A 72,089-nucleotide genomic window follows, 5' to 3' on the forward strand; every position below is an offset into this window, starting at 1 on the left:
CTGACTTGGAAGGGGCCTTGGAGGTCTTCTAGTCCAACCCTCTGCTCAAGCAGGAGACCCAATACCGTTATTACGCTAAAGAGTGTAACCAGAACAGAAGGAAGATAACAGAACAAGATAAACATTATCATTGTTCTATAATCTTCCCTCTGTTCTAGTTACACTCCTTTCATTTGTCCCAAAGGTGCTTTTTCAAAAGGCAACTGGATTTCATTCTTCCTTGAAGACGTTTCGCTTCTCATCCAAGAAGCTTCTTCAGTTCTGACTTCAGTTATTCTTCAGTCGGAAAATTCAGACACTAGCAGGAAGGATAGAGATGATCTCCAAAATATCCTCCAATTTTGTGATACTTTGAGATACACTTCAGAAGGCAAAAGATGGCCCTTGGGCTGACACTGAAAGAACCATTTATCAGTCACAATGACCTCAATGTCATTGCTCAATCTGTGAGACTAGTGGTATTTGATCTCCCATCAGTTACGTTCTATAATATTAAATAAACCAAAAGAAAAGGTTGTGACTTTAAAACTAGTGGAATTACCTTCTGTGCCAATTCCACTTTGAAAATTTCACTCTGAAACTGACAAATGACAAAGAACAGGTGACTCTACTAATTAGGGATTGTCAGGTCCAAAGATGAGGACTGTCACAAAAAGCAAACATGATGAAGGGAAATTGCTCAGAAGTGAATAAGCTTTATGGTCCCTGAAATACAAGCATAGCAAGAAAAGTCACAGCCGGTTAATCATTTGAATACCTTCCCTTCATCTCAAAGCCTTATGGAGGAAACAGAATCCCCAGATATACAGATGGAGTTTTGAGGAATCTGTACTAGAACTTCCAGAAAAAGGCTGGAAGTTCTAGTGCAGATTCTTGAAACAGGGTTTTGGTGTGGGATCTCTCCTGACACCTTGCAGCCTTTCCAAGATGTTAGTGAGTTCCTTCAGAACCGGGGTCTCCAACCTTGATCCCTGGCTGAGGAATTCTGGGAGTTGAAGTCCACAAGTCTTAAAAAGACCAAAATTGGAGACCGCTGCTTTAGAGGACAAAATATGGTCACATTCAACAGGAATATCAGAAGCAGGAGTTTTCAAGTTACCAGAGAACTGAACCACAACCAAAAAGGCCTGAAGGCAGAGGGTGGAGAGTTTCAGTAGTATTAAGGCCAAGACTTGATTGATTGATTGACTGACTGAATCTGGACTTAGTGTAGGTTTTTTTAAAATTATAACAGCAATGAATAAGAGAAGTTAAAATGCCTAACAGGTTTTTGTTTCCTCTTTTTATTTAAAACAGAGATGTTTTTTTAAACGATAACATCTATAAATGGATTATTACAATTAATTGTACAATTGATGCTTAAATACAATATTAATAAAAGATATCAAGCAAAGTACACTGAATTGTTTTCATAATATTAGAAAGATAAGAAATATACATTTTTGAGTTTAGTAAAAAGTCTCTACTATACTAGTATTGTTTATAAATAATAAATTGTTAACAGTTTTGACAAGTATTTAATTAGTATTGATAAGTGTATCAACCATTTGGTTAGTATAAGAACCAGGCCAAAACCACATATCATTATCAAAAGATTAGTGTGATCAAATCCTATAGCCTAGCATTTCTCTGGGATTGCAATTGCAGTATTGCTTGCCATGAAATAAATAGGAAAAAGGCAAGATAAAAGGAAAAGAGATGGGTGAGAAGACAATGGAAGCTATTAAGGAAATTTGCTGATAGGGCATTCTTCAACTCCCTCCTACAGCATATTATGCTGCTTTTTATACAATTCTTGTCTACAATTAAACTTTAAATCAGCAGAATAATGCAAACAAAGGAGATGAAATCATAGAAACAATGATAGAGGGAACATCCTGATAAGATTCAGTGGTCAAGTTATTCACCATGATTAAGAAGAATGGTAGGCACAACAATGGACAGCAGGTATTGAGATACGTTTTGTATACAGTATATATTTGTGGTTAAGTGACCATCAATCATAGTTGAGCTCATTCAAGAGACTTAATCTCTTCAGTGTTGAAGAAAAGATCCTGTAATACTGAGGAAAAATTGGAATAACAGGGAGAAAGAGGGAGGGAAATCCAAAGATAAAGTGATATCCCTAACGAGCTGTGTTGCCATTGAAATGCAGGGCATTTTTTCCTAAGGCACACACAAAACAATGTTATCCTGACTTCCAATGGAAGTGCACCTTACTTTATTTGTATATTGATGTCAGCTCCTATGTAGTATTCTTCATCTCTCCCCTTGCAGATGACTGATGTTGCTAAGATAAGTATTTGTTTCTTGTGCCATCTGTGTGTAAAACAAAGAGCAGGGCTATACAGCTGAGGCACAAATCACATTGTCCTGAGTTTATATAGCAGGCCATTGAGTGCTTTCACTCTGCTGAAGCCCGGCTAGTACAAACTGCAGTTTTATGGGTTAGATTTAATTCCCTCAACACTGTCAAACTATTTACGAAATCTGCACTACTATTAATCTTCTCATCGTTCCCATCACCCATCTCCTTCCACTTATGACTGTATGACTGTAACTTTGTTGCTGATAATCCTTATGATTTATATTGATATTGATTGTTCCTGACTGCTTATTTGTACCCTATGATTATCATTAAGTGTTGTATCATTAAGTGTTAAATTTGTACCCTATGACCAGCATTAGTGTTGTAAATGTTGTACCTTGATGAAGGTATCTTTTCTTTTATGTACACTGAGAGCATATGCACCAAGACAAATTCACACTTGGCCAATAAAAACTCTATTCTATTCTATTCTATTCTATTCTATTCTATTCTATTCTATTTATAAAGACTGGCTGAAAGCCACTTGGTGAACAGAAGGCCACATCAATCAAACTAATCAAATCAACACATAATGAAAATAAAAAATCATTATTTATTTATAAGGAAAGTGCCTTTTTCATTAAAGCATACATTATTCAGGCTTCTTATTTATCCGATCAACTAAACAGCCCAGATTTCTGCTTCTCAGAGCCCTCAAAGCAGCTCAGAGCAAGGAAAGGAGCAACACTGAACTTCAGGAAGGAGAGAGGAAGGCAAAGCCTTTAGTTTAAAGTCTTCTTCAGTTCCACAGTGCTGCAAAGGGAGTATGGAAGGGTTTGTTGGAAGAAATATCCATCTGGGTTCAGTTCCAAGTGGGGACAAAGACACTGGAAACATGGAGGCTGCTTGGAAAATGGTTTAATGGTGGCCAGGATCACATGGCTTGAGTTCCTGAACAGAAAAATGGCTGAGATCCTGTGTGCTCCCTGGCTTTATGCTTTTTCTGAGCTTTGAACTTTCTGGAGCACAGGAAGAGTATCCTGATTGGTTGTCAGACTCCCAGGTGGTATAGGGGTCTTAGTTAACATTGTAGGTTGTCCCTCAAGCTTTCCTGAGCCTTGCCATGTGGTGAGTTTCTGTTGCTAGATGGGTCCTATTATTTTGCAGATGATGATGGCCCATTGACAAAGGTGTGGAGAATGAGTTTCTACCTCTGACCCATTGACAAAGGTGGGGGGAAATGAGTGAGCTTGGTTGAGGCTTTAATGGCCCATTGACAAAGGTGGGGGGTGGCAGGAAGTTGCAGGGAGCTGCTTTGTCTTTAAAACATGTTTCTCCATTTCTCATACAGGGAAATATATTCTGCCTTTTTAAATATTTTCTAAAATATTTCATTCTTCTAGGGGGGGGGGGTGCTAAATTCCTACAGGTTACCAGAAGGGGTGCAAGAAATATTTTTGTTTTCTGAGGTTTTTACGGGTGTTTGTATGTAGGTCTTTGGTTGTTCGGGTTTTCTCCCGTGTAAAATTGGAAATGTCTTGGCAACGTTTCGACGAAGTCTCATTCGTCATCTTCAGGCTTCAGCTTCGTGCTTCTGGGAGCAATGTGTGATCGCAGCTGTTTCTTCCTTTTAACTGCTAGTGGGGGTTTGAACTGATTGGGTGGGAGCTTGGCTGTGCTCTGATTGGATGGATGTTTTTTTGTGCTCTGATTGGCTGGGGATGTGTCCTGTTTGGGTGGGGGCTTGGTTGTGCTCAATTTAGTCTGTGCTGCAGGGGGATTTGAGCTGGTGAGCTGCATAGCTGTTGTTTGGCTTTGTGGTGGTGCTACATCTTCATAGTGGGTGTCAGTCTGCTGCATGTATGGATTGGAGGGGTTTGAAATGGCTAATGTTGCAGCTGCAGTCTGGCTTCTGGTCCTTGGTCGTGCTTCATGATCAGTGTGGGTTTGGGTCTGCTTTCTGGGTGGATGTGCCTTGATCAATACTCCTTGATTTTCTAACTCAATTTTGTCTTTGGGGTTTCTTAGGATGGTGGATATTTTTCGGTTTGTGCAGAATGCTGTCTTGATGTTGTGTTTGTGGAGGATCTTGCTGATTCTGTCTGTGGTGCCTTTTATATATGGGAGGAGGGCTGTGCCGTTTTCTTGTTCTCTGTCTTGGATTTTAGTGGGGGGTTCTTTTTGGATTAGCTTGGTAATCTTATTTCTTTGGAATCCATTGGATGTTAGTACGTTAGTGAGAGTGTCTAGTTCGGTTTTTAGGTGTTGTTCGTCAGCTAAGCATTTTGTTCTGGAGATGAGTGTCTTGGCTACGGAGTTGATCTGTGCTGGGTGGTGGTGTGAGAGTGCGTGCAGATAGCAGTAGTTAGAAAATCAAGGAGTATATGAAATCCCATGCACCGCCTGCCCCACCACATACATCGGACAAACCAACAGAAGAATAAGTGCACGCATTGAAGAACACAAGAATTCAGTCAAAAAAGAGGAACCAACTTCTTCCCTGGTCCAACACTTTAAAGTCACAGGACATGATATTGACTTTAAAAAGACCAGAACTATCGCCAAAACTGAACACTTTAACAACAGAATAATCAGAGAAGCCATTGAGATAGAAAAACGCCCACACAGCATGAACAAACGAGATGATACCTCCCGCCTACCAGCCATTTGGAAACCCGCCCTTATTGACAAACGAGTCCCTAACACGAGGAATGACACCAGACCCACACTCACGAGGTCCACACAGGATGTCACCACCGCACATCCACCCAGAAAGCAGACCCAAACCCACACTGATCATGAAGCACGACCAAGGACCAGAAGCCAGACTGCAGCTGCAACATTAGCCATTTCAAACCCCTCCAATCCATACATGCAGCAGACTGACACCCACTATGAAGATGTAGCACCACCACAAAGCCAAACAACAGCTATGCAGCTCACCAGCTCAAATCCCCCTGCAGCACAGACTAAATTGAGCACAACCAAGCCCCCACCCAAACAGGACACACCCCCAGCCAATCAGAGCACAAAAAAACCTCAATCTAATCAGAGCACAGCCAAGCTCCCACCCAATCAGTTCAAACCCCCACTAGCAGTTAAAAGGAAGAAACAGCTGCGATCACACATTGCTCCCAGAAGCACGAAGCTGAAGCCTGAAGATGACGAATGAGACTTCGTCGAAACGTTGCCAAGACATTTCCAATTTTACACGGGAGAAAACCCGAACAACCAAAGACCTATATATATGTGTGTGTGTGTGTGTGTGTGTGTGTGTGTGTGTGTGTGTGTGTGTGTGTGTTTTCTGAGGTTTTTGCGGGTGTTTGTATGTAGATCTTTGGTTATTCGGGTTTTATCCCGCGTAAAATTGGAAGTGTCTTGGCGACGTTTCGACGAAGTCTCATTCGTCATCTTCAGGCTTCAGCTTCGTGCTTCTGGGAGCAATTTTGCTCTCAGAAGCACGAAGCTGAAGCCTGAAGATGACGAATGAGACTTCATCGAAACGTCGCCAAGGCACTTCCAATTTTACGTGGGATAAAACTCGAATAACCAAAGATCTACATATATATATGTATATATATATAAACAAACAAACATTTAATATATCAATCATTCCTTCCGGGTGACATATCGGTGTTTTCTTCATGGCTCCACCTTTTTGTTGTTTCTTCTTTCTTCATTTCAATTTAATTTATTACAATTTTTTCACAAGTACAATATTCTAATTATACCATTTCCTTACATAACTATCAATTGTTTATCTATATCTTTTTTCTAACCAATGGTAAAATTGATCCCATATCTTTAATTATTCTGAATCCTCTCTTTCTTTGATCATCAGAGTTAATCTATTTATTTCTGCACAATCTAATTTTTTTTTAAATAACTTCTCCTTCCAGGGGTATTTTCTCTGTTTTCCAGTTTTGTGCAAAAACAATTTGTGCTGCTGTTATTACATGTATAATCAGATAAATATTTTCTTTACTGGTTTTCTCCGGGAGGATACCCAATAAGAACAGCTCCGGTTTTAAATCAATGTGTTGTTGGGTCATTTCTTCTAACCAAACCTTTATTTTACAGGCGACAACAAATTTCTGACAGGGTCTAACACCAAGGCTACTCAGAGAAGCAGCTGATGGTGACACAGGTCTAGAAGCCAAGTAACCTAGGCTTGATGGATGCCTGGCTCCATCATTTGTGTGGGTGTGTATGATAGAGTCTATATATGCATACTGTATGCAGCACACATGCACTGTATTCTATAGGACAATGATGGCGAACCTATGGCACTCATGCCAGAGGTGGCACGCAGAGCCCTCTCTGTGGGCACACGCACTGTCGCCAGCTGGTCTTCTGGTTTCTGGAGGATGCATGCACACCGGCCAGATGGTCTTTGCACATGCCAGAGTGCCGGAAACCCGACAACCAGCTCGTCGGTGTTATCATGCATGCACTGGCCACCTGGTCTTTGGGTTTCTGGCGCTCCGGTGTGCATGCGCGCAAGTTCCGGTTTGGGTACTCAGTGCCGAAAAGGTTTGCCATCACTGCTACAGGAGATGACCAGGCTGAGCCCAAGGGAGGGGTAAAACATGTCATTAGTCACGTGTCCCTGTGCGGTGTGCACCCATAAAAAATCTAACTCCAGCCCACCTTGAATTCCTTTCTTAACTCCCATTCATTTCCTTTGACCACTAGTAGTTCAGATTCTTGTAGAGAATTTAAGCTTGCAATAAAACTGTATACTCATTGGAACTGCCTTAATCTCCTAATTTCCCTGGCACTTGACAATTTCCCTTGACAATCCTACCCTTGCCCCAAAATTCATCCTGAAAATAAGCACCGTCTCAAATTTGCAGAGACCCGAGGTTTATTTTTTTCCCCACGTTCACTTTTTCTTGACTCTAGGGCTCTCTGCATGCCACAAATGCATCCCCATATGCACATACACAACATCTCTATCATGTGCCCACATGTTCAAGAAAGCTGTATGAAGGGCTCTGTAACTTTGATGAAAGAGGTCAACTTCTCCTTCTCTTTCTCCCTCCCTTCCTCCTTCTTTCCCTCCCAATGCATTTTATACGAGATGACACATAAAAGCAAGCGCTCAAACCTAAAAATCAAGGGATTAAAGTCTCAAAGGGCAGAAGTGCCGAACAATAACTCTTGTCAAGCTACAATGAATGGATAGTTTTGATTTATGTCTTTGGTTTGGTTTCTTTTGGAAACAACTGAGATCACAACTAATCCAGAGGCAGGCAAGAGAAACAGGTTTGGTTTCTGCATGTGCCAGGACCAACAAGGCACCTTTTCTTAATATCTGTAAATGGGTTAAATCTGAGTACTCACATGTTCATAGCCATATACTGTCCCCAAGCCTATTCCTTTAGGGCAGGGGTCTCCAACCTTGATCCCTTGAAGACTTGTGGACTTCAACTCCCAGAGTTCCTCAGCCAACTTTGCTCCAATATCTCAGCCCAGAACAAGGACTGAATTTCCTGCAAGTATTACATTGCCCAGACCTCTATCTCTTTTTATCATTATTTAATTTGCATAATGACCCAAAGGGATGTCAGATAAGGGGCATTGTGGGAGTTAATAAAGGATGCTTCTTTGTTTAATTGGTATGTCTGGAAGGAGGGAGTGAAGGTGGATTCCCATAGGCAATTACCTGTCCTGTATACTATTGTATCTTATGTATTCCCTTCCTATGATAAGAGTTCTTATGATAAGAATGAATATTCACATTTACTCAAATTTAAATAACAAAGTGGAGAAAATAGTAAAATTGAATGTGCCGTCCAACTTCCTGTTTTTATAACTAATGGAAAACCAGTATCTTCTCAACTCAGTAGGAATTGGGAGAGCTGATTTTGTTGTTTACAATCATAAAAATTCATGATATATATTTCCATTGTTAAATGTCAAAACACTTAGTAACCTGAGCATCTATAGAAATGAATACATCTTCTAGAAAAGGAATCACCCTATGCAGACCACACTGTGTTCCCAGTTTGCCAGCTGCAGGAATCCACCAACAGATAGAGTTTCACATTGTAGTTGAATTTATCTTTTTTTTATTTGAATTTATATCAAATATATATATTTATATATATTTTATTTGAATTTATATCTTAACTTTAGATCTATAGAAATATGATGTGCAACTGGCAACATATCCTTCTTATAGAATTAACCTCTCTCCAGATATAAGGCCTGCCCTCTCCCTCTTAAGTTGTTTGAGAAATGATTTTGGAGAAGAGATTGCTACTAATCCCAGCTGCATGTTTTAAAGTGGTTGCAGCTGTATATTTCTGTTGTTTGCTGTTTTTTATTGTTTTGTTTTTTGTCATTTTTAATCTTACTATATAGTAGGCAGATTGTAAACTGCTCAGAAACTCTGAGCTGAAGTAACTTAAATATCTGAGCAAACATTCATGTATATCATATAGGGATGCAGTGGCTTAGTGGGTAAAACGCTGAGCTTGTCAATCAAAAGGTTGTCAGTTCAGCGGTTCGAATCCCTAGTGCTGCGTAACGGGGTGAGCTCCTGTTACTTGTCCCAGCTTCTGCCAACTTAGCAGTTCGAAAGCATGTAAAAAATGCAAATAGAAAAATAGGGACCACCTTTGGTAGGATGGTAACAATGTTCCGTGCGCCTTTGGCATTTAGTCATGCCGACCACATGACCACGGAGACATCTTCGGACAGCGCTGGCTCTTCAGCTTTGAAACAGAGATGAGCACTGCCCCCTAGAGTCGGGAACAACTAGCATGTATGTGTGAGGGGAACCTTTACCTTTACCTTTAAACATTCATGCTTGCAAACTCCTATTCCTTAATCCATACCGCTCTATAGTCTTGATATTTGATGTTTCTGAACAATCATTTTATAAATAGTCTTTGTTGGCTTAATATTTTGTAAAACTCATGTTACTTCCTCTAATGCTAAAAAATGGTTTGAAAGCACTTTGTTAGCTCGGAGCTATGAATCAAAAGGCATTTTAAGTGATGATACGATAACTGTGCATTTTTGGACAAAAGTACCTCTGTTGCATTTACTCCAAAAACAGAATTCTTAATCTAATCCAATTAACTAATATAAAATACACCCCATGCACTCTGTTCAGTTTTTTTGATAAAAGGAATGCCTTGCTATTTTTGACTCCAGGGTTCTCCCTCATGTTAACTTTGCATGATTGGTGATCCCATTTGGACACCATCCCATCCTAATAATAAAGCTTATTTTCTAAGCTTGTCGGATCCAAACATACAAAGAGCTTCACCCTCTCCTGCTTTCAAGATGGGCCGTGAAGTCAAATTCCCTCTAGACAAAATTAGCCTTTCATAAATCCAGGAAAGAAGTTATACTTGATTAAATAAATTTGGGCCTTGATGATTAAAACCGCTTTCTCTAGTGAACCAGGGGAGCTTCTTGACAGAAGAAGGCGAATGGAGGAGACACACATTCATTTAGAGAAAGAGAATTGCTTGATCCAATCATCTGACATTCACCTGACCATTTGGTCTGGGCTTAACAGGAGACAAAAATACTGGAAGCTTTGCAACTGCTGTAGCCTGGGACCCTCTGGAGCAGGGGTCTCCAACCTTGGTCCCTTTAAAACTTGTGGACTTCAGCTCCCAGCTTTGCTGGCTGAGGGACTCTGGGAGTTGAAGTCCACAAGTCTTAAAGGGACCAAGGTTGGAGACCCCTGCTCTGGAGCTGCATTTGAAATTGCAGGCAGTTTGAAAGGAAACTAAACTGGCCAGTTACCCAAAGAAGAAGAAAAAAAATCCAGGCAAGCCGGTTTTTTACCCCAAGAGGTAGCAACATGATGTACTAGACTAGAGTGACACTAGACACCGGTGGAAATAAAATCTGTGCTCAGACACCATGTAAAAAGTCCATTTTGAAAAATGCTTGTGGAATTCAGTGCAGCTAAAGAACAGTGGACTTGAGTTCAAAAGAATGTGGAAAGAGTGATTTGCTTTTCCACAATATATGGAATAAAGTTATTATTCAATAAAGTATCATTTGTTGGACTTGTGTAACATTTAATCCCACAGCGATTAACCCTTAACATAAACGTGTTCAGCCATGAACCACAGCTGGACTCATACAACATCCTAGTCAAACTCACAACAAAATATTACGTTAGATCTCAGCAGGTTGTATGGATTTGGTCTCAGGGTCCAAATTTCCATTGTAAAGCACTGGTACTGAAGTTGTGTTTAAAGAGGATTTGTTTTGTTTTTTAACTTTCTTTTATTCCCCCAAGCCTCTTGAAAAAGAAGCTTAAGAGTAATTGTTCTCAATTTAAAAAAAGAATGTTGTAACATCACACTGTTTAGTTAAGCTCTGTTTAGCTAAACCATTAGCATACAAATTACCAGACAAGTTTTTGTAATACATTGTCAAATTTCCTTGGGACATATCTGATGGAGTCTTACAAATACAATAATTTTATCTTTAAATCATTCTCTGGAACAAAAGGTTTTCCTCTTCTCTTCTTCCAACACAAATACTCTTCAAAATCTAATACATCATGGCCAAATCTGTACCAAAAGATTAGTTCAACAGCTTAATAAATAGCATAACATTCACATTTGTTAAAATTTATTATTTATTAAACAAATGTGTATGTCTGCCCAATTCACACATATCAATACATACTAGTAATACATTTCTGTTCCAAAGAACTACTATTTTTGTGCCTGTAAAACAATTGCTTATTTGAATCAAACATGCAAAAGAGTTGTTTTTGGGGAGAGCTAAAATGGTTCCTGAGTAGTTCCCTTTTTATATATTTCCCATTTATTCATTTAATGATTTATGTCTCATGTTTATCAGTTAGTCATGGGCAGATGAGAGAAGATGATTTAATTCCCCAAATCACAAGGTATCAACAGTCAAATATTTTCATACATAATGTGTTTAATTTTACGATAGAATTGTGCTGGTAAAATTATGTTCAAACTTCCAAAAATACATCATGATCCATTTGTTATTATCTTTACATTAATTTCTCCTTATAGGTCTTTATGATTTTTTAAAAATCTAAGCTATACTACACCTAATTAGTAGTAGCCCAAATTCCCCTTGTCTTTGTTTTTTCTTTACTTTTTTACAGTTGTTTGTGTTTCTTTGCCTTCTCATTATTATACTAATGTTTTATAATATTTAAAATAATTAAAACACACAGCATAAGTGTTCCCAATGATTTCTGAATATGGATCCCTTGCCCTTCCTACGTATTACATGGTGAAAGAAGGACAACTTTTCCTGAAAGATATTTGCTCATCTTTTGAGCCCAGATCTTGCAATGAACCGCCTCAAGTTGGGCTGGGTATGTTTCAAGAGGATTTATGTAGGAGTCTTATGATAGAGGTTGAGGGTTCAAAGATCTGGCCATCAATACTCCAAATAAAACAATAAGCCAGATACATCCCCCCTCTGACAAATGCTGTACAAGTTCTCAGCTCACAGGTATAGAAAATTGTTTTGGAGAAGAAACACTGCTCTACACTGTAATTTCATGTTGAGCTGAAATGACACCAGGGTGAAACTTGACTGATGGAGTTTCTTTCTCTCAAGATTCACAAATGTCACAGATCCCAAATGAGATGTCTATTAGAATAGATGAACAGAAGACACTGAAGTTAGAAGAATTGCCTGTGGGAAACCTCCATTCCCCACGGGTCAACTTAGACCTCCAAACCCCATTTGTATAGGCCTAATGCTGCTTTGAGATGATACTGTGAAATGTGGTGAGAAACCAACATATAAAAAAAAGCTTGATTTCAAAATAGAAGAAAAAGTGGTCAAAATAGAAGAAAAAGGAAAAGCTATGTCAGCCTTTGGACAGACATTATAAATCTAAAAAAGTAAAGCACTACTTCACTCTGCTCCTTACAAACAAACACACACACACATAGTGAGAGAGTAAGAGAAAGCGGGGGGGGGGCGTTGAAGAGAGAGAGAGGGAGAGAGAAACCCACAAACATTTTGGGCCTCTCCACTCTTTGTAATGTTACTGTATTGTGACCCCATTGATACCTTTCGCTGCTGAAAGTCTGGAATTGGACTTGAAAAACTTTGGAATTAGAACTGGAAAACATTCCCAAAATGTTTTTTTTTAATCATGTTCTCTTGAACTAGGGAAACTGAACTCACATTGCACATTGCATTTTGCATTTTGCACTCACAGTGGGGCAGCAAACAAATTAAGATGGCTGTCACAACTTCATGATCAAAGCCACACCTGTTTTCTATTCAATTGCACTAAAGATGTCTATTAAAGGGCAGGGGATTTCAAACATACAGTCCTGATCAAATCTTTTTGACTTTTATCACCTCCCCTACAGATGCCCCTAGTTTTGGAGTTAGATACTTAAGATCTGCGTTGGTTGTCATTTCAGGACCTACACCCAATGCCCAACTCCTTGTAAGCTTGAATTCATATGAAACCACACCTTCCATAAATCCACCTTCCTCCCTCCTTCCAAAGGAAGGGGAAACAATGAGGCTAATTCTGCATGCCTCCATCAGTCTTGCTCACAGATTGGGAGATTCCATCCTTCTTGATCTGATTACGTGTCGTCCCTCTGTTTCTAAAGTCTGTGGCATTACAATTCACCCCCATCAGTCACTATCCTCTATGCCAGGGATCTCCAAGTTGGCAACTTTAAGACTTGTGGACTTCAACTCCCAGAATTCCTCAGCCAGCAAAGCAAAGCTGGCTGAGGAATTCTGGGAGTTGAAGTCCACAAGTCTTAAAGTTGCCAAGCTTGGAGATCCCTGCTCTATGCATCTGCCATGTGCAGTGTCTGTTCTGTAGATTGCATGTTAGGACGAGGCATGGCATAGATCGATGTAGAACCTTTTAGAACTCCTTCTTGGTGTGAAGAGAACAAGCAGGGCACAACTATGACCTTTCCCTCTCAGCCAGTTTGCGCTACGTATTTTTTTTCCTTTTAACAATATAGGTGGCTTCTGTTCTTCCATCTACTACAGGTAGGCCTTGACTAAGTCCACAACTGACCCCCAACATTTCTGTTGCTAAATGAGACATCTGTTAAGTGAATTTTGCCCCCTTTTGCGACCTTTCTTGCCACAGGCGTTAAGTGAATCACTACAGTTGTTAAGTCAGTAACACGGTTGTTAAGTGAATCTGGCCTCCCATTGACTTTGCTTGTCAGGGCGCAAAAGGACACTGCAACCGTCATAAATATGAATCAGCTGCCAAGCATCTGAATTTTGATCACGTGACCATGAGGATGCTGTAATGGTCATAAGTGTGAAAAATGGTCATAAGTCACTTTTTTCAGTGCCATTGTAACTTCAAACGGTCACAAAATGAACTGTTGTAAGTTGAGGACTACCTGTAATTGTATTCTCACAATTAATCACCACATGTACCGCAACCTCAGCCCACCTATTGGTGTTTATGGGCACCTGGGCTGGGGAGCTATATTCTGGTCCTTTACTTGATATTTGCTGCCAACAAGGAAAGGAATCATTAATTTTCAGCTTACTAATCCATTTTTCTGACAACCTCCAACCCTTTCCCACCCCAATTGTTGCTCAGTGCCCATAGGGGAAACAAGGCATTTGGAGTTATAGTTGAGGCTTGGTTGCCCTTCGCAATAATAATCAAGACAAGAGAAGCCAAATTGGAGGAAAAAAGGATGGATGACAGCCTAATGACATGACTTTTCCAATTAAATTAGGTATATATTTATGTATTTTGGGTTACTTGATAATTCATTTCAACTCCGTTTGTTTGAAGTACTTAAAAGCTGCCTTGCTGTGGTTATTGTTATGGTTGGTCACACAGTCATCCAGATCAGAGGTCTCCAACCTTGGCAACTTTAAGCCTGGAGGACTTCAATTCCCAGAATTCTCCATTCTGGGTGTTGAAGTCCTCCAGGCTTAAAGTTGCCAAGGTTGGAGACCCCTGATCCAGATGTTTAGACTGGATTTGATATATTTGTCCACCAATTGAGTCCTTCCCAAAGACTCAGGATAGGCAGATGTGGATGTTTGATGGTGTTACAGATATCATTGCAAGCAGTGGTGGGTTGCTACTGGTTCGCCCCAGATCGGGCGAACTGATAGCAGCGGTGGTGGGAGGCTCCGCCTACCCACCCGGATGCTTCTGTGCATATGCAGAAGCTTCTGCACGTGTGCAGAAGCGTCATACACGCGCATGAGCGCGCACCCACAAGCGAACCAGTAGGGACAGGTTTTGAAATCCGCCCCTGATCGCAAGATATAAACTGTTCTAAGTAAAGCTGCCTTTTGCAATTGACCGATGACGATTTTGTCAATGCCAATTGGTATTCAAGTGGTGCTCCAGTTGCTTTGGGGGGGTCATGTGTTATATAATATAATAATATAATATTTAATTACTATCAATGTTACATCGATTATTTAATTAAAGATTTTTATTACATTATTAATTTATACACATTGTGCTTTTAATTATATGGGGATTATAGTTTTTCGCACAGTCAGCCAGATGTTTAGACTACATCTGACACTTTTATTTACCTATCGAGTCCTTCCCAAGAGCCTGCGATTGCCAGGTATTGTTGATGTAAGATGTAAGCTGTTCCAAATAAAACATAGTCCAAATTCTCATTTAATACTCTAATCTTTCTTCCGTGTTTGCTCCCCCATCATTTCCTAGGACTCACTAAGCTGCTGAATGTCTTTAGGGAGAAGGCAGAACCCATCACTAACACACACACATGAGGCTGCCTCTGTCCCCCCTGCAAAGACCCATGCGCCCCCCGCCCCCTGCTTTGTCTTTGTGCTCACATCACAGAGACAGGCTGGCATATGCATTCATGCACAGAGAAAGAGCACTGTTTATTTGCCTTTGTAGGTACAAATCATGAAAGATTATAGTGGCAAACCAAGCCTGCGCGGATACGTATTTGCCAACAAGCTGCCAGCTTCCTCTCAAGTTGAGTTAATGCAACCTTGCCAGGAAAGTGTTATCGGTCCAGCTCCCAGCAACAATTGTCTTATTGTTAAGATTCTCTGCTAATGGAAAACAGGTCCTGTGTGTTTGCTATGGAAAAAACATAGTATGGAGGCTGGTTATATGTCTCCCACAGGGACAGGGAGCATTGCCTAGATTTAAACATTGAGATGGACCAATGCTAATCATTTTGCAGACCAGGGGTGAAATCCAGCAGGTTCTGACAGGTTCTGGAGAACCGGTAGCAGAAATTTTGAGTAGTTCAAAGAACCAGCAACGTTGTGTACAATTCTATTGGTGGGAATTTGGGCAGGAAAACATTCAAATCTCATTGGCTGGTACCTCAGCCAGGTGTGTATAAAAGGGGCACCTTCTGCCGGTGCCCCTTGCTGAAGTCTCACACTAAATAAAAGAGCTGTTGTCACTAGCTTGGTCTCGTGCCTCCTTCATTGCCCGATCTAACAAGCAAATACCACCTCTAGCTGGCCCCAGAGTGGGGTGGGAATGGAGATTTTGCAATAACCTTCCCTCAGGAATGGGGTGGGAATGGAGATTTTGCAGTATCCTTCCTCTGTGACGCCCACCAAGCCACGCCCACAGAACCGGTAGTAAAAAAAATTGGATTTCACCACTGTTGCAGACCCCACTGACCTGTGGCATTTTCAGTCTCTTTTATTTTGCATTCATTTCTCTGCACACCACAGCAGTGGCGGGACTGAGGACAAACCCTCAATCCAGACAGTTGCCTTGAGCACAAACCCTTGCCCAGACAGCTGAGTAAAGGTTTTGCTGTCTTTCTGTCTCTCAGACTGTTCTTGTTGTTTTCTTTTACTTGCAAAATGGGAAGCCCATCAATCTATCTCAGAAGGCAGATGAGACAGGATAATAACTGTTGATCGCAAATGACAACTGTGAAATGAAACAACATTTGGCAAGGAGCAATTGCAGTTAATCCAAATCGAATTTGCGTGTGTCCGCCACAGCTTTTGGAGGAAGGAGTGCAGTTTCCTGAGTTCCGGAAAGGAAGGCAGGATAACCAGCTAATAAACAAATAGATCTACCAAAGGCTTGAAGAAACTCAATCGGAAGATATTTGCTGAGAAATAAAGGCTGGCCTCTGAGAATCAACTAGAGCCAATTAGACTGTAAGGCCCCAGCGCTCCTGATGTAGCATTTCCCTTCATTGTAAATCCTGAAGAATCTTGTCAAATCAAATAGATTCCATTTGTATAGTTATACCTGATTCACCAGCTTCCTTACGAACTCTAGCCTTGGGACAAATCAGCACATGAGGGCACGGACTGGCTTTCAAGTTCTCCAGTTTCTTTCCTCTGTGGAAAAAAAAATTCATTGGTGGGAAAAATATTCATTTCTCGAAGAATTCAGTTTGGCAAAGCTGCCCACTTATGATTGTCCAAGGATTAAAGAAGTAGACCAAAGGTGCCACAATCCAAATTCTGTTAAAAAAAATCCTTTAAAAAAAAAAGCCTAAGGTTACAAATCAAACATGCTTAGAAAGGAAAAAGGCCATGGAGTGGGAAAAGGGGCAGAGTAAACAGACTAGGTGCTAATCTGTATGTCATTATGCAATGTTGTGGCTATCTCATGACAGCAAGGCATTCAACAGGGCTCCATTGTGTGGAGATAAAAATAAGGAAATTAGCATCCAAATTGGAGCTTGCAAAAGGGGAAAGCTTAGACCTTGGCTTGAAGATGGAAAGTTTCCAAATTCCAGAAGAGCAGGTAGAAGAGAGGACTGGCCACCTTCTTGGCTCCACCCACACTTGGGCACAATCCCTTCTTGCTACACCTACAGAAAGAAAGCTATATATATATCTATCTATCTGCATGGCCCCAACTTTTGGACAATCCTTTTACAACTTTGGCCTTATCATCACCAGTCTATCAGCTCCAGCCCAGCCATGAGGAGAGAGGTTTGCACTGTTGTTTTTCTCCGAGCCGTCTTCACCGAGTTCTTGGCAACCATGATTTTTGTGTTCTTCGGTTTGGGCTCAGCCTTGAAGTGGCCATCAGCCTTGCCAAGCGTCCTTCAGATTTCCCTGGCATTTGGCTTGGCCATTGGCACAATGGTACAGACCTTTGGTCATATCAGTGGTGGCCATATCAACCCAGCGGTGACCATCGCCTTCTTCGTTGGGAACCAGATCTCTTTCCTCCGGATGTTGTTTTACATCGTGGCTCAGCTGCTGGGGGCCATTGCTGGTGCAGGCATCCTTTACGGAGTGACCCCCACCAATGCCCGTGGTAATCTGGCAGCCAATGGGGTAAGTACATCCTCTCACAAGGCGGTGGGGTCTAATAATCTGTAGGACGAATTCTCAAGCAGGTCCAAGGAAAATTTGCATCTCAGGGGAAAAAAAGTAGCAGCTGTTCTGTTCCTGGATACTGGTGCAAGAATGTCTTTTCCATTGCCAGAGAGCAGGTGGTACAACAAATGGAACGTAAGAGGGAAACGTTCTCTTATTCATGGCCCTAGAAGTTTACTAGCATGCATGGAGCTATTTACAAGGCAGAGCTCTGTGCAACTGTCCCCATGTCCTAAGGGGATGAGTGAGTCAGTTTAAAAAGGAAAGCAAGAAATGCATTAACTCAATCACAGATCAAAGGATCAGCAGGAACAGCGTACGGAATCTACCTAGAGTTATTGGTTGCTTATTAAAGATTCATTGTTTTCCTTTTCCTAGTCATTTCACACTTAATGCAAGTTTGTGAGTCTTGGCTTGTGTGTTCTTGGAAAGGCATCGAAAGAATGGAGCCTAGGATTTACATGCACACACACGAGCATACACATATATATCATTTACTCTATTGTTTCCTCCAAGCTTTTGATAATCAAGGTAATCACTTCTGGCTCAGCGCAAGGAAAGAGGGCTTTGAACAGAAAAGGACGGACAGCCACAAACATGTAGAACAGCCCTATCTCCAGATCCCTGGAAAAGATCACAGGGCACCATTAAATTCATTGAACCCAAGGTTTCATCATAATAAATTAGTCAAACCATCTGGGAAGCTTGTGAGAAACGTTATTAGAGCCGGACCAAAAAAAAGATACAGAAAAAAGCATGGAGATAATATTTGAAGGACCATATAAAAGCAAATCTCAAGATTTGTATGGCCCTTGGCGACTGCAGGGACACCTGTATGTTTTCTTTGCAGCAAAATGGAAATAGTTTATCATATCCATAAACCTCCCTTATTAAATGCAAGTGGGAGTTTCAGGCCTCTAAGAATTACAACTAGAATTCGAGACTGCTTCTACTCAGAATTATGCCATGATTTCAGGTTATGGACGATGTCTCCTCATTCCATGCTTTTCCCAAGGACCCCTTTTTATTTTTTAGATTTTTGACCCTGCTTTTATTATTTTTGTAAATAATTCAAGGTGGCAAACATACCTAAAAGACCTTCCTTCTCCTATTTTCCCCACAACAACAGCCCTCTGAGGTGGGTTTGGCTGAGAGAGAGTGACTAGTCCAAAGTCCCCCAGCCGGTTGTCGTGTTAAGGCAAAACTAGACCAGCGTCTTAACCACTAGGTCAAACCGGCTTTTATTTCTCCCTTTATTTCTCCATCGCTTCTTAATTCATCAGCGGTCACTAACCGGGTTATTTAGATATTGTATCAATTGTCTAATTATGGTCATTAGAAGAAAAACCTAAGGGGAGAGAATCCCAGAGCCCCTTGCTCCATCAAAGCTTTCTATTTGCATTATGACCCCAACTAAAGTAAGCATTGCCTTAGGTGGTAAAAAAATACATGTAAATCCCCAATGGAATTTAAAATGAAGTATATATTAATACCGGGCTTTTCTAAGTCAAATTTAACAGATTCTTGCATTAAGTATGATATCAGGACCCATTTAAAGGTCAAGGTTTACTTGGCTATTTTTACTTGGCTGTACACCACCCTGAGTCCTTCGGGAGAAGGGCGGTATAAAAATCGAAATAAATAAATAAATAAATAAATAAGGTACCTCCAAGTGAGGCGACCTAAAAGAAAATTTAAATCTATTCCAAATTACTGAACAATCTCTTATTTTTCCTTCTGTTATCTTCAACAAGCCCCCACGGTTTTAAAGGCAATTTGACAATTATCCAAAGGAAAATGTTCCAGATGGGATGAAGGAGACGAGGCTTAATTTCTGTGACCAAGACACAACATGAAAGAGATTTTTACTGTTAAGTCCTCGCGGCTACGTCCTGTCTGCCTCAGCAAAGCTGGTTAGCCGCGCGCTGATTGGATAAAGCGCAGGCAACAAGAAAAGCGGGAACCAGGAAGAGCTGTCATTGGTTCCCCTCTTGACAGCTCCTGCTGGTGTAGCTGTCAAGGCTAGCGTTCGCCTCAGAAGTTGTTGTTGACTAGTTTGAACGGTTGGAGTTGTAAGTTGTGTTAAGCTGCATACCAATAAAGCAGAGTTGTAGCAGCCTCGCCTTTGTCCTTACTCGGCTAGTCTCGGATCTAACACTGGCGACGAAGGTGGGATCCTACCGACGTTAAAAGATCCGAGCTACAGACAGAGAAGGAAGCGTCTGGAGAAGCCAATTACAACGCGGCAAGAGAGACGCCGGCTCACGTAGTTATGGCCAGTGCATTACCTATCTTTCCGCCGTTCGTCCCTTCGTCCGAGAAGTGGGACGAATACATTGAGAGGTTCGAGTGTTCCCTGCACGCCAATAATCTCGCGGACTTGTCCGGCGCGAGGAAACGGGGTTATTTCCTAAGCTCATGCGGCAGCGAAGTGTTCAGTACCGCTCGAGCACTCGCTGCCCCACAGCTAGTTTTTGACTTATCCTGGGAAGTGCTGGTGGAAAAACTAAAGAATCACTACGCGCCCGCCCCCTCCCGAATTGCCCGCCGACACGCTTTCCGGCATTGCATGCAAAAGGAAGGACAATCAATTAATGCTTATATGGCTTCCTTGAGATTGGCTGCCCTCCAATGTGAGTTTAGAGATTTTCTGGATGACATGCTGTTAGACCAGTTGGTCTGTGGCGTCCGAGACATAAGGCTCCAACGGCGCCTCCTGGCACGGAACGATTTAGATCTTCCCATGGCCTTATCCGAGGCCAGAGCTGCAGAACTAGCCGATGACTCGGCCGCTGAGCTCCAGCGACACCAGAGGGGACACCTAGCAAGCGATCGCCCCCTGGGAGTCCACCATGAAGATGCTACTCAGGGGGGCTCGTCGGACGAAGACGCAGAAGTGTGCCGCCTGAAGCTCCGCCAGAGGCGGCGAGAAGGGTTCCCCGACAAGCGTCTGCCAAATCCTTGCATGGGTTGTGGGGGAGACCACGCAAGAGGCGACTGCAAATTCAAAACAGCTGTTTGTCGCCGCTGCGGGAAACGGGGACACCTGGCACGGGTGTGCAGGGCAACCCTGCCATCCAGCGACAACACCCCGGAGCGAGCCAAGTCGCTGAACCCAACCCGGAGACCGATGCCACGTCAACGTGCCTATTTTACCGCCTCCGATTCAACCGAAGATGTCGTCAGTTTCGCCGCCTCCACAACGCCTACCACCAAAATACACCTGACGGTACAGCTCGAAGGGGCACGGTGCAACATGGAAGTGGATACCGGCTCGTCGCGCTCCCTTATTGCCTGGTCTACCCTGAAACAGCTAGTTCCGAAGCTGGAGAAGGGATCTCTCAAGCCCTGCTCAGTGACATTACGAGACTATCAAGGGAAAGCAATCCCAACCCTGGGCATGGGCAGGTTCCGGGTGGCATACCAGAAATTCGAGGGCAGATTACCACTGATCGTTGTTAGAAGTGCCTTGCCAACCCTACTAGGGCTGGATTGGTTCGCTGCCCTTGGCCTAAACGTGGCAGGTGTCCATGCCACGTCCCTTGACATGCCGTCAGCATTGGCCAGCGAATTCGCTGACGTGTTCGAAGACTCCCTGGGTAAATATAATGGAACCCCAGTGTCATTTCAGCTTGATCCCCAGGTGCAACCCATTCGATTGAAGCCCAGACGGGTCCCTTTAGCACTCCGACCGAGGGTAGACGAACAGCTGGACAAACTCATAGCCCAGGGCATTCTGGTTCCCATTGATCACGCTAAATGGGAAACCCCCATCGTGACCCCCCTGAAGCCGGACGGATCCATACGGATCTGTGCGGACTACAAGGGGACGATAAATAAAGCACTCCAAGCCAACCCGTACCCTGTCCCGGTAGTACAGCATTTGCTCCACTCCCTGGGCCAAGGCCGGGTTTTTGCCAAATTGGATTTGGCACAGGCCTATCAACAGCTCCCGGTGGATGAGGACACAGCTCTCGCTCAGACCATCGTCACCCACCGGGGAGCTTTCAAATGTACACGACTCCAGTTTGCAGTCAGTGTAGCGCCAGGAATATTCCAGGGACTTATGGAGCGGATGCTCCATGGTCTCCCCGGAGTTGTTCCGTACTTTGATGATGTTCTGGTGTCTGGTAAAGACCTCCCAGAACTGGTCACCAAGGTAAAGGCTGTCTTAGGCCGATTCCGCCAGGCGGGGTTGAAATTGAGGAAGGACAAGTGTCATATCGGAGTGCCCCAAGTCGAGTTCTTAGGGTTCCTTGTGGATGCCCACGGCATCCGTCCAACCCCCTCGAAAGTTGAAGCAATCCGAAGGGCCCCCACACCCAAGTCCAAGGCCGAGCTCCAAGCCTTCTTGGGCCTCCTAAATTTTTATGCTATATTCCTCCCCCATAAGGCGACGGTGGCCGAGCCACTTCACCGCCTCCTAGATGCTGGCGCCTCTTGGAATTGGTCTAAAGCCGCGGCAGCTTCCTTTGATGCTGTCAAGCGGCTCCTGACTTCTTCCGCTGTCCTGGTACAGTACAATGAAAAGCTCCCCCTGACACTCACTTGTGACGCCTCACCGTACGGGGTTGGGGCTGTCCTCAGCCACCAGTTCCCAAACGGGTTGGAGGCCCCCATAGCGTTTTACTCGCGCACTCTCTCTCCAGCTGAACGGAACTATAGTCAGCTGGACAGAGAGGCCCTTGCCATTGTCGCTGGAATCAAGAGATTCCACGATTATCTATATGGCCGTTTCTTTTCCCTGATCACTGACCATAAGCCATTGTTAGGATTGCTAGCCAGTGACCGCCCTACCCCACAGATATTGTCACGCATGGCGCGTGGACAGAATTCCTAGCGGCTTATTCCTATCAGCTGAAACATAAGCCGGGAAGTGCTATAGGACACGCAGATGCCCTCAGCCGCTGCCCCCTCGGCGGGGTCATAGACCCGGCCCCGTCCCTGCCGGTGCTTCTAATAGAGGAGTCTAACTCCCCTATCTCAGCTCTCGACGTCTCTCGAGAGTCCGCCAAAGACCCAATTTTGATGCAAGTCCTCGACTGGGCCTGCAGGGGCTGGCCGCACGGAACAGTGGGGCCAGAATTCCTGCCGTATACCCGCAGGCAAGGGGAATTGTCAGTGCACAAGGGATGCCTGCTCTGGGGGGGTCGGGTGGTGGTACCTCCGGCCCTCCGGTCTCAGGTGCTAGAATGCCTTCACATGGCCCACCCGGGTATAGGGAGAATGAAAGCCCTAGGTCGCAGCTATGTCTGGTGGCCGAAGCTAGACCATGACATAGAATTGTGGGTTGGGCGTTGCCAGCAATGCCAGGGTTCAAGGGCTGTAGCCCCTGCCGCGCCAGTCCGGGAGTGGGAAACTCCCAGGGGACCGTGGGCTCGGATCCATTTGGATCTCGCCGGCCCCTTTCTCGGGAAAACGTTTTTAGTGGTGGTGGACGCATACCAAGTGGGTAGAATTATTCCTAATGCACTCCACCACCACAGACAATATAGTCCGGATCCTAGACAGGCTGTTTGCAACATTCGGACTCCCAGATGTGCTAGTCACTGATAATGGGCCCCAATTCTCTTCGGCGTCATTCCTACAATTTTTAGCAATCCACGGGGTTCGGCATGCCCCCACGGCCCCGTTCCACCCTGCGGCGAATGGCAGGGCAGAACGGGCTGTGAGGTCAGCCAAGGAGGCGTTAGGCCGCCTGGGCACCTCTAACTGGCAACAGAATATAAACAAATATCTAATGGCCCAACATACCACCCCATGCCAAGAGACTAAGATGAGCCCAGCAGAGTTGCTAATGGGACGACGGTTGAGGACTGTCCTTGACCGTTTGCACCCCACTTACATGCCAGATAAGCTCCAAGAGCCCAATATTAGAGCCCGAGCGTTCAATAAAGGGGATCTTATATTTGCACAAAATTTGGGAGACACAAAATGGTTGCGGGGGCACATAATTCAAATAACTGGACCCTACTCTTATAGGGTCCAGCTCCCAGACGGACGAGTGTGGCGGCGGCACATCAATCAATTAAGGCGCAGAACAGACGACGACGTGGACTGCCAACAACCCCAGCCGCCCACCCAGGCCGAGGTCGCTACCCAATTAGAACCGCCAATCGATCAGGCCCCGCCGAAGATAAGGCCACTCAACACTGTCCCAACCAATCTACTACCACCGCCAGCCCGGAGCGTTCTCGGCGGATGACGTACCTGATTATCCATTGGGTCCGATCTCCGAAGGTCCGGCTCCTCCTACGCCTAGGCCATCACCGATAGTCCTTCAGGGCCGGCCTCCAGCTCCTCCTTCGACCGCGCCACTTCCCGAACTGAGACGCTCGGGGCGGAGTCGACGCCGACCGGCGTATTTGGCCGACTACGCATGCGCGATCCGGGGGTTGAGGGGTGTTAAGTCCTCGCGGCTACGTCCTGTCTGCCTCAGCAAAGCTGGTTAGCCGCGCGCTGATTGGATAAAGCGCAGGCAACAAGAAAAGCGGGAACCAGGAAGAGCTGTCATTGGTTCCCCTCTTGACAGCTCCTGCTGGTGTAGCTGTCAAGGCTAGCGTTCGCCTCAGAAGTTGTTGTTGACTAGTTTGAACGGTTGGAGTTGTAAGTTGTGTTAAGCTGCATACCAATAAAGCAGAGTTGTAGCAGCCTCGCCTTTGTCCTTACTCGGCTAGTCTCGGATCTAACATTTACGAAATCAGGGTTGAACTTCTTAACACCCAAAGAACCATGCTCTATATTTTTTGCAGAGCTCTTGGCTTGTTCTTTTGGGAAGGTGCCTCTAATCTCATACCTCTGCTGAAACTTGGTAAATGGAATTGTTTATTTGAGATTAAGGAACACACCCCCAGCGGCACAAGAAAAGCCACTGTGCAGAGTTAATTGCAGATCTCATCTCAAAAGACTTAAACTAAAAAGCAATCACAAAGCCCTGTTCCACAGTTCGGCATTCACAATTCTTCTGGATTTTTAGCAAAAGTGACTTCCTGACAAGAACATGCAAGACTAAAACGGTGTCCTTTTTCTTCTAACAGCTTAGCAACAACACAACAGCAGGTCAGGCTGTGGTCCTAGAGATTATCTTGACTTTCCAGCTTGTCTTGTGCATTTTTGCCTCAACTGACAACCGCCGAAATGACAACGTGGGATCCCCATCTCTGTCTATTGGATTGTCAGTCACCCTGGGCCATCTGGTGGGGGTAAGTGTTGTTTGTGCTCATTGTACAAAAGCCGAAGAAAGGAGCAAATGGAGGGAGTGTACTTATTTGACTCATCACTGCCGCTTTTGGCTGGTAACGACCCTCAGATCATAAGGTACTATAACTATTACAGTCTGTTTGTCCTTCTGTGCAAGCAGCTTGTGTGTGAACTCCAGGGGAACAAGGTATCTGTAGCTACAACCTTTTCTGCACAGTTGTCCATTAGGAATATGGGGATGTTCTGAGAATAGGATAACTTCCTAGACCAGGGGTCTCCAACCTTGGCAACCTTAAGATTTGGGGACTTCAACTCCCAGAATGGCTGAGGAATTCTGGGAGTTGAAGTCCCCAAGTCTTAAGGTTGCCAAGGTTGGAGACCCCTGTGCTAGGCAACGACTTCCCAATTCTAAGGCACAAAATTTCAAAACAAATTTAGGATCTACTGTAGGCATTGAAGACTAGGTGTTTCCAACCCACAAACGACCACACAGGCCACCGTCACATACAACCTTGGACAACTAGAAATGTGGCCCCACAATAAAAATATTTTTTTAAAATGAAAGTTTGTTATCAGTACATATTAATTATGTTATGTAATATATATTCCTCTTCACTCAATGCAGCCCAGGGCAAGGCTGCAACCCGTGTTGTAGGCAGAAGCTTTTGTGAGTGGTGTAATTAACAGAATTCATAACACTCAGTCCTCACAATCCATATGGTACCTGTGTTGAACTTCATGCTGGCTGTCTTTCCTCCAAACATCAGCACAGATGGTAAAGCCTCTGTAGCATCAAGCCATAGATGGAACTGCCAAAGTTCCTCTTAAACAATAACTCTTCCTTGGTGTGTATTGACTGACCTTTCGTGTTCTCCATGACTGGTGCTGAGAGCAGGATCTATAGGAGGCCCTTTAATATTTGGCTGCTGTGATATAGAAAGCCAGGTTTCCCATCGTATATGGCAAGAGAAATTTATTTATTTTATTTTTTTATTTATTAAATTTTTATACCGCCCTTCTCCTGAAGGACTCAGGGCGGTTTACAGCCATAATAAAACAACAGAGATATACACATAAAATCATAATTAAAAAACTTATTACAAATGGCTGAATTAAAATATTAAAAATAAAACCCCGAATTATAAAATATTAAAACATTAAAACTAATTAAAATCCTATTAAAATCCTATGCCAGTCCGGCGCGAACAAACAAATAGGTCTTCAGCTCGCGGCGGAAAGTCCGAAGGTCTGGCAGTTGCTGGAGTCCAGGGGGAAGTTCGTTCCAAAGGGTGGGAGCCCCCACAGAGAAGGCCCTCCCCCTGGGGGCCGCCAGCTGACATTGCTTGATGGACAGCACCCTAAGGAGTCCCTCTCTGTGCGAGCGTACAGGTCGGTGGGAGGTATTTGGTAACAGCAGGCGGTCCCGTAAGTACCCTGGCCCTAAGCCATGGAGCGCTTTAAAGGTAGTCACCAACACCTTGAAGTGCACCCGAAAGACCACAGGTAGCCAGTGCAGACTGCGCAGGAGAGGTGTTACATGGGAGCAACGTATGGCTCCCACTATCACCCACGCAGCTGCATTCTGAACCAACTGGAGCCTCCGGGTGCTCTTCAAGGGGAGCCCCATGTAGAGAGCATTACAGTAGTCCAAGTGAGAGGTAACCAGAGCATGAGTGACCGTGCATAAGGCATCCCGGTCAAGGAAGGGGCGCAACTGGCGGACCAGGCGAACCTGGTAAAAAGCCCTCCTGGCGACGGTCGTCAAATGATCTTCGAAGGACAACCGTCCATCCAGGAGGACGCCCAAGTTGCACACCCTTTCCACTTGGGCCAATGATTCACCCCCAACAGTCAGCCGCACCTGCAGCTGACTGTACCGGGGTGCCGGCATCCACAGCCACTCCGTCTTGGAGGGATTGAGTTTGAGCCTGTTTCTCCCCATCCAGACCCGTACAGCTTCCAAACACCGGGACAGCACTTCGATGGCTTCGTTGGGATGGCCTGGGGTGGAAAAGTACAGCTGCATATCATCAGCGTACAGTTGGTACCTCACCCCAAAGCCATTGATGATCTCACCCAGCGGCTTCATATAGATGTTGAACAGGAGAGGCGAGAGAATCGACCCCTGCGGCACCCCACATGTGAGGGGCCTTGTGGTCGATCTCTGCCCCCCTGCCAACACCGTCTGCGACCGGTCAGAGAGATAGGAGGAGAACCACCGATAAACGGTGCCTCCCACTCCCAAACTCCCTAACCGGTGCAGCAGGATACCATGGTCGATGGTATCAAAAGCCGCTGAGAGATCTAATAGGACCAGGGCAGAGGAACAACCCCTGTCCCTGGCCCTCCAGAGATCATCCACCAACACGACCAAAGCCGTCTCCGTACTGTACCCGGGTCGGAAGCCAGACTGAAACGGGTCTAGGGAAATGTTACCTGAAGGACAATTGACAGGTGATCTTCCAAGGGAGGGAGCAAACAGATTGTTAGAAAAGTCCGCCTTGAAGTGGCAAGAGAAGTTTATATGCCTATTTTGTTGTTCTCCTCTATAGATCTATTTCACTGGCTGCTCTATGAATCCTGCCAGATCTTTTGGACCTGCAGTTGTCATGAAAAGATTTACCTCTGCTCATTGGGTAAGAAGTCAATTTATCATAGTGGCATAGTTCATAGTAATCAAAATGAAATTGGTCAAACCGTATTCTTAATGGCAGCTTTATAGAAGAAGAAATGCTTATTCAGTTAGCAGATGACATAAAACTGGGAAGGATAATTAATACTGAAGAAAATAGAACATCCAAGATATTATAATAAATTAGAAAAGTGGGATGAAAAGAACAGAACGGAAGTTAATCAGATAACTGCAAAGTTCTCCATTAAAAAAAAACTAAACCCACAGGTATAGCATGGGCAATACCTACCTTAATAACATTATATATGAAAAGGACCTTGACATTGTAGTTTATCAAAATGAGGGTTGGTCACAGAAATATAGTTTCCAAATCATAAGGAATGGGTTCTTGCGCTAAGTAGAAATGGGGTTGGATTATGGTCTACTCCAGATCAATAACATCATGATCTAATTTATAATTCAATATATAACCCAGAAATATTTCAAAAAAAAGTATAGCATTATTCTCTTCTGCTTTGCAACCATGCTGAGCCAAAAATTCTGTAATGTTCGTAACGGAACAGGATTTCTCTGTCTCTAGTTTCACATGTTCATATCTCAGTTGAAACTATGGTTCTTAAAATGTGAGTTGAAAAAACTGAAATGCAGAAGCCCATAACAATCACCACCAGTATCACTGAAACATTATTTCCTTCCTTGAAACTCGTATTTTTTTTTTGGTTTGTCTTTGTTTTTTGATTTTTTTAAAAAAAGAACTTTCAAATTGATGTTAATTTCATAAGAATCTGAAGACAATCAAGGAATCAATACACACACACACACACACACACACACACACACACACACACACCACTGCCTGGATAGAGTTCATACTAGCTTCTGAAAAGTCAGAGATTTTGCACAAGCAGAAACAATTCAATTTTTCTGAAATTCAGAGGCATTATGAACTAGGCTGTGTCGCATAATATGCTATATCAAAAAAAAATGTTATCATGTCTTAATAGGATATTCTGATTCACACAACTTGTTAAAATAATGGATAGCTTTTCAGAACCTACCAAACCTACTCGGCCCCATTAAACCGAGACCCCTATGTTGTGCAAACCCAACCATAACTGTATTAACTGCGCTAGCTGGCTTAATTGAGGAAATTTGAAAGTCTTTAACGAATTCCTTGTATTGTTTTTTTTTTAGGTGTTCTGGGTTGGACCCATTTCTGGAGCCATTCTAGCTTCTCTCTTGTACAACTACCTTCTGCTTCCTCACTCAATGAATATGTCTGAAAGAGTAGCCATCATCAAAGGTACTTACGAGTCAGAGGAAGAGTGGGAAGAAAAAGAGAAAAGCATGGAAATGTCTTCTCCATAAGCAAAAGCGATCAGAAGGAGAGGGAGAGAAGGAACCGGATGGCTTGCATGTCGATAAACACTCACTGCATACCTTGTAAGCCCAAGAAGCTTCCCCCAGTGCCCAGGATCTGAAGAGGGAATGGAAACAGCTTATTTGCCTAAATAACTGCCTTGAACCCACAGCTGTATGTATGTGAGTGCATGAGAAAACATGGCTCATTCAAACAGCAAAATCAGACAAGGACAGTACCTTCATTTCCTGGGGCTGCAAAAATCTGGATGTGCTCCAAGATTGTTCTATCCACATTTCTTTCTTTCTTTCTTTCTTTCTTTCTTTCTTTCTTTCTTTCTTTCTTTCTTTCTTTCTTTCTTTTTACAACAGGGCACAGTCATTTGTTTAGATATTGACGTTTGACTTCATGGCAGGAGTCCAGAATTTGTCACTACAGGTTTATTGATATGCTCCAGGCTTTTTTGTGGGGAGTGGTGGGGCACAATGGCTTTAGCTCATCTCATCTATGCACCAATATTTGTCGCTTGTTTTGAAATGGGTTAGGATGTTTTTAATTTTAATATTTAAGGCAGCCGAAATATGAAGCGAAACCCTGAGCTGAAAGAGGGAAAAACTGAGAGCAGCTTTGCAGTGGGACCTGTGAGGATTTGTAGGAGGTCCCGTGAAGACAAATCTTCTTAAAAGAAGATAGTACTTTAAGATCTATAAATGGTCTTCTTCTTGTCATAAAATGCTGAGGGAAGCAAGTGTCCTCAGGAACTGCCTGCAGCCATTCCCTTCCTAAAGTGATTTCAGGGTTCAAAGGGAATACGGTACATCAAAGTTCTTTCCTTTGGCTTAATTTCCATCCTCCAAAAAGCAACAGACAAAAATTCTTTGAGGGCTATTCAACAGAGGCCAGTCTGTCTCCCATAGTCATTTAGATCAGGGGTCTCCAACTTTGGCAACTTTAAGACTTGTGGACTTTAACGCCCAGAGCTGACTGAGGAACTCTGGGAGTTGAAGTCCACAAGTCTTAAAGTTGCCAAGGTTGGAGACCCCTGATTTAGATTATCCTGACTCCGTTCTTGCATGCTTCTGATGCAGAGAGAGAAGGAGCTGAGAATGAAGAAGAGCTGCCACCATCTGTCTTGCTTAGAACAAGTCAACAAGGGAGATCAGGGGAGGAGAACCACAATTAATTGGTAGAAATGGTACCAGGAGTAAAACCAATCACAGTAGATAGAAGTGGGCTCTGGTAGCTGACAACAGCATTCAACTTATGCTTGGATTCCAGATACAGAGAGAGAAGCAGTACAGGAAGGTGCAGCAACATGGGAGGGCAAACCACTCATAACACCTGGGATGACTCACCATTTCACTCTCCCTTTCCTGCCTCAGGGTAACACCAAATGAATTCCCACCCCACCCTCCCACCCCAAAGAATGAGGACGTATGTAAAATAACTATAAAGGCATGCAATTTTAGACAGAATTCTCCCCTAGCATGAGAAAGATGCAATATTGCTTAGCACTCTGGGGAAAGATCAGGATCAGATAACATCCATGTGGACAAAATTGTATTAGCTCCACCGAAAGGGTTATCCGGTGGACCTTAGGAAAGCCTGAGTGATATACAGGGCAGGGGGAAGACTCCTTCTCCACCTAGAAATCTTAAATAAACTAATCTGAGCTCAGTGTGTGCCTGATAGGGGGAAAAATCTACCTGCAGAGAAAGACCACCTTATCTGTCAGGCCTACAGAGCAAGAGAAAGTTCCCTGAATGACAACAGCTGTGGTTCAAGAGAATGTGATGAAAGGCCAAGCTAAAAAACCAAGTTGAATTCTAAGAAAGCCTACCTTTTATGAGGGGGAAAAGCCCTCATTCTCCACCTAAAAGTCCCAGAACAAATGTTATACACTTACCTGCTTTATAACTTAATTTTGGAGGGAACAGGTCATGTCCAACTATTGTTTTTCTTCAAAAGAAGAATGCGTTTTGCTTGGGGGCTTTGTCAATATTTGTTATGTATTGAATTATTTATTATCAATAAAAAAGAAAGATGGTGTATAATAACCTTTGGCTGAAAGTGTGTGAGATTTAAGGAACAGCATGGGGGAGAAGAGGCAAGGAAGTGGAGAGGACAGCACGCCTACACAGTAGAAGCGCCACCCTCTTTGTAAATGTATGTCAATGTGTGTACAGAAAGGACAGGGCTAACACTTAATGCAGCCACCATCTTGTTTCCTTCTTCATCAAGGATATCTCTGATGAGCCATCTTCAGGGAGTCCTTGACTTATGATCGCAATTGAGCCCCAGATTTCTGTTGCTAAGTGAAACTGTTGTTAAGTGAGTTTTATGGCCCATTTTATGACCTCTCTTGCCACGTTTGCTAAGTGAATCACTGCAGTTGTTCAGCTAGTAACCTGGTTGTTAAGTGAATCTGCCTTCCCCATTGACCTTGCTTGTTCAGAAAGTCACAAAAGAGGATCACATGACCCAGGGACACTGCAACTGTCATAAATGCGAGTCAGCTGTCAAGCATCCAAATGTAAACCATGTGACCCTGGGGCTGCTGCAACAGTCATAAGTGTGAAAAATGGTCATAACTCATTTTTTTTAGTGATGTTGTAACTTTTGAGTGGTCACTAAGTGAACTGTTGTAAGGACTACCTGTACTTCAATTGCAAGATGCAGTAGGTTAAATGATTTATATAAGAAAGCTGGTTACCCCAGGGAGCCAAATGGAGGCCCCAAACCAACTGAAATGTTTAGTTTTCTTTCGACTGATTTGAATTCACTTAACTCAAATTCACCATTTCCAAACAAGACCGACATCTTGCAGACAACAGTAGTCTGACTTTTTTATATTTGCATGTCTAGCCCCACCCTCAAATTATGCCTTGGCCACATCAACTCATCAATCAGAATTTTTTTTGGGGGGAGGCTGACCTTACATTGTGATGGAGGACCTCCTAAGCAGGTGCTACCTGGGAAACCAGGATGTAAGATGCAATAGTAGCTTATCTCAGCATGCCCTGACTTTTCTTTACATTTATGAAGTAGGAGGGGAAAGTGCTGTTTTGTTTCTTTCCATCTTTGCTGCTCCCAGGTAAGATGGCAGAGCAAAAGAAAACATTGACTACTGGAAGACTGGCAGGAAGGGGGGTGGGTCCCCAGGCTACGGCACAGTCAGGCACTGTCACTTTTGCCAAGGTAGCCAGGTCTACTGGTGCCACTGGGCTTCTCAGCGATAGCCAACTTACGTGTGTACAAGGCCACTAGGATAATTTTCTAGTGATATGTTGACTGCCTTAAGTCAGGGGTCTCCAACCTTGGTCCCTTTAAGACTCGTGGACTTCAACTGCCAGAGTTCCTCAGCCAGCTTTGCTGGCTGAGGGACTCTGGGAGTTGAAGTCCACGAGTCTTAAAGGGACCAAGGTTGGAGACCCCTGACTTAAGTTGTTTGTTTGTATCCTGTTCTTATTTTTACGAGCAAAAATTGGTGTGGCGTGACAGGCATGTCTTGTATAGCAGTCTTTAATTTCCTGTTTGAACCCTTGCAATTTGCATACCGAGCAAATAGATCAACAGATGATGCTGTTAATATGGCTCTGCACTACATCCTACAACATCTCCAAAGACCTATGCAAGGGTCCTTTTTGTAGACTTTAGTTCAGCATTCAATACCATCATTCCAGGCATTTTTCTAACTAAGCTAAACCAGCTACAGGTACCGGAACAGACTTGTAAGTGGATCACAAGCTTCCTAACAAACAGGAAGCAGCAGGTGAAGCTAAGCAAGATCACATCAAATACCTGTACAATTAGCACAGGGTCCCCCCAAGGCTGTGTGCTCTCCCCACTTCTCTTCTCTCTGTATACCAATGACTGCATCTCCAATGATCCATCTGTCAAGCTACTGAAGTTCGCAGATGACACAACAGTGATTGGTCTCATTCGAGACAATGACGAATCCGCATATAGACGAGAGGTCGAACGACTAGCCTTGTGGTGCAACCAAAACAATCTGGAACTGAACACACTCAAAACCGTAGAAATGGTGGTAGACTTTAGGAGAAACCCTTCCATACTTCCACCTCTCACAATACTTGACAACACAGTATCAACAGTAGAAACCTTCAAATTTCTAGGTTCTGTCATATCGCAAGATCTAAAATGGACAGCTAACATCAAAAACCTCATTAAAAAAGGACAACAAAGAATGTTCTTTCTGTGCCAACTCAGTAAGCTCAAACTGCCCAAGGAGCTGCTGATCCAGTTCTACAGAGGAATTATTGAGTCTGTCATTTGCACCTCTATAACTGTCTGGTTCGGTTCTGCAACCCAACAAGAAAAACACAGACTTCAGAGGATAATTAGAACTGCAGAAAAAATAATTGCTACCAACCTGCCTTCCATTGAGGACCTGTATACTGCACGAATCAAGAAGAGGGCCGTGAAAATATTTGCAGATCCCTCGCATCCTGGACATAAACTGTTTCAACTCCTACCCTCAAAACGACGCTATAGAGCACTGCACACCAGAACAACTAGACACAAGAACAATTTTTTCCTGAAGGCCATCACTCTGCTAAACAAATAATTCCCTCAACACTGTCAGACTATTTACTGAATCTGCACTATTATTAATCGTCTCATAGTTCCCATTACCAATCTCTTTCCACTTATGACTGTATGACTATAACTTGTTGCTGGCAATCCTTATGATTTATATTGATATATTGACCATCAATTGTGTTGTAAATGTTGTACCTTGATGAACGTATCTTTTCTTTTATGTACACTGAGAGCATATGCACCAAGACAAATTCCTTGTGTGTCCAATCACACTTGGCCAATAAAATTCTATTCTATTCTATTCTATTCTATTCTATTCTATTCTATTCTTATATCTTCTTTTTGCTGCTCTTATCTCCCTTGTTAGTGCATTTCTGGCCTGATTGTACAGCATTTTATCACCTTTTCTGTAGGCTTCCTCTTTGGAATGCCGTAGCTGCTTAAGTTTAGGTGTAAACCAAGGTTTGTTGCTACTGTGTATTCGCAAGTTCCTTGTAGGTACACATAGGTCTTCACAGAAGCGGACATATGATATTACAGTATCTGTGAGTTCATCCAGGTCTGCAGAGGTATCTTTAAAAATATTCCAATCAGTGCAGTCAAAATATGCCTGTAGCTTTAATTCTGATTCCTCCGTCCAGGTTTTCACTGATTTAATTATTGGTTTTATGGCTTTAAGTCTTTCCCTGTAAGCAGGTACAAGGTGAATCATGCAATGATCAGAGTGTCCTACAGCTGCACGTGGTAAAGACCGATAGGCATCTTTTAGTGCTGTGTAGCAGTGGTCTAGAGTATTCTTGCCTCTGGTGGGACAATTGACATGCTGAAAGTATTTTGGTAGTTCTTTCCTTAAGTTTGCCTTGTTTAGATCTCCCAAAACAATGGCCAGTGAATCAGGGTGTTTGGCTTCAGCCTCCATGATTTGGTCAGCTAGAGTTCGTAATGCCTTGTTTACACAGGCTTGTGGTGGGACATAAACAGCAATTAGAAGAAATGAGGAAAATTCACGAGGCGAATAGTAAGGTTTGCAGTTGATAATTAGTCTCTAAATTGTTGTCACAGAATTTGTAAATTATGTTAAAATCTTGACACCAGGTTGAATTAATATATAGGCATAAGCCTCCTCCTTTCTTTTTACCAGATGTTTCTGGAATCCTGTCTGATCGTTCAATTTGAAATCCTGGAATGTTCAGGCTGCTATTTTCAATTGATTCATTTAACCAGGTTTCAGAGAAGCATAGGACTGCTGAATTGAGAAAATCAGAATAGTATTTGTTTAAGAGGAGTATTTCATCCATCTTATTTGCAAGTGAGCGTATATTTGTTAGGAAAATTGAAGGCAGAGGAGTTTTAATGCGAGTTCTTAGCTTGATTAAGATCCCAGATCGCTTACCTCTTTTCCTTCGTTTCCGTCGTTTGGTTTTTTTAGTAATCAATGGCTCCGTGGGAATTGCCTCCTCCTGTGTTAGAATCTCCTCCGTGTTTGTAAAGACAGGCGGGAGTGAGATTAAAGAAAGCTGCTCCTTAAAGAAATGTTCCTTAATTTTTAGCAGATGGTCTCGTGAGTAGGAAATCCGTAGTGAGTCACAGAGAACAATTAGAAATAAAGAAACAATTAGAGAGCATTTCACCGAGGCAGCCTTCGTCGGCGCCATCTTAGGTTCTTATTTCATTGCCTTATGAGGACAATGAAAGCAGGCATAAGGGTGCTGTTAATATAAATGAAAAAAATTGATATACACAGCAAAACCAACTGAGGTAATACTGATCACCCATCGGATCTGCTCCCTTCACTTGCTGTCTTAAGCGTCAAATTATCTTCCTTGTAGCAAATTTGTGATTTCCAGCAGCAGTAGCTGCTGCTCAGGGGAAGGATATAGGGCAGGGGTCTCCAACCTTGTCCCTTTAAGACTTGTGGACAAAGCTGACAGAGGAACTCTGGGAATTGAAGTCCACAAGTCTTAAAGGGACCAAGGTTGGAGACCCCCTGATATAGGGAGCTATTTATAAAGTCTCACAGAGAGTTTAGGGGGGAGAGCAGGGGTGAACTACTACTGGTTCGGACTGGTTCGGCTGAATTGGTAGCGGTGGTGGGTAGTTCAGAGAACCGGTAGCAGCGGCGGCGCAAGGCTCCGCCCATCTGCCCAGATGTCGTTGCTTCCTGGTTTTAACTAAGAAGTAACCTTTTATTGACCCTCTACACATGTGCAGAAGGCTTTGTGCATGCGCATAGGGTCCAAGTGCACACGTGAGCAAACGTGAGCAAATGAGCAAAGTGCACACTTCTGAACTGGTAGGGAAGGTAAGTAGATTTTGCCCCTCGGGCACAGTAAGCAATCTGGCATTCTGTTGTGGCTAAACTATAACTCTTGGCCTGGTTTATAATTGCTCACGCTTTGTAGATACGTTCAGAGTTGTAATTCAGCATACCATTGGATGGCTATTGCTTTTTTCTGTCTTCAGGCAGGTAATACCACAGGTTTAGCTGAGATTATTTCTCTTTTGCAGAAGAACCCTATTTCAGAATAGAATAGAATAGAATAGAATAGAATAGAATAGAATAGAATAGAATAGAATAGAATTTTTATTGGCCAAGTGTGATTGGACACACAAGGAATTTGTCTTGGTGCATATGCTCTCAGTGTACATAAAAGAAAAGATACGTTCATCAAGGTACAACATTTACAACACAATTGATGATCAATATATCAATATAAATCATAAGGATTGCCAGCAACAAGTTATAGTCATACAGTCATAAGTGGAAAGAGATTGGCGATGGGAACTATGAAACGATTAATAGTAGTGCAGATTCAGTAAATAGTCTGACAGTGTTGAGGGAATTATTTGTTTAGCAGAGTGATGGCCTTCGGGAAAAACCTGTTCTTGTGTCTAGTTGTTCTGGTGTGCAGTGCTCTATAGCGTCGTTTTGAGGGTAGGAGTTGAAACAGTTTATGTCCAGGATGCGAGGGATCTGCAAATATTTTCACAGCCCTCTTCTTGATTCGTGCAGTATACAGGTCCTCAATGGAAGGCAAGTTGGTAGCAATTATTTTTTCTGCAGCTCTAATTATCCTCTGAAGTCTGTGTTTTTCTTGTTGGGTTGCAGAACCGAACCAGACAGTTATAGAGGTGCAAATGACAGACTCAATAATTCCTCTGTAGAATTGGATCAGCAGCTCCTTGGGCAGTTTGAGCTTACTGAGTTGGCGCAGAAAGAACATTCTTTGTTGTCCTTTTTTAATGATGTTTTTGATGTTAGCTGTCCATTTGAGATCTTGCGATATGATAGAACCCAGAAATTTGAAGGTTTCTACTTGATTTTGATGCAGCTGCTGCCAAAAAATGTAAACAGGGAGCTGATCCCACCTGTTAATTTGAGAGGAGGTGTATCAGTTTGGGAATAAGCAACTGAGATCAAGAATAGATGGATATTTTAAGAACTGTGTCAACACATGTTGGTATAAGCTTTGGCTAAGCCACCTTCTCTTTTGGGGTTTAGAAACAGCCTTTTCAGATAGGTGAGGAAATTAACACTCCTTCCTTTAGAAACTAATCACCAAGAATGTGTTGTTTTTTAGAAAAAAATCTGTTGAAAAATTGTTGAGGTTTAACATGAGCTTTTCATTCATTAATTACCTCTGTTCAGGCAATCTCTGAAATGTACATAATGCGGTATTCAGAGGAGGCCTAGGAAGGAAAACTTGGCACTAATTTCATATGGATTATGCAAGAAGAGAAAGCAATAATGGCTACTTCCAGACAAGACTGTTCCTAACCTTTCGAAAGGAGTTTGAAGCCCATCTGCAGGAATCCTTGCTGCTTGAATTTCACTTGTTTGCACTTCACTTCCACAAACACTAAAAACATGATAAGTCAATAAAAGATCATGCCCAATAGAAGTTTGGAAAAAATGCTACCCTACTTATTTTCTGCTCCCCAAGAGTGGTGGGGAGGGAGGGAGGGAGAGAGAGTGGTGTCTCTGTGTGTTTATGTTTTCTTTTCAATCTCTTTTTTTCTTTGTATCTTCCTTTCCTTATTTACTTTTTCATATTTACTTTATCATATTTTTCTTTGAATGTATTATTGTATGTAAAATCTTTCAGTAAAACCTTTTTAAAAAGGTATTTATTCTGCAGATACAGTTGCCCAACCTAGTCCCAATCCTGGGTTCATTTTCTGTCACTCTAAACATTATTTTAATTGAAATTGAAAACTTAAGAGAAAGTACAATATTCTATGCTGAAAAGAAGTCGTTTCAATAATTTATTTCCCATTTTATACTTTTTCAGGGGCCATACTCCTTTTTGGATATTGCTTCTTCTACCTGTTTTTTAAAAAGTGCACATCTCTATACTTTAGTAAGGCAGAATCTGGAATATTTTCAGAAAGAAGAAAACGTAAGCGTCACACAAGCTTTTTTTCAGCAGACCAAATATAGCAACTTTATTATTTTAGCAATATGACACTTTTTCTTCACTTTTTTCAATATGAAAATGTTAGGCTGCTTTAGAGAGGTGCTGCATTGATAGGAGGTCTGAAGCACTATATTTGAATTATATTCACTCCTAATTATTTATATTACCATACTTCTCCATAAACATGATGATGATTTTAGCAGTTGGAATGAGTTCTTACATATCACCAGAACAAGCATTTCCTGTGCACTAACTGAGCATGAAAAACACATGCTAAACAAGAGATAAGGACTATGGTTCAACCAAATAGAAGCACGAAGCCAACTTTGGTTAATATCACAATGCTAAGTAGGGTGGATCAGGATAGCAGAAGCTGGAAAACATCCCAGAAGTAGGCTATGGAAAAACACTTCCATTAATTGCCAAGAAAACGCCACATTCAGGTTTTTAAAGTTACCAAGTTTTTAAACTTTAAAAAGGGGATACTTTCTAAAGGAATATATATGGTCCTCTTAGATAATTCACCATGTCAATGTCATGCCCGCCATGTTTACATATTAACAGGATAATGTTTAACTGTAGAAGAATACAGAATCAGCCTTGAAGAAGATATGTGGCAGCCATTAGGAAAATATGAACTTAGCTTGGAAAAATTGAAGGGGTGAGAAAGAAGCTCAAGATAGTCCAACCATGATTTTCTTTAGTATAAGAAGAAAGCTTTGACAGTCTTTCAGGATTATGTGATTATAGTCTAAGTCAATAAAAGTAGGGTTCTAGTATTTCTTATTCTTGTACATTTTCTGACCTAGTCTACTTTAAAAGGTTGACATCAACTCAATCAAATAAAAAAAATGTTGTCAAACTAAGGACAATTAATTAATTAATTAAATAAATTAATTTAATTTATATACGGCCCTTCTCTCGAAGGACTCAGGGCGGTTTACAGGCAAATAAAAACAGATTTCACAAAAATTCACAATAAAAACATTTTAAAAAGCTAATTCGATTAGGCCAAAACAGACTAAAACTATAATAAAACCCACATTAAAACTACATTAAGCCAGCCGCGCGCGATGAAACAAAAAGGTCTTTAGCTCGCGTCGAAAGGTCCAGAGGTCAGGGAGTTGACGTATCCCCGGAGGCAGCTCATTCCAGAGGGCAGGAGCCCCCACAGAGAAGGCCCTCCCCCTGGGGGTTGCCAGTCGACATTGTTTGACTGACAGCACCCTGAGGAGACCCTCCCTATGGGAGCGCATGGGTCGGTGGGAGGCTATTGGTAGCAATTAAGGAAAGCTTTATAGAGCTCTAAACAAAGAGCAGGACCATGGTTCCATGCCATGTTGGTAGATCAAATATACCCATGGGTTCTTTTGATTTATGCATATATCTCAAAAAATTGAGAGAATAATATTTTGATGACTTTAAAGGGGATTTTGAAAAAAATGCATTGTTTTTAATGTCTTCTGGTACTTTTAAACATTTAGTGATAAATGTCTTAGAGAAGATAGATGGGGGCTAGATGTTTTGTTTTATTTTAGCTTGTATTATTGACATAATCTATCTTCACGTTCACTAATTTGGAGATACAAGTTAAGGTTTAGTTCACGCCTTTTCTTTTTTCAGCTTTAGTTGATGGAGTTGTCCCAAGTTAACACTTTTAAAATCATATTGAACTCTAACCCACAGATTTAGCTATCTGGAGTACTATTGGACCTGGGCTGAAAAACTCAATGCTGCCATTTAATGGCTACAAATAGATACAAAAAAACTCTGTGGCCATCTAATGGTCTGTCCCGTCCCCCCTCCACCAGCCAGTGGTGGGATTCAAATTTTTTTACTACTGGTTCTTTGGGCGTGGCTTGGTGGGCGTGGCATGGCTTGGTGGGCGTGGCTTGGTAGGCGCAGCAGGGGAAGGATACTGTAAAATCTCCATTCCCACCCCACTCCAGGAGAAGGTTACTGCAAAATCCCCATTTCCTCCCAATCAGCTGGGACTCGAGAGGCAGAGAATAGATGTGAGTGAGGCCAGCCAGAGGTGGTATTTACCGGTTCTCCAAACTACTCAAAATTTCCACTACTGGTTCTCCAGAACTGGTCAGAACCCGCTGAAACCCCGTATCTGCCTGAGAAACAAGTAGAGCTTCTGCTATTCATTTCTTGATCCCTGAAGTAAAAGCTTTACCTCTTTAATGCTTGCTTGTTGTTTTAAACTTGAGCCAATGTGCCAATTTAAGAGAAAAATAACTTTAACTGCAATCAGTTCCCTTCTTCTGTCTTATTAATAAAGCAGTTTCCAATAGGGCCTCTTAACTGTATTTACTCCCTGGAAAAAGCCATCCTGCAATGATTATTTAATCCCAATCCTGAACAACCAGCCCTGCTAGCTTGTTGCTCTGATTTGGCTGATAAAACTCTTCCGAGCTATCGATTAGCTTTTTACCGATAAATATCTAACAACTCTTGGTCACGTTTGTGGTTCTGCAATGCAAGTCTGGTTTTTAAAGAAGATACTATACAAATGGTCTTTCTTTCTTTCTTTCTGGCATAGAATTTTTAGATGTTTTTATGGGTTTTAATTTTTAATTATTTTTAGGGTTTTAAATATGTTTTAAATTTTGGGCCAAATTTTGAATAAGTATTTTAGTTTTTGTTTTATTTATATTGTATGTACTTTGTCTGTTGTTTTTATTTGGCTGTTAACCGCCCTGAGTCCTTTGGGAGAAGGGTGGTATACAAATTAAAATATTATTATTATTATTATTATTGTTGTTGTTGTTGTTGTTGTTGTTATTATTATTATTATTATTATATTTTATTTTTTTTTGCAATTGGATCAGAAATGGGAGACAGTACAATCTGATGCCCTGGGACCTCCCACAAAAGCTTGGAATTTTTTAACACGGATTAATAGGAATTAAACATAGAGGGAGAAAAAAATGTTTAATTATATCAATGCAGTTTCCATTCAGAAGGAATGAAATCAAGTATCTTGTCTTGGCTCTGTTCATCTCTTTGTTCTGGCCCAGTTCCCTTTTTGGGAGGATGGGTGCAGAATGCCAGCCAAAGACCAAGGATGGCTCCTGGCCCTAAAATCAGCCTAGGGCCCCAAACAGAAAAATTCTACCTAGGCCGCAAGGTTCCTACATTAGGAGCATATCATGATGATAGATCGTTAAGCCTGAAGGCAGGCCAGTATCTTTGGTAACAATCAGGCAAGTGGAAGAGTGGGTGGACAGGCAGGCTTTGCTGGCTGGCTTGTGGTAGAGAGGACATGTGGTACAGCAGAAGGAGCTGAGCTCCCTGGTATAACACAATTTCTCAGTCAGAGGGGAAGACATCTGATTTGAGGATCCACTCTGCATGGACGGTGTGTTCCTATAGTTTGATCACTAGGTGGCGCTCAGAGGCGCTGGCAGGGCTTGTGTCAAAGGGACAAAAACTGTTGTCAACTGTATGCATGGAAGAATGGATGGAACTTCTGTCAAATCTCCATAATGCTACTTTCACACCCACATATACAGGTAGTCCTCAAGTTACGACCACAATTTATGTTGCTAAGTGAAACATTTGCGAAGTGAGTTTTGCCCCATTTTATGACTTCTCTTGCCCAGCTGTTCAGGGATTCATTGCATTTAAGTTAGTAACGTGGTTGTTGAGTGAATCTGGCTTCCCCATTGACTTTGCTGGTCAGAAGGTGACATAAGCTGATCCCGTGACCTCAGGGCATTGCAACTGTCGTAAATATGAGGCAGTTGCCTCTGAATCAGGTGTGTGAAACTGGCGGCCTGCAGGCCGGAGGTGTCGTGCCCACCCCAGCTCCGTGAAGAGAAAAAAATGTCACGATACATCATGTGACAGCAAGGTGACACCACATGTTTGACACCCGTGCTCTGAATTTTGATCATGTGGCACTGCAATGGCCGCAAGTGTGAAAAACGGTCACAAGTCCCTTTTTTCAGTGCCGTTGTAACTTTGAATGGTCACTAAATGATCTGTTGTAAGTCGAGGACTACCTGTATATACCTCTGTTAGGATTGGATACAATTCTGCTTGGAAAATTTGAACAGCTGTATTCCAGCGACTGATAGGACCCGGTATCAATTGGGAAGCATCTTATTTTTTTAAGAAAAAAGAAAAAAAGCAGCAATAGAAGTTGCTGCTTTTTTTCTTTTTTTAAAAAAAAATAAGATGCTTCCCAATTGATACCGGGTCCTATCAGTCGCTGGAATACAGCTGCCACAATCAGTAACTGGTGCCGAATGGAGGTCAGGGATAATGGGCCTTTTAATCCGGCATTTGGGAATCTAAGCCCAAGAAGCCTGGTATTCCCAGATGAATTGCTTGCTTGGACAGCGGCTGGAGGAGAAGGGGACACACAGACGCTGCAACCAACCTGAGACAGGGCTTCCCCTAGAATGTAACAATGTGGTGGAAGCCACCTACTCTGAAGGGCTTAAGATAGCTCAGGCCAGAAAATGGCCATTTTGAACTGAAGCTGGAAAATACAGGCATGGGGCGCATTTGCAGTGGGAGTGGGAGGAGGAGAAGGAGGAGGAGGAGGAGGAGGAGGAGGACGGGATCCATTCAAAAGAGCTGAGATGGCACAGTGGTTAGAATGCAGTATTGCGGTACCAACAGAGGAAGAAATAATCAAGGAAATTCTGGACTATGCGGAGATGGATAAATTAACGAAGAAGGAAGAGACAGAATGTTTTCAAGTATGGGCCAAGTGGTACAATTGGTTAGAGAATAAGAACAGTAAATACGAATAAATAATGGAGAAGAGGTGATGACAAATGTATAAAATATTGTAAATGAATAAAATTAGATATAAAGGGACAATAAAGACAAAGATAATAAAAGTGTGGGGGGGGGGAAAGGGGAATATATATAAAGTAGAAAGTATGTGGAACAAAACTGACATGTGAAAAGAAAACACATATTATGTGTTAGTGTTATGTATGTTTGTGTTGTGTTGTGTTGTAATAGTAAAATCAATAAAAAAAACTTTAAAAAAAAAGAATGCAGTATTGCAGGCTAATTCTGCCAACTGCCAGCAATTTCATTCTCACCAGGCTCAAGGTTGACTCAGCCTTCCATCCTTCCAAGGTTGGTAAAATGAGGACCCAGATTGTTGAGGACAATACGCCAACTCTGTAAACCACTGAAGGAGGGATTTAAATCACTGTGAAGCGGTCTATAAGTCTAAGTACTGTTGCTATTCCTGCACTGAGGAAGTGATGAGTGGCCTGTACTGGTGATGGGCGAAGCAGAAACCCAATTTATTGTAACCATCAACTTTGGATAATTTCAGTAATTGGGCTGAAATACAGGAGGAAGAGAAGGAAAAGGAGGGGGAAGAAATCTGCTTTGATCTCTTGGGATAAAATGATTTGCAAATCAAAATAGCGCTCCATTTGAATTAAATTAAAACAAATTATGGCTTTACAAGAGAATTTGGATCTAATTAAGGTGACAGGGCTCCTCAATCAGAAACAGAGATGCTAGGAATCTTGCCTTTGGCATTCTGTTGTTATCTTCCTAATAGTTCTCATAAACCACTCTGGAGTCAAAGGGGGATGTGGCACACAAATAAAAGTTTTCCACCTTCCAAATTATTGTGGCTGTGTTAAAGTGCCAGCTGCACAAAGGCCACAGTGCTGCTTTCAAGATTTAAGCTCTTCCACCCCAACGAAAAAGGTAAACTGTTGTTGTTAGTTGTGAAGTTGTGTCCAACCCATCGCGAGCCCATGGACAACGTTCCTCCAGGCCTTCCTTGCCCTCTGCCATCCTCTGGAGTCCATTTAAGCTCACGCCGACTGCTTCAGTGACAAATTTAGACGAAAAAGTTAGATAGCAAGCGTATTACAGTATATTCTGATGATGATGTGTTTATCAGGATTTGATTTGATTTTGTTTTATTTATTTTTTTTGACAGAAGACAAAAAGAGCATTTTTAGTCTGGAAACAATTTCTATAATTAAAAAAAAAAGACAGAAAAAGGAAGGAAGGAAGGAAGGAAGGAAGGAAGGAAGGAAGGAAGGAAGGAAGGAAGGAAGGAAGGAAGGAAGGAAGGAAGGAAGGAAGGAAGGAAGGAAGGAAGGAAGGAAGGAAACAATATCATCTGTCATCTGCATCTCTATAACTGTCTAGTTTGGTTCTGCAACCCAGCAAGACAGACACAGACTTCAGAGGATATTTAGAACTGCAGAAAAAATAATTGCTACCAACCTGCCTTCCACTGAGGACCTGTATACTGCATGAGTGAAAAAGAGGGCTGTGAAAATATTTACAGATCCCTCACATCCAGGACATAAACTGTTTCAACTTCTACCCTCAAAACGACGCTACAGAGCACTGCACACCAGAACAACTAGACACAAGGACATTTTTTCCCCAAATGCCCTTACTCTGCTAAACAAATAATTCCCTCAACACTATCAAACTATTCACTAAGTCTGCATTACTATTAATCTTCTCATCGTTCCTATCACCCATCTCCTCCCACTTATGACTGTAACCTTGTTGCTGGTATCCTTACGATTTATATTGACTGTTTCCTAATATGATTTGATTGCTTATTTGTTTCCTATGACTATCATTAAATGTTGTACCGTATGATTCTTGATGAATGTATCTTTTCTTTTATGTACACTGAGAGTATATGCACCAAGACTAATTCCTTGTGCGTCCAGTCACACTTAGCCAATAAAGAATTCTGTTCTATTCTATTCTATTCTATTCTATTCTATTCTATTCTATTCTATTCTATTCTATATTATTAAAATGAAAGAAAAAACACTACTGTGTGACACAGTACAACAAGCGTTTCTCTAGTTATTTACAGTAGCAAAATAAAAAAATCTTCTTATGCATGTTTGTACAAATTATTAGGGCACAGGATCTGATGCTTTTATCAAAATAATTTAAATAAAATAATTAAAGCAGCATCACTCATTGTGCCTCAAGCTCTGTCCCTTTCATATGCATATGTGACATCATGGCATACTTACAAAAGGGAGGGAGATTGCAACATGGATGGTACAGAGCAGATTTCATCATTTCACTTCCGTGACCTCCTTCCCCAAACATATACCTGCATGGTAGAGCCCATTTTTGTACCCTTTCCATGGTGGGAAATCTTGCTGGAGTTACTGCTGTCTAACCCTTTGCTAAGTTGTTTTGTGAGCCTTCTATAAATCAATGGTTTTCTTAAGCCTCACATACTGCAGATAGCCCAGGGCAAAACAGTTAAAAGGGATGCCTTGAACAAGACTGCCTGAAACATGGATTCATTTGCCACTAAGCTGAGAAGTTTAGTTATGAAGGTTCATCATGCTGATCTTCAAGATATGAACTCTCAGGAAAAATATCAGGAGGCCTTAGCCTGAATTTGAGACGTTTTCCCCCTCTCCTTCCAGATCCATATAAACATAGTCAGTTTTGGAAGACAATTTTCTATTTTGCATCTTAACTGCCACATATTTTTAGCTCGGGAAGTTGGGAGAGGGTTGTTGTTGGAGCGGTAGAAAATTAGTCATAACAACATTCCGCATTCAAGGACATCCTGCGTCTGATGGAGACTGCCTGAAGATTGTATCCAATTGAGTGTGAAGAATTGATTGGACAATGTGATGAACTTGTGGGTGTGGGGCAGGGCTGTGAACTGTCAACTGGGTGTGGAAAACCTGGAAGCTTTCAGATTCGAGTTTTCCCAGCTGTGCCAACATAACATCTCTAATAAATTGGAACTTTGAGGAACCTCAAGCCTCAGAGCTTTATTTCATTGGGGGTGTTCCTTGGAACCCTGACACATACTTTGTTGGACATTTGGGGGTTGCTTAGTAAATCCCTAGATAATACAATTCTAAATATTCATTTAAGATATATAGATTATTTTCCTAATAGTAACTGCAAGTATTGTAGCCCTTGACTTGCAAACATTTGTTTAGTGACTGTTTGATGTTACAACGGCACTGAAAAAAGTGACTTATGACTGATTTTCATACTTAGGACTGTTTGCAACATCCCCATAGCCTTATGATCGAAATCTTGGCACTTGGCAACTGGCATGTACCTGGGACAGTTGTACTGTCCCTGAATCATGTGATCATCATTTGTAACCAGCTGGCTTCCAACAAGCAAAATAAATGAGGGAAACCAAGTTTGCTTAACTGCCGCATGATTCACTTAACAATTGCAGTGATTCACTTAACAACTTTGGCAAAAAAAGGTCATAAAACTTTCTTATTTAGCAACATAACTTTTGGACTCGGTTGTGGTAGTAAGTTGTGGATTATCTATAACCACAGGTATTTCACAGAATCTGAGTAAATAAATCCTATTTATCTGCCTGCATTACAAATTCCTAGAGGGACATTTTTACCAATTGTTATAATATTGTGCATATTGCAGTTGATTGTTTATCCAGAGGTTTTACCATGTTGCTGCACGATTTATTTATTTATTTATTTATTTATTTTGTCACAACAGTATATATAAGCATAAGCATGAAAGTAACTATATAATATATAAGAATATATATATATATAAGCATAAGTATGTAATAACTATATTGATTGGATATAATGAAATAAAACAATAGGACAGGAACAGTAGGCACGTTTGTGCTCTTATGCACGCCCCTTATGGACCTCTTAGGAATGGGGTGAGGTCAATAGTAGACAGTTTTTGGTTAAAGCTTTGGGGATTTTGAGAAGAGACCCCAGAGTCAGGTAGTGTGTTCCAAACATTAATAACTCTGTTGCAGAAGTCGTATTTTCTGCAATCAAGATTGAAGCGGTTAACATTAACTTTGCAATAGACGATTCTATGAGTTAAACACAGGTCCTGTCGAAGGCGGTGGAGTTCTAAGTTTTCTAAACCCAAGATTTCAAGTCTGGTGGCATAAGGTATTTTGTTGTATTCAGAGGAGAGGAGAACTCTTCTTGTAAAATATTTCTGGACACGTTCAATTGTATTGATGTCTGAAATGTGGTATGGGTTCCAGACAGGCGAGCTGTATTCAAGAATTGTTCTAGCAAATGTTTTATGAGCTCTGGTAAGTAGTGTAGTGTTTTTGGAGAAGAAACTACGTAAGATTAGGTTTACAACTCTTAAAGCCTTTTTTGCAATGTAGTTGCAGTGGGCTTTGGCACTTAGATCATTGGATATGAAAACTCCAAGGTCTTTGACAGGGTGGGGGTCATCTGTAAGGTAATGTCCATCGAGTTTGTATTTAGTGTTTGGATTCTTTTTTCCAGTGTGTAAGACAGAGCATTTGCTGGTTGAGATTTGGAGTTGCCAAGTTTTTGACCATTCTGACACTAAGTCAAGGTCTTTTTGAAGAGTAGCTGTATTGTTGGTAGTGTTAAATAGTTTGACATCATCAGCAAAAAGAACGCAATTACTTTTAATATGGTCACAGAGATCATTAATGTATAATATGAAGAATGTTGTTCCAAGAACACTGCCTTGGGGAACACCACTATTGACAGGAACAGGATTTGATAGGGCACTGACTATTTTGACCACTTGTTGTCTGTTTGACAGGAACGCTGATATCCAATTGTGGAGGGGTCCGGAGATGCCATAGGATTTTAGTTTTAGGAGAAGTTTGTCATGTACCACTGAGTCAAAAGATTTACAGAAGTCTATGTAAATTGCATCTATTGTTTTGCCTTGATCAAGATTTGTAGTCCATATGTTTTTGCAGTGAACTCTATGAATTCTATGAATGTAATAAAGATCTTCGACAAACATTATACAGTAGTGGCCAAAACTGTGGAAACCTTTTGGGAAAAGTGTATTTTCTAAAACTAACTAATAACACCACTTTTTTTGGCATTAGTACCATAAAATTATATATCAATGGAAAGATAATTTAATCAAGAATGTAATGCAATAACTTTTATGAAGAATTTGCTATTAGAATAGCAGTTACAGTATAAAGAAGAAGAGTGAAACATGAAGAAAAAATGAGATATACAAAGAAAAAACGAGATATACAAAAATTATCACCATGTCAGTTAATAGTTGGGTAACCTTTAACATGAATTACAGCCTTACAACATCTTCCCATGGAGTGAACCAAGTCTTTTAGTTCTGCAGCTGTTATCATGTGAAGCCAAGATTGAATGATTGCTTCTATTAACTGGGTTTTATTGCTGGGTTGCTTCTGACTAACAAGTTTCTTTAGTCAGCTCCATAGATTTTCAATTGGGTGACGGTCTGGGCTATTTCCAGGCCATTCCAGCAGTGGAATAGGATTATGTTGAAACTCCCCCCAAAAAAGTGGTGTTATTAGCCATCAAACCTCAAAAATACACTTTCCCCAAAAGGTTTCCACAATTCTGGCCACTACTGTAAACAAGACCCAAATGTCATCTGCATGTAATAATAATTTATGTTCAATTTTGCTCACATGCATTCTCTGAATTTGTTGTTTTAAACATACCAAAGATTCCAAGACCAAATTAAATATCAAAGGGCATGGTTCATATTGCATCTTGATTACTCTAGAGGTAATTCCATTGATTATTATTCAAGAGGAATAAATTAGAATAACAACAATCTATTCAAGAAATAAATTCTACAGGAAAATTATTTCTGTTCATTTCTTGTACCGAAAACTCACTTTCCACCATATCAAAGTTTTCTCCCCCACATCCAGTAATGCCAAACAGTTCTATAATTTTCATCAATATAAAAAACTAATAGTCATCCAAAAAATCTAATATTATTGAATATTTGACATTCTGTCATAAAGAAGGATTTGCCTGATGAATTATTGATGGTAATACCTTCTGCAATCTGTATTTCAAAATGTGTGTAAAATTATGACAAGTATAACACATAATTGCTCGCCTGTCTGGAACCCATACCATATATCTGATATCAATACAGTTGAGCGGGTCCAAAGGTATTTTACGAGAAGAGTTCTTCACTCCTCCGAAACCAATAAAACACCTTATTCCACCAGACTTGATATCCTGAGTCTAGAAAACATGGAACTTCGTCGCCTTCGACAGGACCTGGGTTTAGCTTATAGAATCATCTGTTGTAATGTCCTTCCTGCCAATGACTACTTCAGTTTCAACTACAATAACACAAGAGCTACCAACAGATTTAAACTTAATGTCAACCACACCAGTTTAGATTGCAGAAAACACGATTTCTGTAACAGAATTATCTATGCTTGGAATGCATTACCTGACTTTGTGGTCTCTTCTCATAACCCCAAAAGTTTTATTAAAAATCTATCCACTGTTGACCACACCACATTTCTAAGAGGACTCTAAGGGGCGTGCATAAGAGCACAAATGTGCCTACCGTTCCTGTCCTATTGTTTCTTCATATATATATATATATATATATATATATATATATGCTTATACTACCTTGTTTCTCCCCATATATATGTTTATATATTATATAATCTTTTGTGTTATGCTTGTGTATATTGTTATGACAAAATTAAATAAATAAATAAATAAATAAATAATTGGATAGACCTTTCTTCTGCTCTCGAGTTTATACAAGATGTGCTGAAGTAAATTACTGATGTATTTGATTGCAGTTAGTTTTATTTTGCTTTTGGACAGAGTGACAAGGAAAAAGCTTTGTTGTAGAATAGTACTCTTTTGCATACATACACTTTTTTCATTTATTTAATAAAATTATTTGTCTGTTTGTTTATTTATTTATTTATTATTTGCATTTCTATACCACCCTTCTCCGAAGACTCAGGGCGGTTTACAGCCAAGTTAAAACACATATTCAAAACTTAAAACACAATATTTCAATTAAAAATCTGATTCCATAGGCCAAAATATTAAAATAACAAGTAAAACTATAAAACCAAACCCTCAATAAAACCACTCATTAAAATTGCCCTTAGGCCAGCCCTGCTCGGTGAAACAAGGTCTTGAGCTCGCGCTTAAAGGTCCGGAGGTCAGGGAGTAGACGTAGTCCCAAAGGTAATTCAATCCACAGGGTAGGTGGCCCCACAGAGAAGGCTCTTTCCCTGGGGGCCGCCAGTCGACATTGTTTGGCTGATGGCACCCTGAGGAGGCCCTCTCTGTGAGAGCACACGGGTCGATGGGAAGCTATCGGAGGCAGTAGGCGGTCCCGTAAGTAACCTGGTCCTATGCCATGTTGTCTCTCTGTCAATCTATCTATCATTGTATGTATCAGTGGTGGGTTTCAAATTTTTTTACTACCGATTATGTGGGTGTGACTTGGTGGGTGTGGCTTGGTGGGCATGGCAGGGAAAGGATACTGTAAAATCTCCATTCCCACCCCAATCCAGGGGAAGGTTACTGCAAAATCTCCATTTCCTCTCGATCAGCTGGAAATTGGGAGGTAAAGAATAGATGGGGTCGGGCCAATCAGAATTTTTACTACCGGTTCTCCAAACTACTCAAAATTTCCACTACCGGTTCTCTAGAACTGGTCAGAACCTGCCGAAACCCATCTCTGGTATGTATAGTACATGTTTAGCACTTTTGGCCAGAATACATGTTTCAACAAATCCCCAGGTGATTCAGCCAGGACTTTTTTTAAAAAAGGTGGGGAAAACAACATATCCAAGCAATGCATCCAATGAATCTTAACCGGCCTGCCATTTTACAATTTTCTTATTCTGGACCTGTCAACATATCTATAATAGGCATGAGAGTTTTTGTCCATTTCTGTTGGTTTAAGAATTCATCAAAACATATAATCTGAACTAAATTTTTGCATCCAACTGTATCCATTGATCTGCTTGAGTAATTATTGAGAGCCTCCTTTGTTCTAATCTAGTAGAATATTTCTCCATATGCACCAGAGGTGGTATTCAGCAGGTTCTGACCAGTTCTGGAGAACCAGTAGCAGAAATTTTGAGTAGTTCAGAGAACCGGTAAATATCACCTCTTACTGGCCACGCCCGCAGCTATTCTCTGCTTCCCGAGTCCCAGCTGATCGGGAGGAAATGGGGATTTTGCAGTAACCTTCCCCTGCCATGCCCACCAAGCCAAACCCACCAAGCCACGCCATGCCCATTAAGCCACACCCACAGAACCGGTAGTAAAAAAAAATTGAATCCCACTAATGGTCTAATCTAGTAGAACATTGCTTCATAGGCACATCAGCTTTACTCAGTCATTGTAACAATAGGTAGATCATTAACAAGTAGAGCCATGGTGGCGCAGTGGTTAGATTGCAATACTGCAAGCAAACTCACTGCCCACAGTCTGGAGTTTGATCCAGACCGACTCAGCCTTCAATCCTTCCGAAGTTAGTAAAATGAGGACCCGGATTGTTGCGGACAATAAGCTGACTCTGTAAACCGCTTAGAGAGGGCATTGTAAAGCACTGTGAAGTGGTATATCTAAATGCTATTGCTTTCATTAAGCAAACTCACTAAGTGGTTGACAGAGCTAGTGATGTGTAAACAGGATGGGATGAGAAGATACAAATCCACATTGACAGAAAACTAGACTTGATGATGTCCATTGATGAAATAACAAATGGCAATAGTTCCAACAAAAATAAATTCTGTCTCATTAACGTATGGGGAAAAATAATGAAAAGATGGGAAACAAAGCCAAAATCACCCAAGGGAGCTGGTGGAGGAAGTTGATTCAACAATCAAAATTATATTGACAATTCAAATTTAATTGGGATTAGTTTTCCCCTCCCTACTTTTTCCTCACACTACCTAGATGACCTATTTCGGAGGGAGCCTGTTTTCTAGGTATCTGCATAAAAGATTCAATATGTGTAAGTCTTTAAAGAATATTCTGTTGCATATTCATCATTGTTTTCCAGACAACGCCACAATGATGCAATGGGTAATAAGTCCCGGAAGGGCCATTCCTACTATTGGTGGAGGAAAATGGCAGGAATGAAGGGATATCCTGGAATGTCTCTTCTGCCCAGGATGGGAGGATCAAATAAACACAGAGAGAATCAACTGCAGCTTAGGAAGCAAATGTTTCGCATCTGGGACAGCAGCAGAAAAAGCAATAACAATCCAAAGGTGAGGTTCTTAAGTCTTGTACATTAGGGATTTGTCACCTGTATCTTATTAATCTCTAAATATGTTCTTAGTGTCCTGGCAGGTGGGTGGAGCCTCCTGCCACCGGCGCTACAGGTTCGGCAAGCCAGATAGAACCAAGGGGGATTTCACCGCTGATAGGATACCTCTTCTGGCTTGATTTTAAACCCTCAGTGAGATCTGAGGTAGCAGCTGATCCTAGGTAGCAATATTTTTTAAGCATCATTTCTGGGAACAATCTGGCTGAATAATTCATTTCAGTGGAGCTTAGACAGGAAAATGTTCTTTTCGAGTGGGTTGCATTTGGATTAGTGAACATTCTATAAATTTCCTTTCCAAAGTAGGTTGTGCAATAGTTTATGTTTCCATTTCAGGATTCATTTTCATGTTCCTCTTTATTCCCCCCCCCAATCCTCTTTTATGCATTCAATTTATTAAAGATTCATAAGAGCCAGTAAATTAAAATTTAATGAGTGAATGTTAACACAATCATGGTTCTTAGTACCCACTTTATTTATTTATTTATTATTTAGATTTTTATACCGCCCTTCTCCCGAAGGACTCAGGGCGGTGTACAGCCAGATTAAAACAGTACAATATACAAATTAAAACCACAGTTAAAAAGCCTATTCTATAAATGGCCGAAAATTAAAACCGTCAAATTTGACCCATAAATAAAATACCCCAGTTAAAATTATTAAAATTTGAAAAATTTAAAAAATTAAGCCAGTCCCGCTTGGATAAACAGGTACGTTTTCAATTCACGGCGAAAGGTCCGAAGGTCAGGTAATTGACGCAAACCAGGGGGAAGTTCGTTCCAGAGGGTAGGTGCTCCAACAGAGAAAGCCCTTCCCCTGGGGGCCGCCAGCCGACATTGCTTGGCGGACGGCACCCTAAGAAGACCTTCTCTGTGTGAGCGTACGGGTCGGTGGGAGGCATAAGGTAACAGCAGGCGGTCCCGTAAGTCCTGGTGGGCAGCACATCAAATTTCATCTACACCTGATGCTAAAAGAACATTCACACTAATGCAATTCTGTTTCATGCCTGTCGTTCCTTTGGGCATTTGTCTTAGTCTGAATGAAATCTGAAAAAGGAGGATTCACTTGATTCAATTCTCCATTCATCCTACAGTATTCTAGTGAGACAGTTTTCCTGAAAGTTAGAACAATTAATCAGTGGAACGACTTGCCTCCAGAAGTTGTGGGTGCTCCAACACTGGAAATTTTTAAGAAGACAGTGGACAATCATTTGTCTGAAATGGTCTAGATCAGGGCTGTCAAACTCCCGGCCCACAAACCAGCTGCGTCACGTGCTGGCCATGCCCAAGCCTGGTTTAGCGAAGAGGGGGAAAGTCCCGATATGTCACATGATACCACCATTATGACATGAGTTTGACACCCCTGGTCTAGATCCTCCTACTTGAGCAGGACCAGAGGTTTGGATTTGAAGATCTCCAAGATTCTTCCAATACCATCTAATACCACTCTATAAAGCCTTAGTAAGACCACACCTAGAATACTGCATCCAATTTTGGTCACCACACTATAAAAAAGATACGGAGACTCTAGAAAAGAGTGCAGAGAAGAGCAACCAGGCTGATTAGGGGACTGGAGGCTAAGACATATGACGAACAGTTGCAGGAACTGGGCATGGCTAGTCTAGTGAAGAGAAGGGCCAGGGGAGATATGATAGCAGTGTTCCAGTATATTTGAGGGGCTGCCACAGAGACGAGGGGGTCAAGCTGTTTTCAAAGCACCTGAAGGCAAGACAACGAATAATGGGTGGAAGTTGAACAAGGAGAGATTCAACCTGGAAATAAGAAATTTTCTGACAATGAGAGCAATCACCCAATGGAACAGCTTGCCTTCAGAAGTTGTGAGAGCTTCATCACATCAAAAGGATACTGGACTGCCATCTGTCAGAAATGGTGTAGGGTCTGCTTAGGCAGGGGGTGGGGTTGGACTAGATGACCTACAAGATCCCTTCCAAATCTGTTAAACTGTATCTGTATCTTCCAACCCTGATATTCTGTTAATTTATTCTGTTATTCTAAGATGTTCATGACACTTATCAATATTTTGAATGTCTTTTAGAAACATTCTAAGATCTTTGACCCAAAATGAAAAATTATGGCGGAATTTCATTATTGGGAAAATCTAAGAACAACATAACAATAAGAAGGAATTTTTGAGAAAATTGGTCAGCAATCTTGCTGAAACCTCTATGGCCGTCCTTAGAATTATTTCACCTGAGAAGGAATTTTAGCTTTTGCTCTGCAAGCTGCTTCAAGAAAATTTTTGGCTCTAATTCCAGTTTTAACTTAAAACAACAACAACAACAACAACTTCTAAGACATGGACTTTAAACATTTTCTATAACTGCAGGAATTAGATGCCAAAAGTCCTCCAGTACACATTTTAATCCTCATACTTTTTGTGAAATCAGAAATTATCATATTTGTTATTGTAATTGACATTGGTTCAATGCCATATTGTTCCGTTTCATCATGTATCTTTCCGTTATTCAGGCTCCCCGTTTCAAGTGGCCACAAGACAAAATGAATTTTTCACATTATGTGTAACTTGGTGGCAAATATACTAAAGGGTCCTTTTGATCTATTCAGTGCCTCAAGTCTGTGAACAAAAACGTTTCAATAGGACCTTATGAAATGTTGTTTGTACAAGTAGGTTTCACAAACATTTCTGTCCCATACATGAAGTATCCAGCCTCTTTGGATAATGAAGACTATAAAAATGAAAGACGCATAGCTCATTCTTAGAAACCAGTAAAAAAACTGACCACAATCTGAATAGGTTTTGTGACATCATCACATAGGGAAATATGATTGCTATTAGCATAATACTTGGTATTACTCTGACTGGCATCTGTGACTCTAGAACGCAACAAAGCCCAAAGCAGTGGAAGGCAAGATAACTTCAGATCAGCAGAAAAGAGAGGAAGCATATGCTGAATGAAAAAAACAATAGTCCCTGTCCACAAAACCTTCTTCTTTTCATCCCCAAATTTCTGCTGGTGAATGTGCAGCACAACTTACCCATTGTGTACAATATTGTATTTGTTTGTTTAATATATGCCTGTACTGCTCATTTCCTTAATGGCTTAGCGCACCTTTCTGAAAGAGAATAAAAACTACTGAAATATACCATGTAAACAAACAAACAACGCAATTACATGATGCATTTTAAAGCATATAATTAAGGGGCTAAAATAGCTACACTTATGAAAATGATGAGTTCATTTAGAAGGTCCGAGTAAACAAGGAAGTTTTGAACCCTCTCCTCAACTCTAATCATGAGGGTCTTCAGCTTCATACTCAAGTGGCTTTCTCTTCTACAGCCTGAGCTATGCCAGGAAGAAACCAAAATGAATTGGGGATGTCACATGGACCTGTGACATCCCCATGGACCTGTGGTACGTCCATCTGAGATCACCCCATTGATATGAGACATATAAGAACTTGGTCCTATAGCACAGAGGCCCCCAACCTTTTGGATACCAGGGACCGGTTCCATGGAAAGAGTTTTTTCCATGGACTGGAGGGGCTGTGATTTCACATGTGTCCTGCATCCTTCAGAAGGGTCTTTGTTTGTTTGCGGCATGCCACGGACCACTGTCGGTCCACAGACTGGGTGTTGGGGACCCCTGCTACAGCAGACAAAGCTTTACATGCTCCATCTAAATGCAAACAGTTGCATTTACTTGCATGTTACAAAATAAAATATGAGAACTCCCACTTTTCAGAGAACGAGAATGAAAAGAAAGACAATGAACCGTCTTATTTGCTTCAAGACCGCCAAAGTCCCTTCCAGTCCTATAATTCTGTGATGTTATGAATGCTCTGAAATAATTCTAAAAGACTTTTCATAAACAGGCTAATGCTTTGAGAAGAATGCCCCCCCTCCTCCCCCCAATCTTTAGGGCTTTCTCATTAGCTACGGAAATTGTTTGGGATATTTTAACCTTGAAATACAGTAGTCCTGATTCCAAAATTACCCTCAGGATGACTGACAGGTTTCTCTTTGGCCCCACCTACACTGGGTTAAACCCATCCCTTTCTCTCTATAAATGCATGCAGCATGGCCCAGCAAATTACTCCTTGCTGGTGGTGCCTACAAATTTCATGTTAACACCCACTCGGTGTCTACTGCACCAGCCATGGCTACTACTGCGGAAAGACGAGCAGAGATTCTGAGCCCCAAATTTGCCTGGGCTATTGTAAGTGAATTTGTAGGAACTGCAATCTTTCTCTGCATTGCCTTGGGCGCCTCCTTCAAGTGGCCTTTGGAACAGCCTAGCGTTCTCCAGATTTCTTTGGCTTTTGGACTAACCATCGCAACCATGGTTCATATCTTTGGTCATATCAGCGGCGCACATCTCAACCCAGCTGTCACCCTTGCTTACTTTGTGGGGAACCAGATCTCCATCGTCCGCTTTGTATTTTATACGCTCCTACAGGTGCTGGGAGGCCTTGCTGGTGCAGGAATCATCTATTCCATAACACCCGGAGAGGTCCGCTCAACACTATTTGCCAATCATGTAAGTCTTTCTTTGCCAATTAATCTGAAAGAAGCTTGTGGTGCATGACTCCCAAATTATTGCTTTGGGTCAGTGAATGAACATATGCTAAACAGGCAATTCTTTAAGAGCCCCTCTGACCTTGCCAAAAGACCCTATGATATAGTTATCTGGGTACTCTCCTAAGGAATTAACCAAAGGGTAATAGGGGGGTGATTCTAGCATGATCCAATTTTCCAAAATTCCTTTCTGAAGCAACTTTCCGCAACAGAAGCATCAATCTGGTCTTGTTGAGAGCATTTAGAGTTTGACGTGTATTTAGGCTGTGAGACGTGTTCCTTTAAAATGAAGAAAGGTAATAACAAATTGTTATGCATAATTGTTATGTAGAACCTTTATATGTAAAGTCAGCATACAGGTTTTGTATTAGAAGTTGTCTTTGAGAGCTTCTTGTGGGACAACAGGAGGGAACAGAGGCATTGTGAGGTTTAATTAACGAAGACTCAAAAGCAAGGGAACTGACTACCTTTGGAAGTCTCTAGAAAGAGATGGCCGTGCAGTGGCAAGGAAGAGAGTCTACCACTGCTGAGATGCCCTCGTGGGTAGCCCTCCATGGTCCTCCTATGATTGAATCAGCAGCCAGCCACTCACACTTGGGGAAATTCTTTCATCTGAAAAAACGTGCTATTTCTACAACAACTATTGAAGAATTTCACATACATAACAAAACCTGCAGCCAAAGCAGAGGGGGTGAGGATTGACATGTCCTCCTCCGATGCAGTGGAGTTTACTTCCTAGTACAGGGGTCAGCAACCTACGGCTCTGGAGACGCATGTGGCTCTTTCATCCCTCTGCTGTGGCTGCCTGTTGCTCAAAATATGTGTCAAAACCGCCAACGTGCGACACCTGCCAGCACACGATTTATTGAGCTTTTCGACTCCCGGTAGGCCCACCATGGATAAATCCAAGAAAAGAAAAGTTTGAGACAAAAACAGAATGTTTAATTCAACTACATATGCTAGTTTTGTGGCCGCTCAAAAATAATCAGGCACTGGGAGGATTTTGTGGCTCCCGGTGTTTTCTTTTCTTTGGGGAAGAGGTCCAAATGGCTCTTCGAGTGTTTAAGGTTGCTGACCAGGAGTGGGTTCTACTTACCTTTACTACCGGTTCGCAATGGGACCGTGCACGCGCTAGCTTTTCTTGCTCACGCACACTTCTGCACATGTGCAAATCACCCATGATGACGTTGTGGCAGGTGGGTGGAGCCTCCTGCCGGTTTTACTACTGGTTCTATAGAACCGGACTGAACCGGGAGCAACCCACCACTATTGCCAACCCCTGTCCTAGTAACATATCTTTGGGAAGACAACAACCAAGACTGTGTTGGTGGGAAATTTACATGGACATCGTAACAAGTTGTTTGTGTTCGGCCTATGTTTTTTTATTTCTTTAACTCTCCTTTCTGACACTTTGGCAGGTCCCCAAAGAAGTATCTGCAACTGAAGCCTTTGTGATTGAAATCATTCTAACTTTTTCTGTGGTTATGTGCATCTTCTCTGTAACTGATAAGCGCAGGTGTGTGAGCAGCAGTTATGCAGCATTGTCTATCGGCCTGGCTGTCACTATGGCTCACCTTATCGGGGTGAGTACCTTCATTTTATTCTTTACAAGTTATTAAGCGAAAGGGTTCACTTGTGGGAAACATAGCAGAAGACATCTCCCTATTAAAGAAAGATGAAGGAAAGAGGCAAGGGTGAAATGTAAAATTTGTTACTACCGGTTCTGTGGGTGTGGCTTGGTGGTGATGGTGGAGGGGTAATGTGACTGGGTGGGCGTGGCCAACTTTATTTTTTTTTACTTTTAAAAGCATTTTTTCTACAACTTCTTCGGCCAAAGAGGTTGTAGAAAAAATGCTTTTAAAAGGCTCCTCTGACAATCTCAGCTGAGTTGCTTGATCATACAGGCTTTTCTTTTCTTTCAAAAACATTTTTTTTGCCTTTAAAAGAAAAAAGGCAACTCAGCTGGGATCATCAGAGGAGCCTTTTAAAAGCATTTTTTCTACAGTCTTTCCCCCTCAATTTCCACCAATTTCTTAAGAGCTGGAATGTGTATCTAACCGAATAAACACATACGCTGGAATGATAGTTTTGTTCCCATCTTTTGTATTATATTTACAAATGTGTGACATTGTAATGCATGCAATATTAAGGAAAGCATTAACAAGCAGGCCAAGTGAGGTCAGGATCTAATTTATATGCATGCTTGCAAATTTAGAAATACTTTTGACATTTTCAACAGAATTTCAAAACCACTCACATAATGTGGGTAATTATGACCAGACGCCTCATGGACCTGCCTAGTCTGCTCTCTAGATGCTCCTACAAGTAAATAACTTCAACCTCATAATGTATTGCCTTTAAACTGGAATTGGCATACACGGTAATCCTCTGCTCCCTTATATGAGATCCCTTCATACAGAGAGCTATTCCCTATACAGGTGCATATGTGGCAGCCTTGCATGTTTTTGATAGGGATCAACACAGCTTCCACTGCTGCACTGAAAGGAAGTAGTGCCGGATGCCAAATACCAAGATCATCCCAAATTTATATCTACAGGGGCAAACTGAAGGAAGTGTCTGTAGATAACGTATATACAAATGTTGTTGCAATGGGCAATAAGAAATGGGAAATATCCTGACAGTGATGTTTATCTAAATGAGGCAAAGAATCTCCACAAAAGGTGACAATAATAAATTATGCAGGACGGGGGATAAAGTAAGAGAAAAGGCCCCCATGAATAGAATATTTGAAGTCAAATGTTTTTCAAGCTGAACAACTTTGAGATATGTGGACTTCAGCTTCCAGAATTCTTAGCAATGGTTAAGCAAACTGAGGAATTCTGGGAGTTGAAGTCCAGGCATTGGGAAACATTACTTTAGTTTCCTGACAGGAGACTACCATCAATCTAAACAAATGCCTTTTCTTCCTTTAACAGATTTATTATACTGGCTGCTCCATAAATCCGGCAAGATCCTTTGCCCCTGCTGTCATACTGGGAAAATTCGGTCCTTTTCACTGGGTAAGATTCTCCTTGCGCACTCTGTCAGCCCAGATCTTCAATTGTTAGCCCAGATTACATAAACCTCCTTCACACCAAACTTCCTTCACTGATAAACCTTCTTCCAGCTCCATCCATTAGATACTCTATTTGACAAGAGTCTTAACCCTGATTCACATTTGAAGATTTTGAAAACAGTGGCAAGGTTTAAGATCCTAATCTGTAATGAAGACAAAGCAGGGCCTTAGCGGGCCCCGAATTGTTTGAGAGTTCAGCAGCATACAAGTTTAATAACCATTTGCCAATCTAAGGCTACCACAGTTCTATTTCAAGCCCTCTGGGCCTGAACCAAGAGAATTTCATCGCTTAAAAAGCAGATTTTCATCACTGACTAGCACCAAAGGCTTATAAGGGACCTAATCGATTTGTGAGAAAGACTCATTCTGAATACTCTTGATTTTGCTCTGAAATTGAGTCATAGGAATGGGGAGCTTTCATCAAAAATAAGCAAATACGTAACTGGTGCAGAGGACGACAAGGCACCAGGACGTATAGTATTCACACGCTAATACTTAGCAATAGTTGTTATTTCAGCAGATATTCAATGCACCCACTATGGTGGAGGAAACTGTTCAAGTCGCCCGCGTGTATACAGTATTCAGTCAGCCCAGTGCTCCCTGAAGACAGGCACTTTCATTCTGCTTTGTCTTCTTACAGTTCTTCATTTTTAGACAGGCCTTCAAACAAATAATGCTGATCCGCAATGGCCCTTATGAGCTATTGTAGTGTCCAGTTTCCCTTTGTCCAAGAATAACACCCCTAATCATATGCTGAGAGCCAATTCAGTGTAGTGATTAAACTATCAAGCTAGAAACCCTGAGTTCAAATTCTACCTTGGGTACAAAGATAGTTAAAGGCTAGTCTCCCTCTCTCTCAGTCTGAGGAAGGAAAACCACTTTGCTGGCTGAGGGACTCTGGGAGTTGAAGTCCACAAGTCTTAAAGGGACCAAGGTTGGAGACCCTTGTTTTAAATGGTTGATTCAGAGAAGCAAATATATTATCAAGGAACCACTAAGACCACTCCTACCAACATGGAGAGGGCAGACCCCATTCCCTACTAATACTGATGACGTTACCTAGCTTGATAATGAAACATCGCCCCCCCCCCCAAAAAAAAAGCAAAAAACCATCCAAGCTCAGAGAGCACCAAGGACTTCATAAATATATTCTGCTTAGTAAACAGCCAAGTATTAGCTAAGCATGAAATCTGTTCTATAACAGAAAATCAGAGGGAGAACTGCAGCAGTTGTCTTCGGAACATACTTTTCCGTGAAGCGCGTGGAGAGGAGATGGAACCATGGCACCTTGGTAGAAATTACTGGTTCTTCTCAGGTGTCAAAATATTTGGCTCAGATTTGCTTCTTGGTGGTTTGTCTAGCAATGGAACATCTCACCCAAGGTATAGAAAGGATTCTAGCCTGACGAAGCAATGTTTTTGCATTCTTCAAAGCTGCTTTTCATTTGCTTCTTTCTACAGATCTTCTGGATGGGACCTTTCATAGGGGCTGTCTTGGCTGCTGTAATTTACAACTACGTCCTATGTCCCCAGAGACTGAGCAGGGAGCAGAGGCTGGCTATTTTTAAAGGTTTCTGTGCCCCTGAAGATAATATGCAGCAGCCACCAGGAAATAGGGCTGATTCACGCTGGAACAGTAAGTGTGCATGAGTGATTGTATCAAATTCTGTGTGAATGGCTTCACTGCCCACCACCCATTCTTATTATGCAGAACACAAGAGAAACAACTTCTTACCATTGCAAGAAAAAGAATAAATTAATGTGTTCCTTAATTAAAGTCTAATCTAATGCCATGCATACTTAGTCCACCACAAGCAGACATGGGATTTAACTCCAGGCCAAGGGTTTAAACCATGCTTGCAAGCCAGATTAATAAAAGGATCTGCAATGATTGCCAAATGCTCATAAATGTTCTCTATTTTAAACAGATAGAGACCAGAGTTGATGCTTATGTGTGTATGTATGAACATTGGCATTGCTTCCAGTTAAAATGGTTTATACCTACTGCATCAGGAGGGTTAGACTTTTTGGTTTCCTTGGTCTACCAGCCAAGATATATTATAGGCTGCATAGAGAGATAGAATCAAGATCACGTGAAGTGCTAATACCACTTTATAATGCCTTGGTAAGGCCACACTTGGAATACTGCATCCAGTTTTGGTTGCCACGATGTAAAAAAGATGTGGAGACTCTAGAAAGAGTGCAGAGAAGAGCAACGAAGATGATTTGGGGACTAGAGGCTAAAACATATGAAGAACGGTTGCAGGAACTGGGTATGTCTAGTTTAATGAAAAGAAGGACCGGGGTGACATGATAGCAGTGTTCCAATATCTCAGGGGCTGCCACAAAGAAGAGGTAGTCAAGCTATTCTCCAAAGTACCTGAGGGCAGGACAAGAAGCAATGGGTGGAAACTAATCAAGGAGAGAAGCAACTACAACTAAGGAGAAATTTCCTGAAAGTTAGAACAATTAATCAGTGGAACAACTTGCCTCCAGAAGCTGTGAATGTTTCAACACTGGAAGTTTTAAAGAAGATATTAGATAATCACTTGTCTGAAGTGGTGTAGGGTTTCCTGCCTAGGCAGGGGGCTGGACTAGAAGGCCTTCAAGGTCCCTTCCAACTCTGTTATTCTGTTTTGTTCAGGGTCAATGATTTCCCCCCATCCATGGATAAGTTCTACTTCTTAATATATCTGATCAATAAGGTCTTCATCTATCTACCTTCCTTATCTAAAATTTGCCAGCTGCTTCTAGAAATCACTGCCCTCATTGACTGCAGATCAAATACTGGGGGGGGGAGGGGGGACTTCACAGCTGCTCTCAGAAGAGCATAGGCTAACCAGCCCAATGAGTTCATGGCTGCCCATTTAGGTGGACACTAGCTGCCCCAATGGAACAAACCAACATGTAGGCAGTATATAGAAGTCAAGTCTTATATTTATGCCAGGGTTTAAAACCTAGCCCTTTTCCTCTCATCTTTTTGACTCTATGGACTTTGGGACATACTTTTCCCTGCCTTGAGAGTCAAAGACATCTGTTCAATGTTTACAGTTATGTCTGACTTGGTTCCTACCTTGTCAGATAGACATTCCTCTCAGGTACTTTTGAAAAACAGTAGTGTGTCCATAATTGTGCTTCCTGGGACCCTTTAAATTGTCCTGTTGGCTTCTCAAATTGGAAGCAACTGTCTACCTCAGAGAGCAAAACATCAGATCAGCCCTGCCTTCCACAGGTAGTCCTCGACTTACAACTACAATTCAGCCCAAAATTTCTGTTGCTGAGAAATTTTTAAGTGAATTTTGCCCCATTTTACCACTTTTCTTACCACAGGTTAACACAGGCTGTTAAGTGAATCACTGCAGTTGTTACGTTAGTAACACAGCTGTTGAGTAAATCTGGCTTCCCCATTGATTTTGCTTGTCAGAAGGTCGCAAAAGGGGGTTCATAAGACTCCCTTGTTGTTTGTACCACTCTTTGCAAATGAGTGTGGTGACTGGCAAATTATGTTATGCGGTTCTCAGTCTTGATTGGACACGAAAGATCATGAGAGTACAGATTCGGGACTCTCTAAAATGTGACTGTCCCGTGTGTGTACGTGTGCATTTGGGCCAGTAATATCTTTTTTGTACTATGTTTAGTTCTCTTAAAAAAAACCAGCTAACCCTCTGCTAATTTCAGATCCCTCTGGTCAGGAGAACCACCCCATGAACTATACTTCACACATGTAACTTAGAAAGCTTTGCGGAGTGATACTTACCTGAGAAGAGATGTCCGTCAAACCTCATATTCCTGAAAAGCCTTCATGACGATATTCTGGTCAAAGACTTGGCACTGCACTGGAGAGGAAGCAAAGATAGGTTCACGCTGTGAAGGAGGAGGCCACGTCCATCTCAAATTCACCATATCCTCTCTCTGAGTCCCATTACCTTGTAAGCATTTCCACTTTCAAAACAGTGGCTCCAATTCTTCTCTGGATTGTGGAAGTAATCAGACAGCAGATGTGGGGTATGTAATATAGAAAGTTAATGGTGTACTAGATGTACTTTCACTTAAATAATATTGTTGTTAATAATCCAGAAAGTGATCTTTTATCCATTAAAAATAAATGAGTGGAAATGAGTATTGTTTTTCCCTTGCTTTATATATAAGAGCCTTTTTGACAGAAAACACTGGCTGATAATACAAATAAAATGTTATTACAATCCTCATGTTTGGTGAATGTTTATCTTTATGGTGAATCTTTATTTGAATAGTTTAGGAATTGTTTTCTTGTTCGTTTAAAGAATTTATGTGCCGTTTCTGCGGTTTTACAAATTCAACCAAAAAAATATAAAAGCAATGAAAAAGCCAAACAAAATTGCAAACACACAAACAGAAACAGACAGAGACAGAGAGAGAGACAGAGACAGACAGAGACAGACAGACAGACAGACAGACAGACAGACAGAGAGACCAAAGGCCTATCTATTCCAACAGTTTATTTTCTCTCAGTAGCCAATTATTCCTAATGTTACCAATGTACAGGTAAAGATAAAGTTTTCCCCTGTCCAGCTGTGTCCGACTGTAGGGGACTGTGCTCATCTCTGTTTCTTAGCTGAGGGAGCCAGGGTTGTCTGAAGATACTTCCATGGTCACGTGGCCAGCATGACTATATGCTGAGGCACACAGAATGCTGTTACCTTCCCACTGAAGGGGTACCTATTTATCTACTCACATTTGCATGCTTTCAAAATGCAGGTTTGCAGGAGCTGGGGCCAGTAACAGGGGCTCACCCCGACACATGGCACTCAGGTCTTGAACACAGGATGTAAGCTTTCCAACTGACAAGCTCAGGAAAAGTTTACAGTCGTTGTACCAGTTCAGTCTGAGAGAAATAATTGCTAAAATACCACCCAGTGTCTGTATTCAAGACATCCTACACGTTCTCCGAACTTAAATCTGAAACAGGAATGCAGCTCTTACTAGAAAAGATTGGCTAACTCTTACAAAATCCATGTCTGTATCTGCAAATCTATCGCAACACAAAGAAAGTTGATTTAAGGAAACTCTTTTTCCCATCCTTATTATATTTCACTTTAGGAGAAATTTCCATATTCAACTGGTTTTATCTTTACTTGAAATCTTGTGTCAGCATGATGATATGAAGATTGAATCCACCCTGAATTAAAGAGCACTGTAATTTGCTTGGCAATTAGCATTGATCAAAATAAAATTTGTTTATAATAAGGTCTCTCTCATCTGTGGTTAATTCATAGATGAGGAGGTTGACATGGGGTAGACTCATGGGATCTGGAGGGGTGGGGTGGGGAGTACCCCTCTCAGAGATGTGCTTGTTTTGGTTTGGGGGACAGCATAAGGCAGGAACTTGGGTGTAATAGCCATTGTCATTTGGTGTTCAGAGGCACTGCCTCACAGATAATTGGTTATGAGACCCTGTTTCTTAGGTTGGGCTCTAAGGTAAAGGTAAAGGTTCCCCTTGCACATACGTGCTAGTCGTTGCCAACTCTAGGGGGCAGTGCTCATCTCCATTTCAAAGCCAAAGAGCCAGCGCTGTCCGAAGACATCTCCGTGATCATGTGGCCGGCATGACTTAACGCCAAAGGCGCACGGAATGCTGTTACCTTCCCACCAAAGGTGGTCCCTATTTTTTCTACTTGCATTTTTACATGCTTTCGAAACTGCTAGGTTGGCAGACGCTGGGACAAGTAACGGGAGCTCACCCCATTACACGGCAGCAGTAAGGATTTGAACCGCTGAGCTGCCGACCTTTCGATCAGACAGGCTCAACATCCTAGCCCTGAGCCACCATGTCCCTTATGGGTTGGGCTCTAGGGACCTGTTAAGATAGTTGCTGCTATACCACCACCCCTCCCCCACTGCATGATAGCCTACCTACCTGAGCATCTTGACATGGCTAGATTGGCAATAGAATTTCTCAGGTATATTGTTTGAGGTACAGTCATTCAATCTGCCTTATCTGGGGGTGTAGTTGAGGTAGCTTGGGATTTCATGGCCACTACGTCAACCTTAGGTCTGATCCAGGTTATTGAGAACTCATCACATAACATTGGTCATGCACCTGATCTGTTTTCCTTGTTTGGGCATCGGCAGCAACATCTGGAATTGAGGGAGATCACCCTTATTCCCATGTTATAGTAAGGCCAGTGTCTGATTTCCACTTAAGATGGAAGAGTTCCAGAAAAAGCTTGGGATGTCCCTGAAGGTCTGCTGCAAAGTTCAACTAAGACCTTAGTCATCACTTGGAATGAAAGGGTGGCTGCGGCCTTGATTGCACTAGGCTGACTCTCTCCTCTCATGGACACTGGGGCTTCCTTCGGCTTACAAAAACGCTGAAGGAGATGAAGTAGGAGAAGAAATACCTCGGTGGACCACGAGAAGTAAACCCAACCAAGGACAACCTAGAGCTACTATTAAGGTCTACCGAAAAGTAGTAACGGCAGTATTTCTCTTATGATGTCCACAGTTACTGTACTTCCTGTACTATCCAGTAGCCCTATTAAAAGATATCTGTCTTTTATTTTAAAAGTGGAATCAAAATTTCACCTGTAATTCCACTGAGAAGGAATTTGTTAGACCTCTGTTGGCTAAAGGTGCTTGGATTCACTTCAAGTTATACTTCAGTCCTGAGGTCCCAGAAAGATGACGGAGACCCAGTCTGGTTAGGTTATCTGAGATGAGTTTGTTAGTCCTGGTGAAGCACACAATGTTCTTGACCACCTGTATTTTAGATCCAGGTTAGTGAAAAATATGTGGTTGAGTCTTGGTGGCAGTAGATTCATCCTTGAAGGGCAGGTGGTTTGGCCATCTTTTAAAGAGGTACCAATTCTCCTCCCCAAGAAGTCACGATTGGACCTGACTCTTTGGACAATTTTCATCCTTTTTTTTTTTATTCAAAAAGTTTTACAAAAAATTTTTTTCCCCTTTCCCCCAGCCCCCCTCCCCCCTCCCTTCACAAACCCCCCTCCCTCCGCCCCCCTGACTTCCCGGAAGAAACACAAGGTATAGTTAAAAATAAAACAAACATATGCTAAAAAAAATTTCCCCCCAAAACTATTATACCAATTTTCCCTCTCTAGCTCTGACTTCCTCCTTACATAACCAAAATCTTTCAAAAAAAAAATTAACAATTAACAGTAATAAAATATATAAGTCAATAGAACAGATTAATCCTAAAGTATTTAAAACCAGCTAATGCCTAAAAATCCAATCCAATTCCGAGAATATCTCCCTTATAGCTTCTATAACCATATAATTTTCCCCCCAAATCTTTCTTACATAAGATCTTTCGAGAATATTCTATTTGCAATTCAGTACAACACATTATATAATTTCAATACAAAAAATTGCAGTATCTATTCAACTTTAGTCCTTTCTCGTCAAAATCCAATGTAAATCCAAATATTTAGTCTTTTATGATAGATGTGAAACATATAATCAACCCATTTCTTCCAGATCTTTCTCACATATAGTCTTTTAGGAACGGTAATATTTTTATCTGTTAATATTTCAAAAAAAGCTTCTTTCAAGGATAATACTTTTATCTCTTGCCATTTTTTTTGATGCATTCCTTCATTACTCCTTTTAAAAAGTCAATCACAATATTTTCTAATAGTTCCTTATGTCCAACAATCCACAAGTTACTGCCATATATTCCATCAGTCCGGAAAGAGAACTCTTGGAAAGCATTAACCCTGTGAATTTTTCCGGTTCGGGAGGCATCCTCTTGTAACACAGATTCAGGCACTTCATCTAAACTTTTTAAAAAGAACCTCTTTACATCATCTTGTTTATTCACGATCATATCTTCATTTTTATCCATTTTTGCTTGCACCTCCCTTCCATTTTCCAAGTACTGATTACACTGGTTAATTTCCTCCAAGCTCTCATCCAAAATGTCCCCATTTTTTATCAATTCGTATTTTTGAATAATTAAATACATTCTTTCTGTATAATCCTGTATAAAGCCACAAATCCATTCTTCTGAAAGAACCTTCATGGCAAAGTTCTTGCTGAGAATCCCCTTATGAAATACTTAAACAAACTAATATAATCCAACAGTCCACAGTCCAGCACAATAAGATAAAGTTTCCATTCACTTTCACTTTCTCAGCAAGTAAACACCATTTTTCCTTTAAGTATAGGAGAGCTCAATTCGTTACAATCCACAAATAGTGTTTCCTAGCTTCTTAGTTACACAGCTTGCTCCTTTTCACTTACTTCACTTTACTTTCATTTCCTCTCAGATGCCATTTTAAAGAGTCAGTTAAAGGGAAAAAAAGTTTCTCTTTTTAAAAGGTAGAAGTCAGGAAATCAAAAATACTTGCAATCCAATAATTGTTCACTCGTGCTTCTTCCATCTGCATGTAGAAATCCACAAAAAGAAATCAATTGAGCAGAGGTGGACACCTTCCTCTTTTCCTGCTTTTGCAGGAGCGCACTGAAGACCAGAGATAGCAGGATTCAATGGGACTCAACCCTTCAGGACTCTGCATAACAAAAAACAAAGCCCCTAGGGGAATCTACCACTCCCCCCCCCCGCTGCTCTATTCTCTCTCTTTCGCCCAGAGTGGGAAATTGAAGCCGGGAACAGCTGCTCTTCGCTGTTTTCACCGGCTTTTACGATATCCAGTGCGGAGCGCCTTAATTAGGCACCCAGTGAGAAAGGTGGTGCCGACCGGAAGTCTCAACAATTTTCATCCTTGTCTCCAACCTTCCCTTTTTAGAACAGGTGGAAAAATAGCCACATTGCAGCTTCAGAGAATCCTGAAACAAATTAACTTGAACCCTTTCGGTCTGGTTTCAGCAGGAGATTATGTACCGTATATTAGCTTCCAGGTGCAATTAACAGTGCTGGTCTTCTCTTATGTTCCCTTTATGGCAGAGATGTCCAATCTTGGCACCATTGAAATGGTGGACTTCAACTCCCAGAATTTTGAGAGTCGAAGAATACAAATCTTAAGGCTGCCAAGATTGGATACCCCTGCTTTATGGTCTTCACTGTTTGCCAAACTATTTGCTCTACATGAAACATACCTGCTAATATTAAGAACAGAACTGGGCATATTTTGTCAATATGCCACGTGCACAACCAGAACCTACCTTTACCACCGGCATGCTCCCGGTATTCTGTGCAAGCTGGGATTCATGAGCTACCAATGCTCCTCTCACTTCCTTATGAGAAAGTCCCATTTGGCTATGTGGGGATTAATAAAGAAATTTAGGATTGTCATGCTCGGCTGCACTGCCGTGTGGCTCAACATTCAGGATGGGATGTTCTCTGGGTAAACATATATGAAAATTGCATTTGCAAGATCAGACAGGCCGAGCACCAGATTTTGGAATGCAATTTTCATGATCCTTTAATGGGAATTGAGGTCCAAAGCCCTGAAGGATAGAAGGTTGCCTATCCTTGGTCTTGTTACAACTGGGGGACAATATCATAGAAAGTAATATTGCAGGGTACCTTTTCCACCTCATATTGCCTTGCCCATATGACAATATTACAGGATCTTTAAAAAAAAAAGTGGCAATATATTTGTCCAGGGATCCAATCAGCAACGTCTATTTTCATCAACCTCTGCATTTTTCATCAGCATAGCGTCCTCCAAATGTTGTAGAGCCGCCACCACTAGAATTCTCATTGCAGTCATACTTTTAAGAACAATAAAAAGTTCTGAACCTAATGCAAAAGAATGCAAAACAGCCATAACAATATTACTTCCCAAAATCAAAGGTATTGTATTGTATTTAAAAATAATACAATAGCAAGATGATTTCAAGAACATAACATAAAATAAACCAGGCTGTAATACCTTCCCAGCCAGAAATTAGGTTAAGCTTTAAACTTTTTTCAAGAAGGTTTTTTTATAAGTGTTAAAAAATTTTTTTCCTTCTGTAGGAGAGAAGGTGAAAAAGGAGGGAAAGAGAAGAGGAGTGGGGAAGAGGAAAGGGAAATAGGTATGAGGAAGGAGAGTAGGAGGAAGAAGGTAGGAAAGGAGAAGGAGGGAGGGAAAAGAGAAGAAGGCTTGTTGTAAAACAAAGGGAAAGAAAGGGTAGAAGAGCAACTCCAAAGGTAATTAAAAAGTTTTATTTATTTTTTTACTTGCATTTATATCCCGCCCTTCTCCGAAGACTCAGGGCGACTTACACTATGTCAAGCAATAGTATTCATCCATTTGTATATTATATACAAAGTCAACTTATTGCCCCCAACAATCTGGGTCCTCATTTTACCTACCTTATAAAGGATGGAAAGCTGAGTCAACCTTGGGCCTGGTGGGACTTGAACCTGCAGTAATTGCAAGCAGTTGATGTTAATAACAGACTGTCTTAGCAGTCTGAGCCACCAGAGGTCCTCTTGCCAGAGACAAGCATTTTTGTGCTTTCTTTAGAGAGAATATGTATGATTATCTATGAATAAGAAAATGTACATTTATAATGTGTCTAAGAAAAATAAAACATAAAAAACTTTTAAAAAATATTTCTTTCTAAGTCTGCTTTTGACACTGATTTGAAAATGTTTTCTTACTCAGGTATGTTCTCTCTGTTGCTCTCATGGTTTTTCGTTGATTGTTAATTGCCAGGAGTGATTTATGTAGTAACTAATTTTGAATGGTTAATTAGAATCAAGTTGACATCTCATTTATTGCACATTTCCTGATTTCCTAGCTTTGTTTATGTGAATAGATTAAAGAAAAGAGGACATGAATCCATTTGATCTAAATTCTTCCATGCATATGCACAGTTCACACGTCCTGCACCAACATGAAAAAAAGATGATCTTAAATTAATAAAGGGCTATCAAATCTGGGTTGCAAAAGTCCAGATGACCATTAGATGGCAACAAGCATTCCTTTTTTTTATTTATTATTAAACACTGCTTGTCTGGAATCTTGTGGCCGTTTAAATGCTGAAGAGTTATGATATAATATTCAATGTCACAGTCCACATTATGAGTTGCGTATATTAACCGTGGCTTTACAGTGGTCTTGATAGGGACACAAAAATTGTTACTTTCATTGCAAGAGACAGAAACGGAACCTTTGCACACTGCTGAGTGAATATATGATTGATCCGTGCTTTAGTTTATAAAACTGAACCAGCATAAACTTGCTATCCCCACTGTCAACTCCTATCTCATTCCCATAACTGTCTTCTGACTGGCTAGCAAATACTGTGTTTCCCCAAAAATAAGACTGAGTCTTATTTTCTTTTGGCCCCCAAAATAAGCACCAGGGCTTACTTTTGGCAGGTGCCTTATTTTTTCCTATGTACAGGAGGCCCACTTCTTCTGTTTGCTTGTGGTGGGGCAGGAGGCTGTGCAGTGTGTTAGTGCTGCTGCCGCAAGGCATAGGACAGTGATGGCTAAACTTTTTGCTGTCACGTGCCAAAAGCGGGGGTCATGCAGGGAAGTCACGCGGGCATATGCCCACACCCATAATTCAATGCCCTCTGCACTCCCTCCCTCCGTGCAACCCTCTTGCACTCCCCCCACTTTCAGCACGCAACGGCAAAAAGGTTACCATGGGGCCTGGTAAGCCCGTTTTTCGCCTTCCCCAGGCTCCAGAGGCTTTCTTGGAGTCTGGGGAGGGCAAAAACAGTTTCCCCCACCCCCATGAGGCCCTCCAGAGGCTGGAAACGGACTGTTTCCCGATTTCCAGAGGGCCCGGAAGAATGTCTGTTTGACAGGAACATATATATATATATTCAAATATATTTTACTTAGTTGCATTTTTTGCCAAAATATTCTTTTTTCATAGTTTTTATTCATTTCCTAATATTTCCTTGCTCATTTTATTAAGTTGCATCTTCTTTCGCCCTCAAGTTCTAATTTCTCCATTTTTATTCGTATTCATTCCCTTTCATTCTTTTTTTTTAAACTATTTCAATTTTTATCGTAATATATTCAAATATATTTGGGGTTGCCTTTCTTCCATTTCATCTTTTCCTTTTCACAGCAGTCCTTTCTTCTCCTTTCACTTCTTTCCCTCCCTCCTTTCTTCCTACCTCCTTTCTTCTCTCCTCTCCTACTCCTTCTCTACTTCCCCTTCCTTTCTCCCCCTCCACCCTACTTCCTCCCTATTGGAATCTGAAAAATTCTCTATTTTGCTAAAATACCCTACTTAAAAACAGACTGCAATATGACACCCAGAGTACAATCAGAATATAAGCCAGTAGCCCCATATAGAATTTCCTTTCACCATATTGCACCACCTTAGAAACTGTTGTTATATTGCCATGTTACATAATATCATGCACTGCCCACGGTATTCTACCTTATTAGCTATTTCATATTTGTTGCCATATGTCACATTCCCAGCCCTGCGCTCCACGATCAGAAATGAGTAGAATGAATCTACAATCCGATAGTTGCTTTCGGCTTTGATCCACCTTTCGTAATAAATTCAAAGGACTGTTAAGGCAGGTCTGGAGGGAACCACCCATTGATGCTAAGCTTCAAAGCAAACTTTTTCAAAGCTATCACTGAATCCTGGCAGCTTAATTCTGCTGGAGATTAAGCTACCATGTAGCCTACAGACTGATTTTGGTAGCATGCCTTTTATG

General features: G+C 41.6%; 2 protein-coding genes across 2 annotated transcripts; both read left to right on the top strand.

The window, feature by feature from the left end:
• Positions 1-17,099: 17,099 nt before the first annotated feature.
• On the top strand, positions 17,100-30,456 carry LOC131193217 (aquaporin-5-like). Its single transcript, XM_058173200.1, has 4 exons — positions 17,100-17,578; positions 24,658-24,822; positions 27,373-27,456; positions 28,647-30,456. Exons 1-4 carry the CDS (start codon positions 17,216-17,218, stop codon positions 28,818-28,820), a joined length of 786 nt encoding a protein of 261 aa, XP_058029183.1. The 5' UTR covers positions 17,100-17,215; the 3' UTR covers positions 28,821-30,456.
• A 25,554-nt stretch (positions 30,457-56,010) lies between these two features.
• Positions 56,011-63,232, top strand: LOC131191653 (aquaporin-5-like). Its single transcript, XM_058170016.1, has 5 exons — positions 56,011-56,391; positions 57,848-58,012; positions 59,366-59,449; positions 60,966-61,140; positions 63,183-63,232. Exons 1-5 carry the CDS (start codon positions 56,011-56,013, stop codon positions 63,230-63,232), a joined length of 855 nt encoding a protein of 284 aa, XP_058025999.1.
• The last annotated feature ends 8,857 nt before the right edge of the window (positions 63,233-72,089 follow it).

The sequence above is a fragment of the Ahaetulla prasina genome, chromosome 2 (genome assembly GCF_028640845.1).
Source record: "Ahaetulla prasina isolate Xishuangbanna chromosome 2, ASM2864084v1, whole genome shotgun sequence".
Lineage (NCBI taxonomy): Eukaryota > Metazoa > Chordata > Lepidosauria > Squamata > Colubridae > Ahaetulla > Ahaetulla prasina.

Coding starts and splice junctions, on each gene's coding strand:
- LOC131191653 (XM_058170016.1), top strand. CDS start 56,011: ATGGCTACTACTGCGGAAAGACGAGCAGAGATTCTGAGCCCCAAATTT. Junction 58,013..59,365: donor CTATGGCTCACCTTATCGGG/GTGAGTACCTTC, acceptor TTCCTTTAACAG/ATTTATTATACTGGCTGCTC. Junction 59,450..60,965: donor AATTCGGTCCTTTTCACTGG/GTAAGATTCTCC, acceptor TTCTTTCTACAG/ATCTTCTGGATGGGACCTTT.
- LOC131193217 (XM_058173200.1), top strand. CDS start 17,216: ATGAGGAGAGAGGTTTGCACTGTTGTTTTTCTCCGAGCCGTCTTCACC. Junction 17,579..24,657: donor GTAATCTGGCAGCCAATGGG/GTAAGTACATCC, acceptor TTCTTCTAACAG/CTTAGCAACAACACAACAGC. Junction 27,457..28,646: donor GATTTACCTCTGCTCATTGG/GTAAGAAGTCAA, acceptor TTTTTTTTTTAG/GTGTTCTGGGTTGGACCCAT.